At 42.2% G+C, this 70754-nt stretch overlaps 1 protein-coding gene across 2 annotated transcripts; it reads left to right on the top strand.

Annotated features, from left to right (window-relative positions):
- Positions 1-36734: 36734 nt before the first annotated feature.
- On the top strand, positions 36735-52801 carry SRD5A3 (steroid 5 alpha-reductase 3). 2 transcript variants are annotated; one of them, XM_045474022.1, is made up of 5 exons: positions 36735-37070; positions 44082-44224; positions 45997-46194; positions 50158-50292; positions 51817-52801. In XM_045474022.1, exons 1-5 carry the CDS (start codon positions 36850-36852, stop codon positions 52074-52076), a joined length of 957 nt encoding a protein of 318 aa, XP_045329978.1. In that variant the 5' UTR covers positions 36735-36849; the 3' UTR covers positions 52077-52801. The 2 variants fall into 2 exon arrangements, with proteins under 2 accessions (XP_045329978.1, XP_045329979.1); XM_045474023.1 differs by lacking the exon at positions 50158-50292 and having other exon boundaries at positions 36742-37070.
- Positions 52802-70754: the final 17953 nt, after the last annotated feature.

The following is a 70754-nucleotide window of genomic DNA, read 5'->3' as shown; positions in this document are numbered from 1 at the left end:
GCTTCCTTCCTTCCCTTCTATTTGCCTAGTTCTAATGTCTTGGGTACAAATCCTCGTACTCGCCCTTTAAGTATCTGAAAACAGCCACCTCACCTCCCTTCCTCCGGGCTCCCTACCTCCTGTTTCATAGCTCCTGCCTACTTTCTAAATCACTAAACTTCCTGTTGGTTCTTTTAGCATACACTCTGATTTGAAAGCCTCCTAGTGCCCCTTAAAATGTGGTGGCTAAAATATGGACCTCCAGGTAAATTCTAAACAGAACAAAACACAGCGGACCTATGACCTCCTCCACCTCCCCTTGAGTTTATTATGCAAATTAAGGATGCTTTCCAGTCTTAGCCAGCAGCAGCTGATGGCTCACTGAACTTGTGACCGGCTCAACCCCTGCCCCGCCCCCCCACCCCAGGCCTTTTTCACATGAATGCTTGCTTCTACCTGTGGAATTCATTCTGAGGACTGTTTGGATGGTTCCGAGTGCAAATTGAAATAAAAATCTGTGGCTCAACCCGCCCTTCAAGGGCTCACCTCCAATTTAATTAACTCCTGACTTTTCTCCTTTCTTTCCTCCATTCAGCCGCTATGTGATTGATCAGACTTTAGTACCAGATGGACCAGGGTTCAAATCCCTCCTCTGTCTCTTCCTAACTCTGTGAACTCGGAAAAATTATTTATTCTCTCTGAACTTTTGTTGCTTTGATCACTTTGGAAATAATAACATTTACTTGATAATAATGTGAAGTGCTATAAAGATTAAATGAGATATAATATTATAAAACGCCTGACATATAGAATCCCTTCGCATGTGAATTCCTTTCTCCTAACTCCTTGCCTTTTCTGCCTAGACTTCAAAAAGGAAAAGAAACACCCAGTTCCTCCCAGCTATGTCTAGATTCCTGATTCCCACAACAAAAACTATCCATCTGCCTTCATATTTCCTCACCTCTGTGCTCTCGGGCACAAAACACATTAACTGATCCAAGATAGCACGGGAAGAGGTCACAGTGGATCGAGATGTTCCTCTTGCAGGTGACATTTGCAACTTCACAGAAGTTTCCCAGATTTTCAATGCCTTAATGCTTTGGGGATCAAAGTCAGAATGTGGGGTACAAAGTCAAGCAAATGGGATTCTCCCCACCTCAGTGGTTTGATGTCGGCACAGTGTGGCCGTGACGTGCCTCAGAGGGAGACGGCCGAGATGGGGCATCAGACTGAGGAGCCACACTAGTCCAGGGGCTACCGCGGTGCTGAGGAGCTTAGCGGGCTCAGAGGAGGCCAAGAGCTTTTACGTCACACGTTGCCCCACAGAGCTCCAGCCATATATGTACAATCACACATGAAGTCCCCCTGCACATTAGCAGAAACTGCTGAGGGGAAGCTGGAGGTCTGCAGAAAATGGTTGTTGTGGTAATTGCCATACTCCATTTAGCCCACCTGATTTCAGCACAGCTTTGGTGGCAATGCCGGGTTCCAACTCAAGCTCTATCAGGATATCTCCAGATCTTCTGCTCAGGGATTTTCTCCGAAAGCCAGGAAGACCACTGAGCCTGCATGTAGCCATGGCCCAGGAGAGAAAAACAACAGCCCCAGAAGCAGGCTTCAACCAATGGGGTAACAGAGGCAGTGGACAAATGCCCCAACTTCCTGCCCAATGGAAGAATTATTCTGAGGTGCCTTCCATAGGGTTCTTCAAAGCCAGTTGCCCACTGTAGCAACCAACTCACTAAAATACCTTTCTCGGATTTTCTTCCTTCCCTGTCTCATCCTCCCTACTTCCTCCTTGTGCTTCCTGGGATTGTCTTCCCCAAAATTACCTGACCCTTGTTTGTGTCTCAGATTCTGCCACTGGAGATATCCAACCAGGGTTTTGACATCAGCTACAGAAATGGTGAGTGTTTTTGGTTCCTGTTAAAATGACATCACTTTCTCTTCAGACTGCTGTGCTCTGAGAGATACAGAAACTTCTTAAATGTTACCTGAAACGCTTGGTTATTCTCCAGCCCAGTAAAAGGGTTACCAACAGAATTAACTACTCTTCTTTCTGTGATCTTCAGCATCTCATATGTGCTTTTAGTACTCATGAGATGTTAAATAACTTGTCCAAGTTCACACAGCTGGAGAGAGGTAGAACAGGGATTTGAACCAATGACCCCAGAGTCTACACTCTTTCCACCAGACCTCCCAGGATGTGAACCAGACCTCCACCTCCTCCCTGGTCAGGGAATCTGGAGACAAGGGTTTAATTCCTGGCTTGACCACCAATAATTTAGGCCAATTTACCCTTTTAAAGGTTTTACTGACTCCACTGAAAATATAACTGTATTTTGCATAGCATCATAAGAACACAGAAAGAATGAACTCATGTTTATAAAGTACTATACAAAGCCTAAATATACTTTTATCTTTAACACATTCTTGTATACAGATAAAAATCATACTCTCAAAAAGGCATTCTAGAACCCCAAACTAAGATTAGGTTTCAATGTCTCTATTTCTTAACTCAACAGACACCAAATAACATCTTTCCAAACAGCATAGATGATTTTTTTTTTTTTTTTTTGGAGCCTAGAAAATAAATGTCATTACTTGTGGTAGTTTCTGAGAACTTAAAAGAGCTAGTCCCAGAATAAATACATACTTGGGAGAGAGATAATATAACCCAGGCCAATAAATATTCAAGAAAAATGCTCACATAGAAAACATGTGGGCATCTAAGTGTATTGATTCAAAAGGAAGAAAGTAAGTTGATACTAAGATTGGGTTGTGATGGGACTTGAACCTAGGGCTCGCCTGGCCGCCTGTGACATGCTGCTCACCATTGCCTGGAAGTCAGGGCCTGACACAAAACTCCCAGTGGGATGGAAATGCCCTCCATGTGTCTGAAATAGCCTTCCTTTTTCTGCGATGATACATTGATAAGCTGGAGACTGGGTGCATTAATATGGATGCTACAACCATAGTCATGTCATTCTATATTCTTAGAAACAGTAAATATACCTAGAAACCATAGTTAACCATATCTTCCCCAGCAGCATCAAACCATTACTAGATGTATTATTCTAAAGATCATAAATGTTGATAATCCAAGCCTAGAACTTCCCAAACTTTTTCCTAAAGTTTTCAAAACTTTCCAACTTCACAAAGTGCTAACTCACACTTCTGTCCTGCTTCAGCAAGGCTACCTACAGTGACACTAAGTAGTTGCCATGGTCCTTATCTTCTGAGCCCCAGTATGAGAGTTAATTTTGTGGGTCAACTTAGCTAGGCCACGATACCCAGATATTTGGTCAAATATTCTAAATGTCTTTGTGAAGACATTTTAAGATAATATTAAGATTTAAACCAGTAGTGTTTGAGTAGAGCAGATTACCCTCTATAATTGAGGGGCCTCATCCATTCAGTTGAAGGCCTTAGTAGTAAAAGACTGACCTGGTGGGAGAAGAAGTCCAACAGACCACCTTTGGACTCAAACTGCGACTCTTCCTTGAGTCTCCAGCCTGCCAGCCTACCCTGCAAATTTTGGACCTGCTAAGCCTCCATAATCATGCAACCAGCTCCTCAAAATGAATCTAGATAGGTAGGTGGGTGGATGGGTAGATAGATGGATAGATACATAGATAGATGATAGATAGACAGATATCCTATTGGTTGTTTCTCTGAAGAACCATGACTAACACTCCCAGTTAGAATCACAGATGTGATAATGACACCAAAGGGGCATGAAAAGCATTTGCAAAGTGGCATGTGGGGTGCCTTCCAACAATGGCAGATTTGGCCACAGGTATCTCAAATGCAACAGGTCCCAAACCAATAGGCAAGGGTTCAAATTCTGGCTGTGCCTCTTGTTAGCTATGTGACTGTGGGATGTTACCTAGCCTCCCTGTGCCCTTCATCTATCAAAGAATAATAGTATTTCCGGGGTGCCTGGGTGGCTCAGTCAGTGTCTGACTTCAGCTCAGGTCATGATCTCATGGCTCGTGGGTTCGAGCCCCACGTCAGGTTCCATGCTGACAACTCAGAGCCTGAAGCCTACTTCAGATTCTGTGTCTCCCCCTCTCTCTGCCCCTCCCCTGCTCGCACTCTGTCTCTCTCTGTCTCCCTCTGTTTCTCAAAAATGAATAAACATAAAAAAAAATAGTACTTCCTGCATAAGGTTATCATAAGAATAAAATAAATTGCTACATCTGAGACATTTAGAAGCACACATGGCATAGAATGTGGGCTTGTTAGAGGTTGTCATAATCCTCTCCTAACCTCTACCTGCTTCTTCTTTCCCTTGTACTTCCATCCTGGGTAGAAGCATCCCAGCGATACCTAAAAACCTTCTCTTATTTTCGCCTTCTCTCTTTCTTTCACCAGCTTACTCCCCACCCTCAGAACCTATGGATTCCACGTCCCCGGTGTCTTTTCCATCTGTGCTTTATTTATGCATTCATTCCACAGATACTTACTGACCACCATCATTTCGGGGCCTGACCCTGGGTTTGGACACAAATAAGTAAACAAAGCCTGAGACTTTCTGTTCCCGTTGCCCCACCTTTGGTCATTCTCCAGCTTCTCCCCTGGGTTACCAACGGAGCTTCCTAAGCATCTTTCCAATCTCTCTCCCTGCAATCCATCTTTCATCTGATGCTTCCCAGACTCAGGTCAGTTTGTTTCTCTTGGCCTTGGGAATAAAGTCCACAACTGTCCCCAAACATTCTTGATTTCATCTTCTCCCAATATTATTCTCCACAGTAGGCTTTCTGATACCAAACACTGTGCTCCTAGGTGCTCTGTGACCCTGAGTCTGCAGCTGGTCCTCACTCTGATCACCTGCCCAGTGCCTTCCTTGACCTTCCCGGTCAGACAGAACCATTCTTCCCTCTCACGGTTCTTCTCTTTGCACTTGACATTCCAGCTGTCGTTATTTATGTAGCTGAACCCTGGCTTGAGTCCAGGCCATCTTCACACCAGGATGCAGACAGCGCCTGGGCAAATCTGGAGGGCCTCTAGGGTGGGTCTGCCAAGGTTCTATTGCATGAGGGTCTGAGGAACCTCCTGGGAAATGAACTCATCCTGAGGGAAGACAGGGCCAAGTCACACAAACATGTTCCAAGGACAGTCAGCCAGTGTCCAAGGAAGGGATAATTTTGAGTGCAGCATGGTGCCTGCCACTCAGCTTGTCCTTGGCCAAGTTCACAGGGACACATGCCTGAGTCATTTAGTTATCCATTCGCACTCAACAAACATTTGGTGGGTGCCTACCCTGAGCCAGGCTCTTGTACTGGGCACTGGGGATACACAAGTGAGCAAGAGAGACCCATCCCTGACCTGAAGGAGCTGAACTTGAAGCTTAGTGGGAAACTCCAAAGACAGATGAGCTGCAACTAAAAAGTGGGTGGTTTTTATTTGTTCTCTTTTATTTTTTTTACAATTTTTTTTATAATTTTAATTTTTACATATAATTTGGATCCCCATGTGACTGGGAGAACAGAAGGCAACTCAGCTTTGTGGTCTATGAGTGAAAATGCCCCAGGGTTAGGGATAAAGGTCCTTTTCCCATAAGATGGGAAAGTTGGGGAAAGCTGAGGCAAGAAATGGCTCAGTGGTGTGAGCTTGGAGCTGGGCCAGCCAGAGAAGGGACGAGACGACATCATCATGCACAACACCTGAGCATCAGGGATGACCGGCAACCCATCCCTGCTGCGGGAAAGAAAGATGCCATGGGGGCCACTGAGGCAGCACTGGAAAGGGATGTGCCTGGAAGTTCTGCAATTCCATATCCCATGCATATTAGGACCCTATTTCTGCCTCAAGAGAACACCTTATGGAAACCAGCATTTTTTTTTTTTTTCATTTCTCATGAACTGATCTATCATTTCTATGAGGGCAGGCACTATGTCTTACTGTTCGGGGAATCAAATCAGTAACTAACCAAAACTAGGCATGGAACAAAGTTTTGTTGAATTAAAATGAATATGATGAAGAACTTGCATTTAAGTAAACAGTCAGGAAATGTAACGAATACTTCTAGTCAGGTAGGGCTTCCCCCCCTTCTAGTACAAAGCAAACTTTGTACTCATTCTTCATTCCACTTTGGAGGCTTAAGGTAGAATTAAAATAAATAGAGTTTGTTGCTGGTCATTTTATGTTAGCCCTTTGTTGTTATTATAAGAATCATACATCCTCATGATGAAAAAAATGAACAGCCTGGTAAAGGGTGGAAAGGTAATAAAGTAGACACCGCCCCAACACAGGGTGCAACGTTCATTGGTGGAATTGAATAGAATTCCATCATTTGGAAGCTCCAGAACTATCTTTCTTCTCCCCCTTCCCTACACTTCAGGCATAATAATTCCCCCAGCATCTGGGGCAGAGACGGAAACAGGAACAAAGTGACAGGTGACTTTCTCACAACCACACAAACCAGTTGGCTCCAAACATCCAGACTGCTGTGAGAATCAGCCTGCTTTCTGGACAAAAGGAATTGAACATCATTGATTCAACAACCACCGCCCTGGCCCTTCTGAAGTCACTCACCACAAATTCCAGTCATCGGCGGCTGGTGAGAAGGAAGGTACTAGCAATAGCCAAGCCACTCGACAGGGAAGCCAAGGTCATTTTTCATTCATTGTTTTCTGGGGAAACACCAAAAGAAAGTTTTAAATGATAAAGATTGAGTGTGTCTATTTTTACTCTTGGTCCGCTCATACCATGGTAGAGAAAAGGGATGTGCTAGTGAAAGCAGAACAAGAAAACAGAAGCACTAGACCCGCTTTGCCGCTTAGTAGCTGGATGACCTACAGCAAATCGGTTCACTTTCTCAGCTGCTGTTTTTCTTCTTTGGCAAAAAGGAGCAATCATCCCTACCCTGCCTAGTTCACGAAGCTGTGGTCAAGACAGATGAGTTTCTGTTTTCAGAAATTCTAAAGAGTGCTAGATATGGGAGGTCTGAAGCCTATAGCACTCTGCAATATTATACCAAAGAGTGTCAGACATTATTTCCCTGTATTTCCCCCAAATGTTCCACCCAAAACTGAAGCCCCACAACTTCCTACTGTCACAGAATCCTCCTTCTGACGGGATTCTTTTATTACTGGAAAAGTACCCTATACCCAAGGATCATCAGCGTAAGGTCAAGAGCTAACTGTCAGCAAGAAAGAAAGGCAGGCCAAAGAAATGAAGACCACACGAAAGGAAAACATGTTGTTTTCATGGCTCTGCCTATAAGGTCCGAATGAAGGTGAGTACACCATAAAGACAATTCTGGTGCCTGTGCTGGTGATAATAATGGTGACAGAGGTGGTTTTGACTACACCTCGCACTGCTCCCACATAAAATCACGAGGCAGAACAGAGCAGAGAAAGACGTGCCCCAGGAAGAGGCAGCAAACCTCTGCTTTCTACAGAGGGCACATTGAAGGACACCAGGTGTCTTAGTTCACTCAGGCTGCTATGATAGAAATACCATCCACTGGGTGGCTCAAACAACAAACCTTTAATTCTCACAATTCTGGAGCCTGAATGGCCACGACCAAGGTGCTAGCTGGTTCAGTGTCTGGTTAGAACCCACTTCCTTGTTCATGACCGGCCACCTGCTCCCTGTGTCCCCTCACATGGTAGAAGGGACAAGAGAGCTCTCCAGATTCTCTTTCCAATGGTCGCTAACCACCTACCAAAGGTCTCACCTCCAAATACCATCACATTGGGAGTTAGGATTTCAACATATGAGTTTGGGGTATGGGGGACATAAACAGTACAGCATAAGGCTTCTTCAAGGTCAGGCCACGTAGAGGTCTTACAGTAGCAAATCAGAAACAATAAGGCCCCAGGTTATAAAATTGGGTCTCCTTAGACTGTGAATTTTGCACAGCTTCATTCAGAGAGACTGCGATATCCCAGCGATTTCTATGGAAGCGCTAATAAAGGAAGAGCTCGTTCCAGTGCACGTGAGCACGAGTTGCAGAGGAGAATGGTGCATAAAAGAACCTCTGGGACAACGCAAAGCAGGGCCAAGAAAAAAAAAATGAGCCACAGCACACAGAGCCAGGGCAGAATGATTCCCTTGGCTTCTCTCCACTGAGGGGGTTACTGAGTCCACAGCGAGGAGAGACGGGTTAACAGCAGACCTATACTCTTCACACGCTTAATACTGTGCTTTTTAAGACATTTGCTTAAGCTAACTGCTCAGTAAAGTGTTTATAGCTCATCCTATAGTTTGGATTCATCAGTAAACTGTTTTCATGTGTTCATTCAGCAGATATTTACGGATTGCTACAGAATTCCACACCCTGTGCTCAGGAATGAGAGTCCGGGGCCAACAGCTTAGCAGGGGAGTTAGAATGGTAAACAACTGTAACCCCACAGGCTGGAGTTCTGCAGGAGCACAGAGTGCCCGGGGCTAGGGAAGCGCTGCAAGGGTTAGAAGGGTAGATCCTGAAGGGCCCCCGGAGCCTTGTTAAGGATTTGGACTTTACTCTGAAGGCATGGGGGCCATTAAAAGATACATCAGGTTGAATGCCCTACCAGCCTTTGTTACAAGTGCTCATGCGCAGTGAACCCAAACTATCTCATCCAGATCCTGGCACCCAGAATGAACGGAATTAATACGTCCCCTTGCAAAATCACTACCACCCACAGACTATTCCTTGTGAGGGGTGGCTCTAGGTTATGTTATGCTCACCTATCAGCAGCACACATCTAGGTGATGGCTCCCCTGAGGTCTCAGGAAGAGGTTAAAACTTCAGATAGACTAAAACCCAGAAATTCTCTCTTTTTAGAACAGGAATGATACTCAGGCAAGCAATGCTTTCATTTACTGTAAGACTCCAAGATTATCCAAAGATTCTCATAAGATCAGAGATGCCCCAAATGCCAGTTGGCTACTAAAATTTTAAAGGCAAAAAAGGAAGGAATTTGAGTCATTTTAGTTGTAAAAATAGAGTATGCTGGATGGAGGCCAGCCACCTATTGTAATAATCAAGATACCGCTCTTTCTATGTTTCAAGGATAATGTCAAAATTCACACTAGCAGTGTTTATTTTATTTTCTAAACCCTGTGAGAACTCTTTCTCAGTGGCAGTAACACAGTTTCCACAAAGGAGGGGCTGGGGGTCAACAACCCACTTGGAAGAGCTTTGTCATGAAGTTATGTTTGTGTAACCAGCACACTGTTTTAATTCAGATTGTATGATTATTTGTAATGGCTTGGAGATTAAAGAGAGGGGGCTAAAAGATTCCAGACAACCCTTTCCTCAGGCCACCACTGCCCATCAACAGATGTGATATATCTCACCTAGGGCCATTAACTATGAGATTGGTAAATATTCCTGATGGGACAGATATTAGAGCTGAGCTACTGGAAGGAAAGGTGACTGACTATACCTGAGTGTTTTTGTCCATGGGTATCTTCTTCCCATTTGATGGAATGATTTCTGCATCCAGGGATGCAATGGAAGAATAAATGGTGTTACCTGTGGGCATGGCATTTAGTCTAAACTAGCTGTGAGGGATATTTGAGGAGCACTGGGAGATCTCACTTCATTTCTTTCCACACTTCAAACCCTCCCTGCCTGGTGCTGAAAATTCCCATATATTTTACTTTTTTGAGGGAAGACATTAAAAGCTACTATGAAAATGCACATTTTATCTGGGAGGGGTAGCACATTGAGTCATTAATAATAACAATTATTCGAATGACTTCATCCAGCTATCCGGCCAGTTACTGGGCAGTTTCCAGAGTAATAGTAAAGATGCCTTTTGATCCTGGGGAGGAGGCCAGAGGACGCCTGTCTGAAAGACAGACTCTGGGTGTGGGCCCAGGAAGACACTAAAAGGAACCTTACTGCTTCCCCCTTTTGCTGGGACTGACCTGGTCTCATTGTTTGAGTGATTTGGGCTGAGATCATGAGAATTATTCTGGCTACAGCTAAGTGCTTTATTGTAAACTTCAGGCCGTGTGAACAGACTGGAAGAAGTGTCTGGGTCACACATTCACCGACTCTGTCATGAATTTACGTGTTTTACTTGAACCCTTAGAGCCTCAGTTTCTCATTTTAAAAAAAGGGAGTAATAAATGGGCCTCACTTCAGAGAGTTCCTGTGAAAATTGAGTAAATTAATAAATGTGAGAGCAAATAAAACAGGGTCATTCAAAGAACCACGTTTGATCTAGCAATCACACTCCTTGCTATTTATTTACCCAAATGAGTTGAAAACTTGTGTCTATATGAAAACCTGCACACAAATTGGCAAATATGAAATTGCCAATATACAGAAGCAACAAAGACGTTCTTCAATAGGTGAACGGATAAACAAAGTGGGACATCCACACAGTGGTACATTGTTCAGCAATAAAAAGGAATGAACTATCAAGCCATGTAAAGACATGAAGGAACTTTAAATGCGTATCACTAAATGCAAGAAGCCAATCTAAAAAGGATACATACTATGTGGTTCCAACTATCTGACATTCTGGAAAATGTCTCTATGGAGACAGTAAAAAGATCTGTGGTTGTCAGAGATTTGGAGGGAAAGAAGGATCAATAGGTAACGCATGAGGGATTTTAGGAGAGTCAAATTACTCTGTATGATATTGTCAAGGTGGATACATGTCATTACACATTTCTCAAAACCCAAAGAATGCATAATACAAAGAGTAAAAACATAAACTAGGGGCTTCAATTAGTACTAATGTATCAAAGGACCATGGTACTCCTGATTAAAAGCCTTCAGTAGCACCCCAACTAAATCTCACGCTCTGCACAAGACCATCCAAAGCTCTCTGCCAATGGTCTCGTGCTCTCCTTATCCTGGATAAGTAGGAGCTCCCTAAATAAACTTTTGTGTTCGTCTGCTGTTTTTGCCCAACATCCACCTTTCCTTCTTCAGCTAATATTACCCATTTTCCTTCAGGGAACAGCACCAAATGCACCCTCAGTTTATGTGGTTTCGTTGGGGCTGCCCTACCCCACTCATCTTCCAGGTTGGGAATGTGACACAAGTCCATTCAATCAGAGATAATCCAAAAGCTTTAACTGGAACCATTAGAGAAAGCAAACTCTCTCTCCAATGGAACATCTCAGAGACTGGACTGAAACCTGAGTGTTTGTGGCCATCTCGGCCACCTCACAGGAAGATGCTGCCTAAAGGAAGCCAACAGAGAGAAAACAGAGCCTTGAGAAGGAAGAAGCCCAGGCCTGATGGCAAGCATTGAGTGCCTGGGTCCAGCCGATTCTGAAACTAACTCTGTATTTCCCGCCCTCTTAGAATTTTCCATTATGTGAGCCAACAAATTTTCTCCTTATGCTTAAACCCATTTGAATTGGCCTCTTATTATCTTACAACCACCATACACACAAGAAGCATGCTTTCCTATGCTTCGGTCTGTTCCCTCTTCTTGCCACACTCTATCAGTCTGACAAACACCTCACACCTGAAGATCCAGTTCTAACACCACCTCTATGAACGTTTCTAGACCAGTCCCAAACTCCACTCTAGTTAGAAAAGGTCGCTCTCTCCCTAGAGGCCCCCCCTGCCCCCGTACCCTTATTGACTTCCAACAGAGTATCCATCTCTTATTTATACTAGTCATGCTTCATTGTCAGTTTGTCTCCACCAGCCACTAGACTATAAGATCCTCAGTCCCTCAATGGGATGTATCATAGCTTTCTATCCCCAGCACTTTCTGAATATTTGTTGAGTGGAAAAGACATTATCAAAACAGGACTTCGTGGGTAGAAGGGCGATACCAAGGAGAAGAAAAGAAAAAGCAGGAGAAACTGTGGCCAGGCATCTAGTTTACAGCAGAAACTGAATCTAAATAAGATGGAGGAGGGGGAGTGTACACAGCAAAAGTAATTTACACTCCCGATATATGCGTTGCTCTGGCAGGAGTCCTCAGTCTCTTCCTGTTCCCCTATCACCCACTGCCCTGGGCCTTTTCTGGTTTACTTTTTGTTTTAAAGCTCCCTGTAGCAGAGCTAGCTGTCCCTCGATAGCTTTTCCCCCTCTAATCCAATAGAAGTAGAACCTCAAATATGTTGCTGGATGCAAGGATTCCCAGAATTAAAACTACATTTTCCAGTGTCCTTTGCAAGTAGGTGTGGCCATTGATTATTTTCTAGCCACTGGAATGGGAGCTGAAGTGGTGCATACAACTTCCTAAAGAGCAGATGCTTGCTTTCTTCTCCATTTTCCCTTCCCACAAGCTGGATGAGGGCGCCATTGTGGACTGTGAGGATGAGAACAACAGACGAAAGGAGGCCAGGGCCCTGAAGTCCCCATGCCAGTCCTGGGGGACCATTACACTGGAACTGTTACATAAGAGAAAAGACCCACATTTAACTTATTTAAGCCACTGTGATTTGGGGATTCTGTCTTTCAGCTGGCAAACTCATATCCTTCTATAACTAAGGCACCCCTCTCTTTTGTCTCTCCTGTGGTTTCTTCCCCCCTCCTTTGGCTTTGAATTGAAACTATTTGAACTGGGTGTCCTCAGTAGCCAAAGCAGCAATCACACGTAAGATTCATAATATTCTTTATCTTGCAGCCTTTCAACTGTCTTCAATCATATATATCCACTGCAAAAATCCCCATTTACTGCACAAACAGACTGGTTTCAAAAGCATGCTTACCTAAAACACATTGATGACCCCATCTTGTTTGCATGCTAGAAAGCCAACACATCCCAAGTTGCTCATTGCAACATACACTTATAGTAGCTAAAAACTGAAAACACCCCCAACTTCCAACATAGGAACTGTTAAATAAATTTGAGTATATCCCCTGTGTTTAACATAACGTACTAGCCATTACAGCTAACATTTATGGGGCACCTGAGTGACTCAATCAGTTTGGGCGTCCAACTCTTGATTTCAGCTCAGATCATGATCTCACAGATTCATGGGATCAAGCCCTGCATCAGGTTCTGCTCTGACAGCACGTAGCCTGCTTGGGATTCTCTCTCTCCCTCTCTCTGGCCCTCCCTCCTCTCTCTCCCTATAAATAAATAAATAAATAAATAAATAAATAAATAAATAAACAAACAAACTTTTTAAAAAAGTTTTAAAAAGCTAACATTTCTAAAGAGTATGTAATGATATAGGGGATAACTACAATGAAAAGGGAAAAAAGTCTTGATAAAAAATTGTATCATACAAAACATAGTATGATCTCAGTATGTAACAAAGACTGGAAAGAAAACAACAGTCATGACAAAACCCTATCATGTATCCGCACTTAACTGTATGCCAGGCACTGTGCTAAGTACTATAGGTGCATTTTCTCACTTAACCCGCGGGAACACTATGATGTAAGTACAATTACTATTCCAACTGTATTAATGAGAAGCTGGACTTGATGAGGTTAAACACCTTTCCCAAAATTTCACAGAACACAGACAGGTATATCTGAGACCAAAGCTTCTGCTCGGCAGATCGTGAGGGGTTTTCAGCAAACGTTTTCGTGAGGGGTTTGAATGTTTTTGGAAATATCCTTTTCCTGCTTTTCTTTCGTGTCTAAATTTTCTAGAAGTAGTATTGTTTTTCTAATTTAAAAAGACACAAAGTTAACTTGTTAAAAGAAGGAATGAGGGTCCGTACAAAACAAAATGTTTTGCTCTTTCCTAAAATGTACGTCAGGGCTGCACGCCAGAGCCTCAAAGAAGAGCCAGCTTAAGTGAGCCGACAGTTGAGTGGGTTTATAACTCTCAGGTTTCTCCATTCACCTTTCAACAGAGTCTCATCGCTAGAAATGCTGTGAGGCTGTAGTACTTAACCTTTGGGGGGTCATGACTCCTCTGAGAACCTGTTGAAAGCCATGAACCCTCTTCCCAGGACACTGCAAGGAGCGTGCACATACTTCCGCCCACGCGCACACGTGTGGCACACAGTTTCAGAAGATTAACAGATGCAACCACACCTATGGATACTGTGCTGGGTACAGGGCCCCAGGTAACACGAGAAGTCAACTTTTGTCTGATTGGTTGAAGCTCAGCTTCATCTCTGGCATCGTCGGCTACACGAGAAACCACAGGCCTTGCTCGCCAAGAGACCCTACCATCCAAGGGATGTGCTCTGAGGTCATTGTTGGTGGGAAGATGGATTTCAGCAGATTTATCTACATTCCTGACTGACTCCCTGAAACGTGTCGGGGGATGATGCTGAGGAAAACAGGCTACGTGGATAGAAACTCACGAGGAAAGTCAGGAAAACAGCATAAAAGCAACTCCCACAAGTGTATCCTTTACAGTTAGAAAGTATTTTCAAACCCTGGATCTCGACTGACCCCCAAGCCCCTGCAAACACAGCCCCATGAAGAGTCACTAGCCCTATTTTACATTGCAAACACAGCCCCATGAAGAGTCACTAGCCCTATTTTACATACAACCTAGGGCTCTACTCACAACTTCATCTACAAGAGTTGACTATATTTTGGCCAAACCCCATGCTTGAGGAAGACTAACCTCTTCAAAATTCCAATAAGAAACCTAATTGATTTAATTAAGTCTGTCATAATTTTTCTAGAACAACTGAAGATTCATGGAGCCCCTGGAAGGGTCCTCTCACATAGTACACACCTCTACAAAATCCCAGTTAGACCTCTCTGGTGTCTCTCCTCCTGCTCCACTCCCCAGATGCCCCACACACCCCCACAACTCCCCTTTCCCTTCTATATTCCACAGAGTAGCTTTCTTCTTTTACATAAATTAAGGGCTTATTAAGGCATCTTATCAACAAAACTAATGTATTCAGTAATTGGGGATTTTTTTCTTGGAATTGTTTTATTTCTTAACTTGCCACCCAGTATCCAATTCCCTTTCTTGTGATAATTGCCCTGATTTTTCTTTGGGGAGCCATTCCCCTCCCACTTCTCAGTTCACGCAGTCCCAGAATAGCTGATACCATGATCATATGACTTTAGCCAAGCAAATCAGAGCCTCACATCCCCCTGGTCACAGTGATTGGTTTGGGAACAGATAAGTGACTCCTCAGATGCAAGGAAGCCCTGTGAGGCTTTCTCTGAGGTGGGGAGAAGGGATCTGATTCAGTCAGTTATGCAGCTGAGAAGATATAAAGTCTAGAGCTCCTGCCACCATCTTGCTATAAATGGAAGCTGAGACCAAAGTCACACACCAAATATAGCTGAAAGATGGTATGAAACCGAGTCCTGATGCATAATTTGGGCCTGATGCCAGTAATATCTGCAGCCAATGTCTGTAGTGAGTTGAATGGTGGCCATAAAGATATATCTACATCCTATCCCCTGGAACACGGAAATGCTACCCTATATGGCAAAAAGTGAATATTATCTTACATGGCAAAAAAAAAAAAAAAAAAAAAATGTGAGGAGGAACATATCCAGGATTATCCAGGCTTTAAATGGAATCACATGCATTCCTATAAAGAGAGAGGAAGATCTGAGGCAGACCAAAGAAGAGAAAAAACAGACACACCAAGGCGAAGCTGATAAGAACATGAAGGCCGAGAGTGGAGTGACATGGCCATAATCACTCCAGTTGTGGTTCCAAGTGTGGTTCCAATTCTAGGGAACACCAAGGATGCCAGGGAGCCACGAGAAGCGAGAAGAGACAAGGTCCCCCAGAGCCTCTGGAGGGAGCACGTCCCTGTCAACACCTTGATTTTGGACTTCTGGCCTCCAGGACTGGGAAATGAATTTCTGTTGTTTTAAGCCACCAGTGTTGTAGCAACTTAGAAACTCGCCCACCAGCCCTGTCCCTGGACTTTTCACTTACTGAGCCAGCAACTCCCCTTTTTGCCTAGACCATGTTAAGCCGCTTGTAGCAGACTTTTAAATGATACAGCTGGCCTGTCCTTAAAAATGAATTCCCATAACAGCCATCAAGCTGACAAAATTTTTCTAAATCGCATTACATACATACAAATGAGGAAACTTTTCAAAGAGAGAAAATCATTTTCTCCAGGTGATGTCACAAGTACACCCGAGACAAGCATCGCAAGTATAAAAGCCAAGATTTTGTAACTTGACTCCAGTCTAGTTCTCTGACTCCATGTGGCATGTGTTCTGCAGGATGTATTTTGCTCTACTTAGTGAACACAGTAATGACCACCCATACGGGTCCACCCACAATGATGCAGACACCAGTGTTATCACCTTAGGCTGTTAATTCTCCAACTCTTATCAAAATGGCAGCCCCAAAAGTGAAGTACAGGACATCACCTGAAGAGCTCTAGTCCCTCCATTTTGTTAACGAGCCTCTAAAATTCTAGGCTTGGCTAAAGCCAAACCCACAGAACAGTTCTCACTTGGGCCACATCACCTCAGGCATTTTCACACTTACCTGCCCTGTATGGTGGTTTAAGCCTCTATGTTAACCCTTACGGTAAGTATGCATAGTTAGATTTTTTTTCCCCTGGACTATTTTCTTTTTTTTTTTTAATTTTTTTTTCAATGTTTATTTATTTTTGGGACAGAGAGAGACAGAGCATGAACGGGGGAGGGGCAGAGAGAGAGGGAGACACAGAATCGGAAACAGGCTCCAGGCTCTGAGCCATCAGCCCAGAGCCCGACGCGGGGCTCGAACTCACGGACCGCGAGATCGTGACCTGGCTGAAGTCGGACGCTTAACCGACTGCGCCACCCAGGCGCCCCTCCCCTGGACTATTTTCATCTTCTACTTAGAGTTTCACTCTAACGGGAGTACGTGATGTTTAATTTTATAGGTCAACTTGACTGGGACATGGGGTGCTCAGAAATTTGGTTAAAGGCTGCTATGGGGTGTCTCTGGCAGGGTGTTTCTGGATGAAATAAACATCTGAACCCGTAGAGTCAGTAGTTTGCCCTTCCCAGTGTAGGTGGGCCTGGTCCAATCCATTCAAGACCCAAATAGAATAAAAGGCAGAGTAAGGAGCATTCTCTCTCTCTCTCTTTCTCTCTCTCTCTCTCTCTCTCTTTCTCTCTCTCTCTCTCTCTCTCTCTCTCTCTCTCTCTCTCTCTCTCCTCTTTCTCTCTCCCTGCCTGCTGTCTTTGAGTTGGGACATCAGTTCTCTCCTGTCCCCAGACTTATCACACTGTTGGCTCTCCTGCTTCTGGGGCCTTCAGACTTGGATGGGACCTGTCCCATTGGCTGTCCTGGGTCAAGACTTCTCAGCCTCTGTAATTGTGTGAGTCCATTTCTTATAACAAATCTCTTGATTTATAGATATGGATGGATAGATAGATCAATCCTATTGGTTCTGTTTCTCTGGACAACCCTGACTGATACAAGGTATGAAGGATAAAATCAGGTAGAATAGAAATTACCTGGAAAAAATACCTTATATTGCCCTAAATGCATTATATAATAAAGCACATTTTGAAATATAGCTTTACGATATAGTTACTATTTCATTCATATCCTTCTTGTAGTGGCACGTATGTTAAACTGCACCTGTATAATTTCTTTGGTCCTAGCATTATGCTTCTATTTTATTATGTGCATCCTCGTCTTGTCTACAATCCATATGTATATACATATATCCTACATTGTTCCTCAGAAGCTTGGAGACAATATATACATACATACATAGGTATCCCAACTTTTCAAAAGCCCACATTATGTCACTCCACTTTTATGAAAGACCTACATTGGTACCTGTCATCACTAACTGAAAAAAATTCAAAGGGGATTTTCACTTTTATGGAAAAAGGCAAAAGGGGGAAATAGCATTCAGCATTTGTTTTGCAGCAAGGCAGCACGTATACCCTGAGCAGTGAATAAAGGTAGTCCTGCCAAATTCCTTCCCCAAGAACTATAGTCAGCATCTCCGCATCAAGCCACCATCACTTTGAACCGTGCCTGTGAGCATCTGTGCTTTATCTGGATTTATTTTGTGTGTCCATTAGCAAGATGGGTGCTAAAGTATCCGAAAAGCCTAAGAGAGGTCACTCTTTTTATTTCTTTATTTTGAGAGAGAGGGAGAGAGCTCGCAGATGCACACAAACAGAGGAGGTGCAGAGAGAGAGGGAGAAAGAATCCCAAGCAGGCTCCACGCTGTCAGTGCTGAGCCCAATGCATGAACCATGAGATCATGAACCTGAGCCAAAACCAAGACTTGGACATTTAACCAACTGAGCACCCAGGTGCCTTGAGAGATCATTTTTCTGGTCTGGGAATGTTCAAAAATGTTTCCATATAAATTAATGGTAATTGTTTCTTTGCCTTACACCATTTGGGTTTATGAAAGTTTTCATAGGAACACTCTACTTATCAGAGAGAAGAGAAACCTGTAGTTATGCACAGAATCATTTCCATATACCATATAAATGGTACTAATACAGTTTTGAGGATCTCTGTGTACAGGGCAATCTGCTGTTTGCAACATCTCTTTTTAAAGAGACGATTCCTTCCCAAAGATAAAAATGTTTACATAGCACTGCACAGTTTACAAAGCTTCCATACCCCCAACCTTTATTTTAATCTGCACATTCTCCATCTTCAGGCAAGGAAAATGAGGCTCAGAAATTTTTAAGGGACTCACTCAGTCCCCGCTACTAAAAACGTCGGCTCTGGGGTCTTAGCCAAAATCTTCTGGAGCCAGAAGATCCTTGGAGTGGTTGAAGGGAAGTGTTGATCTGTGGGAACAGAATGTGATACTTACCTTTTAAGGGGTTCCCTTGGTATCACCTCAAGTATCACAACCCTTGATCTGAGTGTTACATGTACTTGCATAACTAACTATAACAGAAAAAAAAATTGAAAGATCTTTACGCTTTTAGTCACTCTCTGGTTCCACAAAGGAGCTCAGCAGTGAAACCAAGAGGCCTTCATTGCTCATCCCTCCTGGCTTATGCTAGCCTAAATGACACTTTCCTGAGAATTAGGAAAGCTCTCAGGGGCTTAAGGTGCCCTGTGTCTTGGTGAGTGAAAACAGGGTGACCCCAGAGCCCATGTGCCCCCAGCCTGAGGCCTTTGCTAGTGCTAGGCAGCCCTTGACATTGAACTTTGTCACCCCGAGCCCCTTTCATTCTCTTCCTCTACATTTTCAAATCCTTTCCCCTTTATCCTTTCTCACTGTGTCTCACCCTACACTCCCATCTGTTTAAGGGTGGCCCTTCCAAGGCCACAGCTAGGTGTCACATCTAGTTGCCTGGCTCGCCCGTATCCCACAATAGTCACCCTAGAATTTAGAGCTTTCTTCTGTTATCCCAGCACATACATCTTAGTCTCGAACATTGAGGCCTTCCTTGAGAATGTTGCCAAAATTACAAGCAAAATAAGACTCTTCAACCAACTCTTCCAAAAGTTAGCTGCTGGCCTGTTCTACCGATCTCCACTCTTGACACACTAATGAGGTCCAGCAGGGCCAGGGAATGGCTACTTTCAGCCAGTCAACCCAAAGGTCTGACGGCACTGTTAAACAACAACCGGTATTGGGAAATAAGGCTTTATTGTTCACATAATTGCTGCCAGGAATCACAGGCCCAGCACATACGGCCTGAGATTTCAGAGAGCACTTCCTGTATGATAGCATGAAACCATCTAGTCTAAATCCGACAATTTCACTCATCGCTTCATGTTCAGAGTCAATCAAACAAGCTGTGGGTCAAGAAAGGAAATCTGTAGCAGCCAAGAGATCATGTTCACAATAGAACTGAAATCATCAGAGTGTTGAATTCAACATTCCTCCTAACCAGTTGTGAAAATGATGCAGCCTCGTGCATTTATCTCAGCCATAGTAAAGAATATTCTTTTGTGCTTATGCAAGAAAAACTGCCTCCAAGAATTTGGTGTGCAAAATGACTGTCTGGCTGCACAGGGGAGTAGGGGCGAGAAAGTATCTTTGTCTCCCCAGCTGGCACGATCTAGTTGCTCAGTAAAAGGACGCTCGGCAGGCACGGGTTCCTGTGAACGTTGAAGCTGCTTCTCCCTTATAGCCAATCTGGCCCGTGTGGCTAGACTTCTTCTCAGGAGCCTCAGGCTTCTCCTTAGGTTCACATATTCTGACACCAGTTGTGGGAAGGGTTTGTATTCCTGTCACTTGGGACTCTTGATCCTCGAGCAAAGTAGGGGATGTTCCTGAACAAGCTGGGAGACGATCATGGCCCTGCCCCGTTACTCCGGAATAGTCAGTCTGTGTACCATGAGGACACACAGACCTTCAGGTCTGAAGTCCCACTGAGCCAAGAGAGCTTACATTAATGAGCTTTTAGTAGACACACAAGAGGAGAGACCATTTCATGCCAGGTTTAAACTATAAGTTTAAAGATATATGGTTGATCCTTCAACAACATGGGTTTGAACTGTGCGGGTCCGTGTATATGCGGATTTTTTTCAGTAAATACCATATGCTACTGTAAATATATTTTCTCTTCCTTATGATTTTCTTAACATTTTCTTTTCTGTAGCTTACTTTACTGTAAGAATACAACATACAATACATCTAACATACAAAATATTCTAGTCAACTGTTTATGTTAATGGTAAGTCTTGCAGGGGTGCCTGGGTGGCTCAGCCTGTGACATGTCCAATTCTGTATCTCAGCTCACGTCATGATCTCACGGTTCATGGATTCGAGCCCTGCATCGGGCTCTGCGTTGGCAGCGTGGAGCCTGCTTGGGATTCTCTCTATCTCTCTGCTCCTTCCCTGCTTGTGTACTCTCTCTCTCTCTTTCAAAATAAATAAATAAATACTTAAAAACAATGGTAAGGCTCCCAGTTAACAGTAGGCTATTAGTAGTTGCATTTGAGGAGAGTCAAACATTATATGCAGATTTTCGGTGGCATGGGGGTTGACACCCCTACCCCCTCATTGTTCAAGGGCCAACTGTATCATACTCCAAATGGGCAATGCAGAAACACACTCATAAAAAAAATAACAGAGGAAACAAGACAAAATGACCTCTCTGAGTGGTTAAAAAAAATGAGTATGGCAGACATTTATGAAATCTGAATAGAAGGCAGATAAGCTTACACCTGAAAATGTATTTTCTTCAAGGTATTTATTTCATCTAACAATGGTTGCTTCTGAGTGGAAGATAATTTTCTACTTTATACTCCCTTAAAGTTGTCCAGGTTTGGATAATTTACATATGTTATTTTCATAATTAAAAAATGCAGGGGCGCCTGGGTGGCTCAGTCGGTTAAGCGGCCAACTTCGGCTCAGGTCATGATCTCGCGGTCCGTGAGCTGGAGCCCCGCGTCGGGCTCTGTGCTGACCGCTCAGAGCCTGGAGCCTGTTTCGGATTCTGTGTCTCCCTCTCTCTCTGATCCTCCCCCGTTCATGCTCTGTCTCTCTCTGTCTCAAAAATAAATAAACGTTAAAAAAAATTAAAAAAAAAATGCATACATCTTGTTCAAATGCTATAGCACAGGTCCCCATATCTAAAAACAGTGAACACATTGGGCATAAAATACACCTACAGCAGAAAAACAACAAGGGGAAAGTGAGCATGTGATTATTTTATAGCATCTCTGAAGAACTTCTAAACATAGCCTAATATTCCTAATATTCATGGATTAGGATACTATGAGAATTTCCAGCATAAGACCCAGAAGCCCCGGGGAAGGCAATGTTGTGTATGGAAGTCTGGATCTCACCACTATTCCAGGCATTTTCTCCAGCTGCTATATAGGGGTGCTGGGAAGGAACAGATCTAGGGAAGGGACTCCCCACTGCTTAATGAGGACATAAGAACTCCTTAAGGGGGACATTTCTGCCACAAGAAGAAAAGTAGGGTAAAAAATGCAAATTAGAACGAGAATGAAATGTCCTTTTAACCTATCCCATCAGATTGACGTAACGTTTAATGTTTGAAAATGTCAGGTGTCGGTGAGGATTTGAGGAAATGTGTTTTCTTGCACAGCGCTGGCAGGAGTATAAGTTGGTACAGGCACCTGGGAGGGCAGTTTGGATTACACTATTAACTCATTAAGTACACATACATAAACACACACACCACTGGGTCAGATGCACGCTCGATCATTGCAGAGTAATGCAAACAGTAATTCTCAGTCAGTCTATAGTATCACCAAAGCCCAAAAATAAAGACCATGAAAACTGTATGATACGAAACTGACAATCCCCTGACATGAGAGAATCCCAAGTGATTGTGGTTAAGCGGTCTTTAGTGAGAACAAGGGTCAGGTGGAGGATGGAAGCCAATCGAGCAGTTTTGTTATATCCAGATTCACAACATTACAGTGTCTGCCCTAGAGAAACATCACACGAGTATAAGAGCATTCATTGGAACACTGTCTGCAATGGAACAGAAATCACCTACAAGTCCACCAGTAGGGGAGTGCTTGAATTACCCCTGCTTCATTCATCCTATGAAGTAGTCAAAGAATGAGGCAGAAGACTATATCCACATGGGAATGTCTCCAAGATACGTTATTGGATAGAATTTTAAAAACAAGCTACAGAACAATAAATACAACTGATACCATTCATGTAAAAATAATAATATATATTTATCTATATGAATGTGTATAAATTAATTTTTAAAGTTTTAGAAATGACTAAAATGATAGTAGTTACATTTGAGGTAGGCAATGGGGTAAAGGGGGTTAAATGTGACTTTAATTCGATCTGTAATATTCAATTTTTAGAATTCACAATGGTAACGTATTTGCATATTTTCTGTGCAATTAACATAAACAACTTTTTTTTAAAAAGCTCTTAGGGTGACAGGCACACACCCATGTGGGCTGTAACCACCAGGGAAATTCTATGTATTTGTGGTTTTTTTACTTCTTCAGTGCTTTCCCCGAAAATTCCAAAGAAAACCACATTTAGCATAAAAAGACTTCCGACTTTTGCTCACCTGTGTTTTAATTTCTTTTTAAATTTCCCGAGATTATTTAGCAAAGAAAACTTCGTACCTCAAGGAGAAGAAGGAAGGAGCAAGAGAGGGTACAGGAGAGAGGAGGGTGAGAAGGAGGAAGGAGAGAGGAAGGTGAGATGGACAAAAGTAGGTAGAACCAATTCACTTCCATACCTTGTCAGAAAAAAGGGCTCCTGCCTTAGAATCCTGACTCTCCCACTTAATGGCTGTGTGAACTTGAGCAGGTGTCTTCATTTCCGGATCCTGTGTTTTCTCTTCTGCAAACAAGTGAGTTAGTAAGAAAGTCTAGGTAAGTTGTCTAGCTTGGGGTTCCGTGCCTAGTAGGGAGTAAGGAAGCCTGCTTACGATCAAGGCTGAGGGAGCTGAGAGCCTGAGGGCAGGGCGCTGGTAGGCTCTTCTACTTTGGAATATGATTAATTCCATCTGATGGGGGCTGACCAATCTCCCATCTGTTATTAGACAAAGAGAAGGGAAAGAGATTTCAACAGCGATCCTGAACCTTCAAACTGCAGAAATCCACAGACATAAGATTCATCAGTCACGTAGGTCATTGTTATCATTAGACCACATTTGCAGGACTCGATAATTTGCAAAGTACTTTCCTTTCCATTACCTAATGTGATCCTCACAACAATTTGGTTAGGTTATCAGGCAGATAATATTGGCATTTCCAGAGGAGGAAATTGAGGCTCAGAGTAGCGAAGCCAAAGTCACTTAGGAGTAGAGCAGAGATTCATTCAAAGCCAGTTTCATGTGGTTACAAAGCCTTTACTACTTCTATGCCCCACTGGACCTTACCCTTGGTCACTCAATAACATGAGCAATGATGCAGGTGGAGTGGGTGGGTTATATACAATTCAACCTTGTATGTAATCCAAAACCATCATGGTTGAATCTTCGTTATCTGCTCTAAGATATCATTCATGTCAGGCCATTGTCTATCTCTCTCCTTGAGAAAGTTTTCCCTCTTTCTCCAGTTCTCCCCTCCTTTTCCAAATACATAACACAGGGAAATTCTCAGGCTCCATATTTGTTGGGGCATCTTCTGAATCCTTGGAGGATATTCTGAGATCATGTTCTGCCCATGAATCATTTTTTCCGAGACCCCCTTCTAGTGTCAGAAGCAGATTGTCTCTTAATCTTTGGGAGATTAAAATAAATTTTCCTTCTCTGTATGTGTGAAGTGACCTGTGACCACTTGGCTTAAGTGGCTTTGTTCCTGGCCAGCAACAAAAAGGGAATATGATGAGGAAAAATCATTTGGGCTGGTTTTCAAGAACCCACTGAAAAGTTTTAAGGTTTCTGTGTTCTCAGATGCAGTCACACACAGACGACGAAGAAAAAGGAGGTGGGGGGGGGGGAAGAGGAGGAGGAAGAGGATGACGAGGGAGAAAGAGAAGAAAGAAAAGAAAAGAAAAAGCAAATCATATCAGGAAATGTTGATATTTTAAAAACAATGTATTTTTTCCGCCTGTGAACCTTAAGCAGGGCATCCAAATCAGGACCCATAAAAGTCAGCCCAGAGGCACGTTTCCTTAGTGTCTCCTTGCTTCAATAATATGCTAAAGTAGTTATAAATCCTTTGTCTGAAAGATAGGAAGGAAAGACAGATTTTTCATCCAGGGGACTAGGATAAGATAGAAAGCCAAGTACCATAATGTCTTCATAAGCTCTTCAACAAGATTACTTAACAGACTGGTTTTCACTGCCAAAGCAAAGAACTAAAGCAGTTTTCAGTGTAAGTTAGATGAACTTGGCCCAATTCCATCAAAAAATGGAGAATTGGGGGAGTTGGGGGGAGTAGAATTTCTTTGTCTGAAGAGTAGCCTCACTTTTCTGCTCCATTTGTCACTGGATATTAAGTTCCCCTAAAAAGTAAAGTAAGCAGGCATGGATGTAGCTTATTGATAATTCTCTTATTCTACAAAATTAACATTGTTGAGTCTTAAGTTATGCTAGAGACTTTGCATATATCATCTCACTTAATTCTTACGGCATATCCTCAGAAAAAAAACATATCAACCCTGATTTTCAGGTGAGGAAATTGATGTTCCAAGAGACCTTCACTAAACTACCCAAGATAACAGTGCCAGGGGGTGACAAAGAGAGGATCTGAACTCAATTCTATCTCATTCACACACACACACACACACACACACACACACACACACACACACCATTTTGTATTATATGCATCAAAAAGAGAGCGCATGAAAATTGCTGGGAAACCCATGTGTGATATAATATAAGGAATATATTTTTACAACGGTTATGTGGGAGGAATTTATGTTGTGATGTGAGTTGTCAGAAATCATGTCATAAATTCAACCAATACACCCATGAAAGAGATTTCCTATTCAATCTGTCTTAAAGACGTACAAATTAGAGTTTCGATAATTTGGCTTAGGTTGTCACTAGGGAATAATGAGAACTAAGACCAAAAGTACCTGAGATTTTTTCTCTCTGATCTTATTTTAAACATGATAGGTCTTATCATTGTAAAAGACAACCCCCTCCCCACCTTGGATATTGTAGATTGCAGTTTCAGTCAACTATCTTGTGGACTGATCAGCAAACTCAGCTCAAGACAGAGGAAAGGAGGTTCTGCAAGATAGCATAGAAGTTACAGGAATTCATGTGCTACCTCTTAATGACCATGGGCCCAGCACAAGTTACTTAATCTCTAGAGCATCTATTTCCTCTCCTGAAATGTGGGGCTAATGAAAGTATCTACCTTATTGGTTTACTGTGAAGATGCGTTAACACATTTAAACCCCTTGTTCACCATACCTGACATATTTCTGTCATCATTAGAGGCACACACAAAAGAAATAATATAAAGCTTTCAAAAAATTGGAGATTGGGCATACCTTCTTAATACTAAGACTGAGTATTAAAATTATTCTTCCAGAAAATGTAATCTCTTTGGTATAGTATGCGTGAAATATAGACAAAACTACAGGGTTGAAATTGAAATTAATTTTTGTATTCATCATTTCCCTTTCAGAAAATTCAACACATAAACCACCAATGCAAAGTACCAGTCATGCTGTATTAGGTAAAGGTGAAAGAGAAACATTTTCCTCCTCTTCATAAAACAACCATGTTACAAAGTTACTATTTAAATCAGCAATTATTTAAAGTCAGCAATTCTCCTATTTTCACTTGTGTTCTATTAAATAGCTGGTCACCATACTATTTATAAAAACATTATATCATCAGACATCAATCTTCTATAGTTCATTCTCCCAAGAATGGATAACAATGATTTTATGTATTTCTTCTATAATTGACTTTGGCATAATTAACAATAATTTCATTGGGTTTTAGTTATTGTACAAAGTTACAGAGAATATAATATGCTTACCATTAGTATGCCCTGTAAACGTAAATTATGGAAGGAATGAATTAAGAGAAGGAACTGAGTAAATAAATAACGTTAAGTGGCCTTTGTAGTACCCTCACGCCAGCAGGAACAAGTTTTCAAGGACGAAACAAAGAACACTAGCGCCACCTGGAGTCAGGAGTCTGTTTGACATAGAAGGTAGACCTGAATCATGGGAAAATGTTACCAGCACTGAAATGGGCAACTGAAATGGGTCTGGCTGGCCCTGTGTGACCCTACATGGTAGCACACATGTAGCTATTGAGCACTTGAAATGTGACTAGTCCAACCTGAGATGTGATGTAAGTGTAAACACACACCAGATTTCAAAGACTTAATATGTAAAAAAGGGTATTAAATGTCTCATTCATAACTTTGTATTGGTGATGTATTAAAATATTTTTTATTATATCAGGTTAAAATACGTTACCGCAATTTTACCTATTTATTTTTACCTTTTTAATGTGGCTTCTAGACATTTAAAATTATACACGTAGCTCATGTTATTCTATTGGACAATGCTGAACTCGCCCTTACCACTCAGAATGTGGGCCATGGATCAGCCACGTGGGTGTTCATTACCTGAGCGCTGTTAGAAATGCAGAATCTTAGGCCCCGTGCCCCACCTGCATTTTAGCAAAATCCCCAGGTGACTGGTATGTATATTAAGTTTGAGACATTTTGATACAATCCAGCCCCCTTGTTTTACAAATGAGCAAACCGAGATCCAGAGTGGTAACGTGGCTTCTTTACAGTTATCTAGCGGATTGCCCTAAAGCCTTATTCCCTGGTGATCTTGAAACTGACAAATACCGCACCCAACATTGTATCTCTTCTTGCAGACGCTTCCATTTCTTAAGAGTAAAAATAAAACAGATTGCTGCTTCCCTCCCAAAAACAAAATTTTGTTGTATATATAATGTCTTCAGTAACATTTATAACAGAATTCTAAGGTATTCTTTAGCTCTTGTACAAGAAAATCACTGTAAGTCACCACATAAGAATGTACAAAACCTGTACCTAAACCAGTCCTACAAATAACATCCTTTGACCAGGAAACAAAGCCAGAGTTTGGAATCAATAATGTGTATTCCAATCACTGAGTCACTAAGAACAGTTGGACAGATTCCTTTATGGTAAGAAAGAAGGCAGAAGAAGAGTTTCAGTTTATAACCCAGCTTCTTGCTAAAAGATCTTACTAGTTCTTTGAATGTCCAGTTCCTCACAGTATGTTTAGCACATAGAAGAATAAATATGTGTTAAAGGAACAGATTAGTTTCTGTTGATCAGGTTCTGTATCTCAGGAAATGACCCCTTCTTTACATTGTCTAGTTACAATGTAAAGAAATTCAGGAAAACACTTAAGTAGGACCCATGGCTAAAATTAGTAGTGCTTTTATGTCAAGACCCCATTGTAATTAAGCACATTGTTAAAAGAAAATTCAGGGGCGCCTGTTAAAAGAAAATTCAGGGGCGCCTGGGTGGCTCAATCAGTTGAGCTTCCAACTCAGTTTTGGCTCAGGTCAGGATCTCACGGTTTTTGGGTTCAAGCCCCACATCTGTGCTGTCAGCACAGAGCCCGCTTGGATTCTCTGTCTCCCTCTTTCTCTGCCTCCCCTGTCCCCTGCTTGTTCTCTCTCTCTCCCACGCCCCCCGTCTCCCTCAAAATAAAAAAAAAAAAGAAAAGAAAAGAAAAAAGAAAACTCAAATAGATACCAACTTTGGTGATGAAAATATAATCCATCACATAGAATGCAGAGGTAAAATGAGAGAATATTGGCAAGTAATTCCAAAGAGCAGATGTTGTTAAATATTTCCACTCCTTTTTGTAAAGATTTTTACCGAGACAGATTAATCAAGCCTAATCAATTTCCAGGGTACTGTGCATATGACCCAAATGTTTCCTCTCATAAGACATTATTTGTATGCCAACTGGAAAATGTAGATTTAACTTAGGAAATGAATTTCTGTGTTATATGAATTGAACATACCGAGTGGAATAGGAAGCACATTAATGAAATGAATTTTTTTAATGATGTAAGTCATATAGGAAGGAAAGTTTAACTCCCACTCTCTTCCTTTCAATTGTCCCATTTCCTCATGTTTTATCCATTACTCATGTCAGGTTTTGCTATTAACCTACATAAAATAATAGGACATCAATCCTGCTTGTTGTATGTAATAATGAACAGATGGTTATTGCATATAATTATTGGAAAAGTAATAATAATGAAAATAACTTGCAAAAATATGAATTTCTATACCATTAGTTTGGCAATGAAGTATGCACTGCCTTACATTTCTTGTATTGATGTCTTTAATAGGGAATAATTCATTATTCATTCATGTAACAATGTTGAATATAGATTGAGCATCTATATGGCAGGCAGGCACTGACACAGGCCCTGGACTGCCCCCCTCGTATATTTATTCTTGTGGGAAAAGGCATACAGTAAACACATAAATGATGGAATATATGATATATCAGATTGCCGTAAATGACATGGGAGAATATTGGGGGGAATGCAAAGGAGGGAGGTACTATTTTATATAGGGTGATATTTCTTAATTTTGAGAGGAAACCCAAAAGAATCAAGGGAAGTGGTCATACAGATAACTGGGGGAGAGCTGCCTGGTCAAATGGAACAAAAGTACAAAGGCCATAAGGTAGGAGCCTGGGGAGCAGTTTCAGCAGCAAAACACAGGCCAGTGTGAAGGGAGTGGAGGGTACAGGCAAGGGGAGGGAGAGAAGAAGTCAGAGAAGTAGCAGGGACCAGATCAGGTAAGACCAAGTATGCCATTGTAAGGATTTTGATGTTCCTCTAAATATAAGGAAAGCCACTAGAGGATTTAGCAGAGGTGTAACATGATCTGACTTAACCTTTAGAAGGAATCGCTCCAGCTGCTGTGAGGGAAATAGATCTTAGGGACTAAAGCAGAAGTGGGAGTTAGAAGGTTATTATAGGGGCACTTGAGTGGCTCAGTTGGTTAAGCGTCCAACTCTTGATTTCAGCTCAGGACATAATCTCAGTTTGTGAGTTTGAGCCCTGTGTCTGTCTCCACTATGAAGCAGGCACTGACAGTGCTGAGCCTGCTTGGTATTCTCTCCCTCTCCCTCTCTCTCTGCCCCTCTCCAGCACTCTCTCTCTCTCTCTCTCTCAAAATAAATAAACTTTAAAAAATATGATTATAATAATCGAAGCAGGCAGGAAATGATGGTGACTTGAACAAGAATGATAATGGCAGAAATACTGAAATCGTATCAAATTCTAGGCATACTTTGAAGGTAAATCTAGCAGGATTCTCAGATGGATTAGATGTGGTGCATGAAAACACAAGAGAAGACCAAGATTTTGGAGCCATGGAGATAACCAGTTCTGGGAAAACTGAGACATGAGTAGATTTCCCCCAACCAAAACGCCAGCTCCCTGAGGCTACAGCCCAGTCTTTTTTATTGCTCACTGTGCCCATGGTGAGTGCTCAACAAATAGTTGGTGTGTGTGTGAATAAATGAACATACCGGGCAATGTTTAGAGGTGTTACCAAGATAAAGGGGAAAAAATGTGGGAGGACCATACCATTGATATTTCTCCAGTCCCCATCGCTCACTCCTCCCTGTGTGGGGAAAGAATGACTCAACTGTTTGTTGAATTTGAGACAGGAAATTGAGAGTGAGAGGCTCAGCAGACTCTGGGCTCTTACCTCTTACCAAGACTGCTGATTGGGGGCTAGCAGAGGGAGAGGGGGGTGATAAATTACCCCTCCCCCCCCCCAATCTCAATGTATTGTTATGTGGTCTTTTGTGACTGCTTTCTTTCACTTAGCATACTGTTTTCAGGGTTCATCCATGTCATAGCACATATTGGTCCTTCATTCCTCTTTATGGCCAAATATTATTCGATTGTATGGCTATACCATATTTTGCTTATGCATTCATCAGTTGATACACATTTGGATTGTTTCCACTGTTGGCTATTATGAAGAATGCTGCTATGAACATTCATGTACAAGCTTCTGTGTGCATGTATATTTTCAATTCTTGTGGTTATATGCCTAGGAGTACAATTGCTGTTTGTACAAATACAAGTGGTTCCTTTATGTTTAACTTCTTGAGGAATTTCCAGGCTGTTTTTCAAGGTAGATGCACCATTTTACATTCCCACCTGTAGTGTATGATTATAGTTATACTACTGATTATTGTTGTATTTCTGGTTGTGAAGTGGCATCTCACTGAGGTTTTGGTTAGCATTTTGCTGATGGATAACAATGTTGAGGATCTTTTGATGTGCTTGTTGGACATTTGTATATTTTCCTTTTTTCCTTTCCCTACCACCTACAGACCGGTTTGAATCCTATTTCAATTGTATTGGTTGACCTTACATTTTTAACATTAACTTGAGGCTTTAAGTCAAATATGACCATTCTTAGCCTCCAAACACAAAGACCTTAAAAGAAATTTACCACTTCACCCCATCTTACCTGTCATCTGGTATTTTATTCCAACTTTATTCTTTTATACAAGTTCGTCAGTAACATTATTTTATGAAATCAGTACTTAGTAATCTACGTAAACACTCACACTTGCCAATTACATTATTTACCATTGTTCACTACATCTCACTCTCTCCTTCTGGATCTGCTTTCCTTCTTTGTAAAGGACATGCTCATGTACTTTTCTCAATAAGACCCTCTGAGTGATAAATTTTATTTCTTCAATTTTCAACAATTCTATTATTCTTAAATGATACTTTCTCGTGTATAGATTCTAACTGACAGTTACTTTGCTTGAATATTTTAAAACACAATTCCATTGACTTCTGAATTACATTATTACTGTTTTTAGTCTAGTTATTAGTCCTCTAAGTAATTTGTCTTTCTTCTCTCATTGCATTTAAGGCTTGGTGTGTGTGTTTTGTCTCTGATTTTCATTTTTACTTCCGTGTCTAGATGTCTATTTTTATTCATTCTGCCCAAGTTTCATTATGTTCCTTAGACTTGAAGATTCACAATTTTAACCAAATTGGAAAAATTCTCAACTGCTGCATTTTCAAGCTTTATCTTCTCTGCATTTTCTCTGTTCCTTCCTTCTGGCATCCTATTGACTCTATGCTGGCCCACTTCCTCCTTGTTCTTATCTTCTTCCATTTTCCATCTCTATCAATTTTCACTGCTTTCTGAGTATCTACCATAGATTGAGGTTCATAGTCTCTTTTCAGCTCTCTCTAAAAGGCTATTCAATCACTTTTTACCTTTTCTAGAAATTCTATTTGGTTTTATAAAGCTTGCTTGGTCTTTTCCAATAGTGCATTATTTCCGGGGGTTTGATTCCTTCCATTGTGTCTTTGATCATTTTGAACGTACTTATTTTATTCCTTTCAGACTGCGATTTAGTTATCTCAGTCTCTTAGAGTTCTATATTCCTGATTTTTGTCACTCATGGTAAACTGATTCCATATGAGGTCGATACCTTTTCAGGAACTCATCTTTAGTGTGACTTCTTTTTCTCTGACAATCTTTTCCAAGTGGTCTGGCATTTTGTTTGTGCCAGGCAGAAGTATCAAAGGCTTAGACCAATTTTTTATGTTATTTTCTCAGTTGAGAAAGACAACTAAATAAAAAGATAGAACCAGTGCCCAGGAAACTGGATATAAAGCAAACATGTCAAAAGTAGACAGGTAGAAAGTTTTGAGCAAAGGAATGACATGATTTACTTACATTTTTAAAAAATTACTCTACTGTGTTGAGACTAGATTGTAAGGGAAACAAGGGTTAGAAGCAGGGCACTAGTTAGGAGGCTATAATAATAATTACAATAATAGAGTAGAGGGGAAAAAGTGGCCTGGACCGGGGTAGAAGGAATAACTTGGTAAGACATGGTCAGATTAAGAATATACTTTTCTAACATTTTTTATTGTTAAATGAAATAAAAAAAATACATAAAAGTACATAAAACACAAATATACAGCATACCAATAATTATAAAGTAAACACCTAGGTAGCTACCATGCAGGGCAATAAATAGTACACTGCCAGGACACCAGAAGTCTCTCATACATAATTCCTTACCAAACATAAACTTCTCTCCCTTGCAAGTGACCTGCAAATGATCATTTCTTTGCTTTTCTTTCCTGTTTTTAAACTTTATATGAGTAGGATTATACAGTGTGTACTTTTGTGTCTTGCCTTTTCTCACCCAACATTATGTTTGTAAGATTCATCCATACTGCATGGAGCTGTGTATGTTCCTTGCAATCACTTAAGAACATTGGAGTGTCTGAACATGGCTCACTGTATTTATCTATTCTACTGTTGATAGATATTTGGGCTGTTTCCAGTTTTGAACTATCCTTTGAATATCATTGCCTGTATCTCCTGGAGCACGTGCATGTGCGTTGCTCTAATATACATCCAAGAGTGGAACTGCTAAGTCATAGCATATGGTATCTTCAACTTTACCAGATGATGCCAACCTGTTTTCCAAAGTGGTAGCAACTTATCCTGCTTCAGCACTGTTTGATGATTCTGGTTGCTCCAGAACTTTAACACTCAGTGTCTCAGTTGTTTTAATGTTAGCTGTTCTGATGGAATGTTACATTCCATTTTAGTTTAATTTTCAATTCCCTGATTGGTCACATTTTTGTATGTTTTGGGTTATCTGAATATCTTTGGGGAAGTGCCTGCTCAAGTCTTTTGCCCGTTTTTCTATTAGGTTGTCTGTGTTTTTTTTTATTTATGAATGTGAGGATACTAATCCTTTATTGGTTATATGTATAGCAAATACCTTTCCCTATTCTGTGCCTTATATTTCACTCTATGGTGTCTTTTGAGGAAGATAAGGTTTTAATTTTAATGTTGCAAAATGTATTGATATTTTCTTTAAGTTTATTTATTTATATATAGCACATGTGCTATACGTGCGAAGGAGGGACAGAGAGAGAGGGAGAGATAATCCCAAGCAGCCTCCACACTGTCAGTGCAGAGCTTGATGCAGGGCTCAAACCCACAGCTGTGGGATCATGACCTGAGCTGAAATCAAAAGTCGGTCACTTAACTGTCTGAGCCACCCAGGCACCCACTGATATTTTCTTCTGGTTGTTTTTATATCTTGAAAAAAAAAAAAAAAAAAAAAAAAAAAAAAAAAACAACTTCCCTAACGTGGGATCAGGTAGTTTCCTATTTTACATTCTAAAAGATTTACTTTTGCCTTTCACATTAGGTCTTTAATCCACCTGAAATTGATTTTTCACTAATGGAGTCAGGAAGGGGTCCCATTTCTTTTCTCTCTCTCCCTTCTCTATCACCACCCATGTCCATCTCCTGGGACTTACTCATTTGTCTTAGCCTCATTTATTATAAAGTTCAACCTTTCCTCACTGATGTATCACACAACCTCAATCATATGTCAAGTGTTTGTATACATGGGGATCTGTTTCTGGGTTCTCCATTATGCTCCACTGTCTGCTGTCTATCCCTACTTCCATACCACACTGATATCATTACTACAGCTCTGTGTCAGTCTTGATGTCTCATAGAATGAACCCTCTGACCTCCTCCTTCACCTTCAAGAGTGCCTTGGCCATCTTTAGCCCTTTCTACTTCCATATAAATTTTAGAATCAGCTTGTTAAGTTCCATAAAAAGTTGGGATTTAATCAGGATTATATTTATTCCATAAATCCATTTGGGGACAATTGTCATCCTAACCAATCTGTGAGCTTAGTATAGCTCTCCTTTTAGATATATCTTTTTTTAATACCAGTATGACTTTATTATTTTCTTTGAAAAAGACTTACATATCTTTTATGAAATTTAGTCCTAAACATGAAATATGTTATGCCATTGAAAATTGTATCTTAAAAACATTTCTGTTTCTGCTGGGAAATAAAATGATCAGTATTTATAAATTGATTTTTGTATCCAGCAACCTTACCAAACTTTCCTATTAGTTCTAATATCTTATCTGTAGACTCTATTGGAGTTTCTGATTATCTTCAAATAATGATAGTGTGTTTCTTACTTTTCAGTCCTTAGAACTTTCCTTTCTTTTTCTTATTTACAGAGCAGGCTAGGGTCTTTAGTAAAGCACTGACTCCAAAGGTTTCACTGAATTGATTGAGTTTAGGTTTCATACTTTGAAGGTACAGCCAACAGGATTTGCTGACAGATTGTATTTAGGCTGTGAGAAAAAGAGAGGACTCAAGGTTTAGTTCAAGGTTTTTTTGCTTGAACTACTAGAAGAATGGCATTGCCATTTACTACAGGCAATGCCAGAGATTTGTTGGTCATATAGTGCTGGTAATTAAGCAAAGAAAGATGAAAACTGGCTTATACTTATTGGTGATGATCTCTCTAACAGACTTTAGCCTGGTTTTCCACTTCTGAAATAATTCACTCCAGGAAGGATTTAAACATATACAAATGCTCTCAGTAGGGTTTGACTTATAACTTCCTGTTCAGCCACTGCCCTCTACAGGGGGTTTGTCTGAATATGAGCTGTGCACTCTGATCAAAATCTGAACCAACAAAAGAGAGATAACTTTTTTCTCTAGCCTCAATCTTTCCTATTTCATTACACACACACACACACACACACACACACACACTGATCTTGTTTTGCAATCTTTCCCCAGGTCAAATAACTACAAGAAAACCTCCCTCACCCAGGCAATTTGGTCACTGCAAGTAGCTTGTCTGGGAAAATGTCTTAGAAAGGCCAGCTGCATTTGTGTGGGGTTAACCCAAGAACAACAAAGAAAAATGAAGGGATGACTCCTACAGAAGGGATCCTGAGTCATACAAAAAGGCCTCATTGTGCCAGCTAGAAGGCCAATTTGACCATCCTTTATCACATGGTCCTCAACACACTGGAAAAGCTTATGAGTTCTCACACAAAGAAATAAAACTCTAACAATCCTTTGGACTGCTGAAGTCACATTAACCTAACCACCAGTTTCCCTGATGTTTATTCAACACACATGTAGGGTATCTCATTGGGGGAAGAGTGATAAGCCAGCTACCTCTCCCCTCACTCACCCTTCACCTGCTACCCAATCTCAAGAATGTAAGCTCCTGGGGCACCCAGGTGGCTCTGTCAGTTAAGTGACTGACTCTTGATTTCAGCTCAGATAATGATCTCAGGGTTTGTGATCAAGCCCTGGGTCCAGCTCTGTGCTGACAGCGTGGAGCCTGCTTGGGATTCTCTCTCTCTCTCTCTCTCTCTCTCTCTCTCTCTCTCTCTCTCTATCCCTCCGATGCTGGCATGCACACATACACACACACCCTCTCTCTTTCTCTAAATACATACATACATACATACATACATACATACATACATACATACTTAAAGGAAAAAAAAGAATGTAAACTCCAAAAAGGCAGTAGCATTGTCCGGTAAACCTCACTGTCCAAAATGGTGCTTGTCATATAATAGACATACAATATTTTTTTTTGGAAATTGACATTTTAAAGGCTTTTTAAAAATTGCCTTGAAGAGGGGCACCTGGGTGGCACAGTGGTTTAAGCATCCGGCTCTTTTCTGTCTTCTTAATGTTTTTTTTATTTTTGAGAGAGACCGAGCGTGAGTGGGGGAGGGGCAAAAAGAGAGGGAGACACAGAATCTAAAGCAGGCTCCAGACTCTGAGCTGTCAGCACAGAGCCCGATGTGGAGCTCAAACTCACAGGCCTCAAGATCATGACCTGAGCCGAAGGCAAGCGTCCAACTCTTGATCTCCGCTCAGGTCATGATCTCACGGTTAGTGATCTGCGCTGATGGTGCGGAGTCGGCTTGGGATTCTCTCTCGCCTTCTCTCTGCCCCTTCCCCACTCAAAATAAATAAATAAACTTAATTTAAAAATTGCCTAAAAGAGTTAAACTTTGATTTATTGTAACTGAAAATCAATATTTAAATTTATTGAATTTACTGATTTAAATTGATCAAATCAAAATTTTAAATGTTTAATGCGTCAATTCATAGCACTGTCATTACATAGAGTTAAAAACCACCTCTAGGGAGTGGAACTCTAGGGAAAGGAATGCTGCTTTTTAAATAACAATTTTTACCACTTTCACTTTTGGGTTATTTGCAATCGTCTTGATGATTTTCTACTTTACTGGTTTAAATTATACACATTCCCAACATCCTAATACAACTATTCGTTTTTGTGTATGACCTACCTTCTTCATCAATACATACACACGTTTGTATTAGTATGGTTGTTTGCAATCACAGCTATGTATTTTACAGTCAGCTTTTTATCACTTAATCTAGTTTCAGTCATCAGAACCTGGCATTCCGTGTTTCCACAGTCTGCATGCTAATGAGCATGGCAATGTCTGCATGCTATTACAAATGTGTATTGTACAATAATTTAAATATTCTAAACTGGGCCACTCAGGGTTGTTTCCATTTTTCATTGAAAATAATGCAGCAGTGCAGGCTTGCAATTCTTTGAATGATGTTGAATCATACTTTGGGCTTACTTAAGTCCAATTAGGGACTGAGGACTACTCAGGAGGGCCAGCGTGACCCCGCCCCAGGGGCGAGTCCTGGGCGCACGGCCCCGCCCCGCGCTGCGTCACCGACGTCCCGCCTAGCTGAGGCAGGCACGCAGCGCGGTAGCGGCCGCTGGGGCGCGGGCGGGCGGTTCGGGCCCTGGGAGCGGGGAAGCCCGGCGCTCGGGCTATGGCTCCCTGGGCGGGGGTCGAGCTCTCGGCGCTGAACCCGCTGCGCGTTCTGTGGCTCGCGCTGACCGCCGCCTTCCTGCTGACCCTGGTGCTGCAGCTCGTGCCGGCCGGCCTGGTCCCCGGCTGCGCGCTCTTCCAGGACCTGATCCGCTATGGGAAAACCAAGCGTGAGGGGCCGTCGCGCTCGGCCGCCTGCCGGGCCTTTGATGTCCCCAAGAGGTAACCGCGCCCCGGCTGAGCCCGGGATACCGAGGCGCGGGGAGCCCGGAGCGCCCGGCTCGGGCAGCCGGCAGGGGGCAGCAGAGGCGGACGCGGGGCCGGCGCTGACCAGGCCAGGAAGGCCTTGACGCCGGGCGCAGCGCTGCCCCGGCTGGGCTGCCAGGCACTGCCGCCTCCGCGTTGTGGCCCAAGGTGGCGGAATGCCCCGAGGGCCGGTGGACAGCAAAGATGGTGAGCCGCGCGGCAATGTGAGCTTGGAGCCGCACGAGTCTTTCCCTGGGGGGAAATGGCAGCGCTTCCGATGTAGGCCTGGTCTTTGGCTGTGCCCCCAGGTGCACAGGCGGCAGGTTAAATCCTTTTAGCCCCAAATTCTCCTTTCTCCCCCTCGCCTGCACTCTAGGGGTTTATAATCTAACTTGAGGTCACCGGAACTCTCTTGTGGACTCGAAGGCAGGCCAGCCCTTCACGCCTGTTTCCCCCGTTTGTCTCTCTGACCCCCAAAGTCAGGACAAGGGGCCAGACGCTGGTCACCACAAGGGCGCCACCTCCTTTGATCGCACCGACCCTCCTACCTGGTATCTTGGCGGGTGCCCCTGGGGAAGAATGTGGCCCAAGAGTGCACATTTTCGGCAAGCCCGATCCTGAAGCTTTATTTGACTTTCAACCGATTTTATAACTAAGAAAGATGAAATCGTTAGGGCTTACATAGAATTCTTTCAGAAATTGTAAAGACTTGTTATAATTTGCATTGGGTGGGTGGGAGGGTGTTGTTTGGTTTTTTTACTCTGAATTCAGAACATAGCTGGGAAGAGTCAGCCAAACGCTTCGGAAAATAGCAGTGGCTTTTCTGTCTTTAAGGTGCATCTTAAGTTGATATTTAGGAAGTTATGTGGAGGAACGTGATAAGGTTTCTAACATATTAAAACCCCTGGTTTAATCATTTGAACCTCTTATTGGCAGTGTCCCAGGTTCACAGACAACAATAGGACTAAGTGTAACTTGGTTTCTGAAACATGGATAATCCCCTACTTTTGTCTTTTGGAGAAGGATTCATCAGGTGTTAACACTGAGAAGGAAAAACCAGGTCATTTAGAGGAAGAGTAAAGGGAATGAGGTTCTGGGAAAAGGTAGGAGTATTTAGGACACATTAGTCAAACTTCGTATTTATTAGGAGCTCTTTTTAAGTCAAAATTATCTATCTATCTTTTTTTTTTTTTTTTTTTTTTTTTGAGAAAGAGAGCAGGAGGTGGAAATAGGGGCAAAGATCTCACCAGCATGAGATCAGGTCATGATCCAAAACCAGGAGTCCCACACTCAAGGAACTGAGCCACCCAAGGCACTGCCCTCCCTGCCTGTCATCCTATTTTTAATCAAGTTTGATTGCAGTACATTCTTTTCTACTTACTAGCAATGGCATTCCCAGGCTGTCATTTTTTTAATGTTATAAAGTGAAGAAAAACGTTATTTCTTACTGTGAATTCTAACAATTTGTGCTGTGAATTTTGAAAAAGGCATTAGTGTCCCTAGATGTAAAGGACACTACATTTCAAATCATTCCTTGCACTCACCTGTTTCTCTGGCTCCTATACCCTAGCTGTTAGTGCTCAAGCATGTCCTCATATGACAGCTAAGAAACAAACTTGGTACCTTTCCTTTGTTCATTACTACTCTTTGGGTTTGTAATCTCTCCCTTAATTTACACCTTTTTCTTCTTCCAGAATTCTAGAGTAGAACCTCCATGATGTTTTGTTCTCTAAAGTTAGACCAGCATTTCTTTAGTATTGAAGTCCAGGCCAGTAAGGAAAGACAAATATGTCTAGATACTTTATTTAAATATATTTCCTTATGCAAAGTTTAAATATTCTTAAAAGTGAAAATAAACCTGTAATTTTTACACCAAGGAAGAGACAGCTATAAATCACATTTCTGCATCTAAAATAGTGCTTAGGAAGGGTGCCTGGGTGGCTCAGTCGGTTAAGCACCCGACTTCGGCTCAAGTCATGTTCAAGCCCCGCATCAGGCTCTGTGCTGACAGCTCAGAGGCTGGAGCCTGCTTCACATTCTGTGTCTCCGTCTCTATCTGTCCCTCCCCTGCTGACTCTCTCTGTCTCTCAAAAATAAATATATGTTAAAGAATTTTTTTTTAATAGTGCTTAGGTAATTTTGTTCGGGGTTATTTTTTCCAAAGGAGGCCAGAATAAAACCTTAAATCAGTTCATGGCATGTTTGATTCCATTACTGCTGTTGGATAGGGGTTTTTTTCCCCTAAAGTGATGGTGCTTTTCTCATTTTCCTTTTGGTTCATAGATTATTGATTTCCCAGAAAGCCTGAATAAATAGGTGACTCCAACATGAATCACAGTGCTCTTGACTTGTGTAGTGTATATGGAAGTACTTCTTCTAAAATTTCAAAATGGTATCAAAGCGTTGCAGTTGAATTGAGTTCTGGAGGCAGAGAGAATCATCCAGACTTTCCCCCCGGGGTTCAGCAATCCTGGCCAGAGGTCCAGGAGACCTGTGGGCAGAAATTCAGGGCAAACTTGGATTAGAAAAAATTACATCTTTATTTCAGTAACCTCTAGCTGAAATTTAGCATTTCCTTAAAGGTGAATGTAATCAACAAACCACAGTAGAATTAGTAGTACTTGCAATATTGTGACAGGTATATATATATATACACACACACACAATTTTTGAGATCTCAAAATATTATTTTCATCACTATAAGAATGAATCACTGGATATTGTTATTTTATACATTAATTACAAAAAGTACATATGTTACTATTATCACAAATTTTTTTTAGTAGTTGTGTTACCTGTATTTCAATATAATTGGTTTCCTTGGTAATCCCTATGTATTTTGTGATTGAAGCAACATTTTGAGAAGTAGTCAGTAGCCTTTACCAGACTGCCAAAGGAGTCCATGGAAGAAAAATGTTAAGAACCCCTCCTCTAGACTGTAAACTTGCCATAAGTTTACATTTGTCTTTTTTGTTACCATATCCCTGGTACAATGCCTGACAAGTAAAGTCCTTGATGACTATGTTTTGAATGAATTTTAAGAAAAAGAGGGTTTAGGTTTAATTGGTTCATTGATTAACTTAACTGCTCACTCCAAGAATAATTTTGGATAAGATACCTTCTCTTTCATTCATTTATTTAACTGGTGTTCATAGAGTACTTCTGTGTCAGGAGCTTTTTAGTTCTTGTAAGATAGATATGTACAGTAGATATGTAAACAAATCTTACAAAACAAGCGAGATAATTTCGGATGGTAATAAGTGCTTCAGAGGAAATCCAGCAGGATTATTTGATCATGACCAAAATTGGGTGGCCGTGGCAGTGACAACACTGGAGAGGATGGTCAGGGAGCGTTGGAGCAGGAGACGAGTTCATTGCAGGAGGCAGGGCTGGCTCACCAGGGCCAGGGAGGAAATTAGATTTTATTCTGAGTGTATGGAAAGCCATTGATGGCTTTAGGATGGAGAAGCAGGCGTGGCATTGTGTGATTCATGTTTTGAAAGGGTGACTGACTAGCCATTGTGTGGAGAAGACTGAATAAGAGGCTGTTATGATGGTCCAGACAAGAGACAGTGGATATGGATTAGATGTTAGCATAACAGCACCCCCTTGTCATATAGGTGGTGATATGGTGCTTGCCATATAGGTGGCACTTATCCCAGGGCCAGTCACCTTGTCAGATTGACAGATTACCTTGTCAGTGTTTACTAAGCATTAGTTCACTTCCTTAGTTAACCCTATAACTCCCCTAATTGGGCTTTGGGTCAGTTCCAGCAATCAGTAAATATGTATTATTAGATCCTGCCCCCTCCCCCCTCAAAACCATCCAGTGGCTTCTAACTCACTCACAAGAAGAGCCCAAGGCCATATATAGTTTGTTCCTACCACCTCATCGTGTCCTGTAGTTAGCCCCCCCCCCCCCCAGCCCCGTGTAGTCCCAGTCCAGTTTTGTGGGCCTCTCTTTTCCACCTCCGGGCCTTTGCAGTGCCTGTTATCTATACCTAGAAAACTTTTCCCCACACAGTCATACTGTTTATGTCCTCACTTCCTAGAATTCTACTCAAATGTTACCTTCTCAATGAGGTGTGCCCTATCTACCCTGTTTAAAAGTATTTCTACCATCCCAGATAGTCCTTCTTTTCTTTCTGGCTTTAGTTTTCTCAGTAACAGTTATCACCTGCTGGCATGCTATAAAATTTATTTTTGTGTGTGAGTGTAAGTGCCATGAGGACTGGAATTCTCTATTGTGTTCATTGCTGTAATCCCAGAACCTAGAGCAGTCCCTGGCTTATAATAAGCACTGAAATAGTTGTTAAAAGGGTGCTTCCTTGGTGCCGAGTCCATAAGGATCACCTTATCCCTGTTCCCGAGGGTTTGGAAAACAGTGCTACAATTAAGCAAATTGCCAAGGGAGGAAAAAGAGGGAGAATGTCTAAAAACAAAAGAGTAGAGTTTTTAGATCTATCATTTGAGGCTAAAGCTGCGTCTTTATAAAAATCGAGATTTATCGAGTAGAAGATGTTTCTCATAGAGGGTAATCAGGCAAGCAAAACAGGAGATAGAAGGTACAAAATGCAGGAATAAGAACGGCAGTCTGCCTGTGAATCAGAAACATCACAGCACAAGCAGGGCGTAGCAAGATATGGCTTAGCAGCTCAGAAACCAATTATAAACGCATTTGAGTGATTGGTTGACTGCAGGCTTGGTATAAATTGGTACATGTGATATAGGGACCTAAAAGCAAGTTCAGGCAGGTCTAGGTTGCACGAATTAGAAGTGCAGTGGTGTGATTTTAACTCCAGTCATCAGAGCTTCTGGAGCTAAATGCTGCCCCTTACTGTGTGACCTTGAATAAGTAACCTAACATCTTAGCCTGCATTTACTCATCCGCCACATGAAGATAACCATATAAACTTTACAGGATTGTTTCCACCTGCTTACCAAAGGGATTTTTTTTTTAACTTTAAAAAGAGTAAAAAGAATAAGCAATGCCCTGTGTGTGTATGTGTGTGTGCGTGTGGGTGTGTGTTAAAATAGACATGACAAAACACTTAACATTTTAGCCCTTTTCAGGTGTACAGGTCAGTGATTTTAAATACGTGCTCATTGTTGTGCAGCCATCACCACTATTAGTCTCCCAGAACTTTTTCATCAGCCAGAGAAATTTTTAAAACATAAGTTATTTAGGTCACTCTGCTCAAATGGCTTCCCATCACCCTGAATAAAAGCCCATGTCCTTATGAGACCCTATAGCATATGCTTCTCCCACCTCACCACCGATCCTTCTCCACACAGGTGTCCTTTATTGTTCCTCAGGGCCTTTGTTTTGTCATTTCTCTGCCTAGAAAATTCTTTGCCCTGGAAGTTCACCGGGGTTGTTCATTCTAGCCAGATGTCACTTCCAGAGAGGCCATCCTTGACCACCTGTGCAGAATGGCCTCCCTCTCTGTCTCCTACCCCAAGATTATGCTAGATATCTATAGGTTCATTTGTTGATCATATGCTGAAAGATAATCAAGGCAGGGACCCAGTCTATTTGCTTCCTGCTGAGTTCCTGGGTCCTAGAACATTCATTGCCTGGCAGCGTTCTAAGTTCTCAATAAATGTCTGTGGAAAAATGAAGTAGGTAGAGTGGCTGGCCCAGAAGATGCTTTTCAGAAGCTAGCCATTCCGAGGAAGGCTGCAAAGCAGGGCTCTGCTGACATTCTGCTCTGCTATTGTAGCTCAGACCATACCTGCACTCATTTCTAGGAAGCATGTCTTAGAGACCCTGGAAGGCAACCAAAAGCCAGTGGCTGGGTGGGGGGTGGGGTATTGGAAGTGACACTGATGAACTTTTGATGAAACTAGGCTTTTGAGCCCAGAGAAGATCAGAACTGGGATAGAAGATCAGAACAGGATAGCTCAGCAAGGGCAGATTTGGTGATAGAATTTGTAACAGTAGTTGGGAGAATTAAGTGGGTTGCTATGGAGTGATCAGATTAGATCGGTGTCAGGCTGGGTTGTGGGCATAGTCTGGGGGGCTATGTTCTGGATCATCTGGAAGAAGAGTTGCTGAATTCCATCTAATCCTCTGACTCCAGGTTTATTTACCTTGTCACAGGCTAATGAGACCAGAAGGAGGGGGCTTAGTATGTAAGTGATGCATTAAAGACCAGGGAAGACACCTTTCAGAGTCAGAAATATTTTGAAATCATTTAAATAGAGAAAAATAGAAGTATAGGTCAAGGGACCTCAAAAGAAGGTTAGATCTTTGTGCCCTTAGACGGTTTCAATAAACCAACACCATCTTTCACATTGGAGTAACATTGCTAATTTCAATTTTTATTGGTCCTGGTTTTATTTGTATTTTGTTTGTGAAGTTGCAATTGATTGCAAAACAGGCACTGTACTTTAGGAGAGCTGTAACCATCAGGAGTCTATACCTAGTTTTATGAGTTAATATCTGTCATGTTAGTATAAAAGTTAGGTCAACACAATTTAGGAAATTTAGGAAAACACTGAATCAGAGGACCTTTAAGATTTCTGGCCAGCCCTGAGAGCTTGTGGTTTTGCAAATCTTGTGTAAGAGTTGTATGGCTATTGCAGCAACATTGCTCAGGATTTAGAAACCTTTCACGTTTCTGGCTTCTGTTGGCACAATCTAGGTTCTCTTTGCCAGGGTCTGGCACCCCCTGTGTTGGAACTTGAGCCGTCCCCTAACCCAGAGATAAGAGAGATTGCTAATTGACCATCTGTCTAAGTTTAACGAGGTCAATCATGTTCTTACCTCAGGAAGCCTCTTTGTTCTACGAGTTAACCGGTCCCATCATTTGAAAGGAGATTTTTAAAAAATCTGAATGCCTGCAGGATTCAGGTTCTATTAAAACAACAAAACTATACCTTGGGAATGGGGGAAAGAGGTTAGGGAACCTAAAAATAGTATTCCTGCATAATGCTTTAAAGTGAACCTACTCTGATTATTGCCTAACTGGTTTAACCTTGCAGGTATTTTTCTCACTTCTATATCATCTCAGTGCTGTGGAATGGCTTCCTGCTTTGGCACCTTACTCAGTCTCTGTTCCTGGGAGTGCCTTTTCCATACTGGCTGCATGGTTTGCTCAGAATTCTCGGGGCTGCCCAGTTCCAAGGTATGACTCCCCTGGCTAGTTACAACCATTTCGTCCTGTCCCCGCCTTTCCTGCCTGTAGGGAGCTGTTCTCAGTATTTCACAGCCACCCTCAGGCTTCTCTGTGGGCCTGTGAAGTGGAGGGTGAGGGCAAAAAAAACAGTGTGAGTGGTGTATAGGCAGGTGGCCAAGGGGGTGTCCCCCCCCCATCCTTCACTGAGATCATGGCAGCCCCAGAGTTAGCTCTTCGTCCCTGACTTCCCAGCAAGGGCTGTGCTGTGTGCAGGACAGACCGTTCTCCCTCTGATATTTTTAGTACTACTCATTAATATATACAAAAGTCTTTACAATTCAGTGGAAAAGTTCTTAGGATCCCTCGAGTTTGCCTCAAAACATTTATCATTTGTTTCGCTGAACCAAAATCATCTCTCAGAACCCCAGAAATATGACAGGAAATTACTTTTTGATCACCAGTTAAAAAAATGTTTGTTATACTGTAAGCTTTACTTATATAATAACATTGACTGTAAATAGTTTTTGACCAGATGATTACAAAAGAGCCCTTAAATTCACCTCACTTTACTTCTGATAAGGATACCTAGAACGATTTTAAAAATTGGAGGATTTTTAAAGGAATTGAAGGTGAAAACCATATGGTGGTTTCAGTTAATGTCAGGCGGAGGCTGAGGGACAGAATTAGAAACAAATCGTTCTCGCGTTCCCTCTGTCCTTTGTTCCCGCAGCCAAACCACTGGCTTGGTAGGAACAATCCTTTTCTGTATAACCAGAGGAACTCGTTGCAAAAGATGGCAGCTGGAAGGGAAGACCTATGCAGATCCCCCTTGGGAGCAGAGGATACCTCAGCAAATCCCACATTAGCCATTAAAACTTCATCTCTTCCTTTGTGTGTGCGTGTGTGCACGTACGACATTCATTTTAAAAAGTCTAGGTGTGGGGCGCCTGGGTGGCGCAGTCGGTTAAGCGTCCGACTTCACCCAGGTCACGATCTCGCGGTCCGTGAGTTCGAGCCCCGCGTCGGGCTCTGGGCTGATGGCTCAGAGCCTGGAGCCTGTTTCCGATTCTGTGTCTCCCTCTCTGTCTGCCCCTCCCCCGTTCATGCTCTGTCTCTCTCTGTCCCAAAAATAAATAAACGTTGAAAAAAAATTAAAAAAAAAAAAATAAAAAGTCTAGGTGTTATGCCACTTGAAAACCAGTATTTCTTCCCAGTTCTTTTGACAAAGGGGTGAGAGGCAGGTAGGAAGATAGATCTTAAGGGTCAGAGTCTGCTAAAGGTATAATTTTCTTCTTTTTTTTTTTTTAAATCTGGAAATAAATGCATAATTCCCCCATCTCTGTTCCTGTCCCCTTTTCTGCCTCTCCAGGTGCCTTGGTCTCTTGTCTCCCCTTACTCAGGGATCCCACCAGCTGGGATTGTTAGAGGTCATGTGGGCACTCTTCCGGACTATCTTCATCTGGCTGGTCGTGCCAGGGACTGGAGATCCACAGTCCTCAGGTTCTGAGTGCACAGACTCCTTCACAGTGACATACATGTAACCTAGAAGGCTTTCACATGACGGAGAGTCAAGAGACCTGAGTTTGTCACTAGCCAAATTCCTTAGCTTCGCTTGGCCCACTTCCTCATGACTTAAAAAAAAAAAATATTAGACCAGATGATTTTTAGGGCCCTCTCCTAGCTCTAATCTTACTTAATACTGTGTTGAACAGTAGGAAAAAATCCAACTTTGGATTAGTCCTGGAAAGAAAGATGCTAACGTGTTGCATTCTGAATTCTAGGGAGTGAGCTGGCGCTGTCTGCATTCTTAGTGTTAGTATTTCTGTGGCTCCACAGCCTGAGAAGGCTCTTCGAGTGCTTCTATGTCAGTGTCTTCTCCAATGCTGTGATTCACGTTGTGCAGTACTGTTTTGGACTCGTCTACTACGTCCTCATCGGCCTAACTGTGCTGAGCCAAGTGCCAATGGACGGCAGAAATGGTGAGTGGTTCCTGGGGTCTATTAGCTGAGTCACTGGGCATATGAGGTACTCTTGAGGCAAAGCGCCCCACCAAGCTTTAGGGCAGTTTGAAAGTAGACCTGCTCAACTCACTTTGCATATGAAGAGTTTGGACTCTACTAGTCGCTTGAAAAAGTCAACATGCCCAAGGGTATATACATTAACTGTTACAAAACTGCTGAAACCTGAAAGACACTTACCTAAGCACTAATGCCTGTAAAGATATTAAAGTGCCAAGTGTTCAGGAGGTGCAAGGGTGAAGAATTGGGACATGGGCCTCCCTTGGTGGGAATGAAGTCACTGAACTCATGTGGAGTTAGTCTGGAAGGAAAGAGGGAGGGTGGTCAGGAGTCAGACAGGAAGCAGGGGAACGCCCAAGAACAAGAGAAGGGGTCAGCAGAGAATGTTGTCTTACCAAAGCCTCAGTCCCTCTGGTGTGCACGTGTGGAAGGGGAAGGGTGGTACAGGATTAAATCTCAGAAAACCAGAGGAGGAAGGGGTGGCCTGGGCTCCTGGAGAATAGTTGTGATTTGAAGAGGGAGTAGAAAGCCATTTTAAGCTTAGGTCACTGAGGTCTTAGGATGATTCCAGTTATAACAGAGCTTTTCTTCAAGTGAGGCAGCTTGAGGGGAGAGGACAAAAGGGTACTGTGGTAAATCAGAATTGTGTCTGAACACTTCTGAGCTCCCACTAGCCAGGAAGAGAGAAGCAAAATCATGGTCTTTGTTTATGAGGAGGAAGTAAAGTATATTTTGGTGGGGGAAGGGAGGCTGAAGATAAAACATTTATGACTATCATTTTTGTAAAAACAGTGCATACTTACTACATAGAACTCAAGTCATTTGGGGTAAATGAAGCTAGTTTTTAGTGCTGAGGCTAACTTTACCCTGGACCCTTGGTATCCATCTGCCTGGACACTGTAAGGCAGACTATTCATGACTGTTCTGAGTTCACTTCTCCATGTTCCGTAAAGCTGCCCTTTCCATCCTTGTAAATAGAGACCAAAGTCTGATATTTAGAATACTCAGTAAGCTTTCTCCTCAGGTTTGATTTCAGTATCAGAGTAGCCCCTTGAAAATCCTCTCTGTGCTGCTGTGGTATAACCCAAGGCCTTTATGGCTTGAGGAATGATTGTAGAGTACAATTTATTAACAGTCTTTCTTAATTCATGAATTATTTATTGGCTCCAGCCGCTCAGCTAGCATCTCTCCATCTGATTCCACTGAACTTAATCAAATCAGCATTTCCCCCCTGAGCTTTCTGCGTTGGCTTTCTTTCATGTGCAGGCCATATCAAGGTTTGAACTATAATCTGTGGTGAACATTACTGGGATTTCCACCCAAAGGAGCTTTCTGAAGCATGTGGCTAACCCACTAGCTTTCAGTCTGCTGGCCTCCATTGGCATTACATATCTCTTCTGGAGTTTCATCTGCTGGCTGGACCACTGTTTTTGCCCTCCCTCCTGTACAGTAGAAAATAAAGAAAAGGCAGCTGAGACACCCACAAAAATCACTTTCCAGACACTCATTTCTGAAGCTGTCTTCTTTTTCACCTACTTGTCTTTCAAGAGGTCATATACAGGCTTTTGGGACAATGTGGCGAGAACTGGTTTCAGGAATTCATTGAGAGGGAACACACTGGGGCATTTGCCAGCTGCAAGGCCTGATGGGAATAAGCATGAGCTTAGGACTCAGTGGGGCTTGAATCTGAATTCTGGCTTGTTTAACCACTCTGAGCCTCAGAACCTTCATCTGTAATTAGGGACACATCCTGATTTCAGAGGATTTTTGTGAAAGGGAAAGGAAAGAATGTCTGTAAGCTGCCCACACCTTCGTACCTCCTTGTCTTCAAAGTCTGCAGGGTCGGGCGCTGGCTGGCTCAGTCAGTTGGAGCATGCAACTCTTGATCTCGGGGTTGTGAGTTTGAGCCCCACATCGAGATTACTTAAAAATGAAATCTTAAAAAAAAATGTTTAAACTCTAGAGGGTCTTCCTCCAACCACTCTCCATTATACGTTGTATTTTATTTTCTCCAGAGTGCCATCTCTGCCTGAACCTGTCTTGATTATAGGTTTGTCTACTTGTTTCTGTTTGCCTCTTGTCACTAGAATGTGGATTCATGAGGACTGGGATTTTACCTTACTTATTCACTGCCTTGTGCCTTGTGCGAGATGCCAGGCTCAGTAGACAGTCAGTAATTAATGAATAAACAGAGTTAAATACTACACAGATTGGAGCCTCAGCCTTCCACCTGACTCCCCTTCCCCACATTATAATTCCAACGTACTCTTAGAAATCGTTTTTTCCTCATAGGTACTTTCTCGGATTCAGAGCAGGTCTTCTGGCAGTGATGTAAACTCTCAAACATTTGCCTCAGTTTTTAATCCTAGAGTGACTTGCTCTTACAGCTGAATTTAAAACTATTTTTCACATTTTGTTTATTTTTAACTTCTGAAAAGATAACCTTTTAGTTAAATGGCTAAATCTAGTAAACGTTAAGAGTCTATAGTAAACTGTTTATATAGGACAAGTTTTTTTTTTTTTTTTTTTTTTTTTTCAACGTTTATTTATTTTTGGGACAGAGAGAGACAGCATGAACAGGGGAGGGGCAGAGAGAGAGGGAGACACAGAATCGGAAACAGGCTCCAGGCTCTGAGCCATCAGCCCAGAGCCCGACGCGGGGCTCGAACTCACGGACCGCGAGATCGCGACCTGGCTGAAGTCGGACGCTCAACCGACTGCGCCACCCAGGCGCCCCATGGGACAAGTTTTTAAAAGAAATTAACACAGGTAGATATTGGTGGACTCTCATTAGCCCAGCTGTCATCAGCTGAGCCCTGCCTTCAGGTACCCATATGGAATAGTAGGATCCTTGGTTCTCTTACCTGAGTCAACTCTGTAGGGGCTCTCTCCTGACTCCAGACCCTCAGGCTCTTCCCCGCAGTCAATGGACAGCTTTGTTTCTTCAGTCAGGTTCCTAACTAGCTTGCCTGCTTCCTGCTGATCACAAGGAAGTCCTTAATTTGCTTTTCTGATGCCAGTCCCCAGAAGACCTGAATTCTTCCTGTCTTCTTGGTAGCTGGAGAAGAAAGAGGAAGACGATACTTTTGAGTGTTTCTGCTTCTGAACTAAATCCCTCTAACGTGGTTCTCTCTAATCAGAGATTAGAGGGATACTGTTTGATTTTTCATCTTGCAGTTTACATTTCTCCTCTTTTGAGAAGCCCCATGCTGAGCCTTTACTTCCAGTGATTTTCTTCATTGGCTGGAGCCAGTCAAGTCTGTGTTCTGCATTCAGAGTCTCCCCTGAATAGCTTAGGGCTGCAGCCCAGGGTGGGATTCCTTTAGAAAGCGTTCTCACGGTAGACTATAAGAAATAAGACATAAAACCAGGCTTAGAAATATAAATGCACAGTGGCCTTACCACACAAGAGTATGAGACACCAAGAGTTTGGGCACCTGGGTGGCTCAGTTGGTTGGGTGTCCAGCTCTTGACTTTGGCTCAGATCATGATCTCACAGTTTGTGAGTTCAAGTCCCACCTTGGGCTCTGCACTGGCAGCATAGAGCCTGCTTGGGATTCTCCCTGTCTCTCTGTGCCTCCCAAGCTCACACACTCTCTGTCTCTCTCAAAATAAATAAATTAAAAAAAAAAAAAAAAAAAAAGAGTAGGAGGCAGAGCTGACCTCTGTGCTTGAAGCATTTGAAAAGGGAACAGGAGAATGTGTCAATGTGGAGTTCTCTGTCAGGGACCACTGAAGCTGCCCCGGGCTGGAAAGCATACCCCTTTCTTCTCCCCTCTGTCCTTGGTAAATTACATCACGATAATTATCTAGTCATGAGGAACAGAGCAATCGGATAATTGTGTTCTAACTGTATGATTGTTTAATTCCCTGAACCTCTGAAATTTTGCATTTTGGCCAATAAGGTGACTCTTTTTTCTGTAGTCTATGTGATAGGGAAAAATCTCTTGATGCAAGCCCGGTGGTTCCATATCCTCGGAATGATGATGTTTATCTGGTCATCTGTCCATCAGTACAAGTGCCATGTCATTCTCGGCAATCTCAGGAAAAATAAAGCAGGTGAGATGTCTTTTAGAGGCACTGCATGTGGATTTTAACCCTCAGAAGTTAGTTGTCTGTGTTCCTTTATTTTTTTCCTTCCTGCCCTAGTTCATGACTTATCTATCAAATATTCATTTTTTAATGTTTTTTTATTTTAAGAGAGAAAGAGAGAGTGCCAGCATGAGGTGCAGAGAGAGAGAGAGAGAGACACCAAATGTGAAGCAGGCTCCAGGCTCTGAGCTGTCAGCACAGAGCCCGACACGGGGCTCAAACTCACAAACTCCTAGATCATGACCTGAGCCGAAGTCAGACGCTTAACTGACTAAGCCACCTAGGTGGCCCTATCAAATACTTATTTTTGACAAGACACCTTGTCAAAATCTTAATCTTCCCATTTGTAAAATGAGACCGTTATGCCAGAAGATCTCCCCGGTCCCATCTAGCCCTGATATTCTGTGATTCTATGCTGTGCCCACATTTTGGGGCCTGTGCTGATGATATGTGCCTAACCAGCATGTGAGTGCTAGTATTACTTTGCTGAGTTAGTATCATTCTGTCAAAGCAAAAAAACTTGACTTTTAGTTAGCTTGTGTTGACTTACCACAGGTACAGTTTATAATAGGCTTTTGAATTACTAAAAATAGAATAATCCTATTCATCGTTTACCAAGTGCTTATTCTGTGCCGGGCCCTGTTCTTAGTGCTTTATATATAGCTTTACGGTGCTCTCTTGAGGTGGTTCGAGTCTTATCCTCACTTTACAAATGAGGAAACTAAAGATGTTAAGCAACTTTTCTAAAGTTACACAACATGTAAGTGGTGGAGTCAGGATTTGAACTCCTGCAGTCTGACTGCAGTCTGAGCTCTTAATTACTAGCTTGGAAGTCTGGTGGAGAAACAGACTTTGTTTGCTTTGTGCTTATTTTCAGTTGATGGTGCAACCTAAGCGTGCAACTTTTTAATACGTAGTAGGTTGACAATGGGAGTGTGACGGGAAGTGGGTTTGCACACAGGTCTGTGATCCTCTTTGTTATTTCATTTCATTTTTTTTTTTAATTTTTTTTTTTTAACATTTATTTATTTTTGAGACAGAGAGCATGAACGGGGGAGGGTCAGAGAGAGAGGGAGACACAGAATCCAAAACAGGCTCCAGGCTCTGAGCTGTCAGCACAGAGCCCGATGCGGGGCCTGAACTCACAGACCGCGAGATCATGACCCGAGCTGAAGTCGGACGCTCAACCCGATGAGCCACCCAGGCGCCCCTCATTTCATTTTTTTAATGTTTATTTATTTTTGAGAGAGAGAGAGCATGAGCAGGGGAGGGGCAGAGAGAGAGGGGGACAGAGAATCTGAAGCAGGCTCTGCTCTGACAGCAGCAAGCCCAATGCTGAGCCGAAGTGGGTTGCTGAACCGACTGAGCCACCCAGGTGCCCAGTGATCCTCTTTTTAAAATAAGAGTCTTTGTAAATTGCCTGGGGACTGAAGTGGTAAGCTTTCTTTCCACAACTTCATATGTTCAGGAAGTCTTCTGTTTCTGTTTCAGGAGTGGTCATTCACTGTAACCACCGAATCCCTTTCGGAGACTGGTTTGAATACGTTTCTTCCCCTAACTACTTAGCAGAGCTGATGATCTACATTTCCATGGCTGTCACCTTTGGATTCCACAACTTAACTTGGTGGCTAGTGGTGACATATGTTTTCTTCAGCCAGGCCCTGTCTGCTTTGCTCAGTCACAAATTCTACAAAAGCAAATTTGTCTCCTATCCAAAGCATAGGAAAGCTTTCCTACCATTTCTGTTTTAACATAACCCCAGTCACGAAGAAGGCAAACCAGATGACAGGTTCAGTTCCTGAGGACAACAATGTCTAGGGACCAAAGTACAATTTCTGCAGAACTGTTTGAAACTCTGTTTCCTTTATACACCCAAAAGTCTTCACTGAATGAGCAAAGCAATACCCCTCAAGAAAATGAATCTTCAAAGAAGAAATAACTTCTGGCAAACTGGGGAGTGCTGTGTCTGCCTTCCGAGATGCTTTATAAAACCAACCAGCTGCTGAGAAGTAGATGAGCTTCTCCAAGTGCTTCAAAAGCAAAGTAACCAAGAATGTACAAACAGCTTCACACATGCACATACATCCACAAAGGAAGAGAGAAGACCATCTGTGGCTTTGGTTTTGTTAGGGACAAATGAACTGAACTACATAATAAGCAATATAATAAGTGCTCAGTAACTGTTGCATTTCAATAAAAGCAGAAAAGCTTTTGAAAATAACAATATATAATTTCACACCAACAGATTCAGGGAAAAATGACTTTGTTGGAAATAGTTTATACTTTCACATGTGGCCACAAATATTTCCAGTTATGTAACCAGCAACAGTGGTTTCCACTCCTCTCCCCCTCAAATCATAGCCTAACAGAAAATTTGAAACTTCTTTTATTTAATACTTTTTTGACATCCCTTTCAAGGAAGTACCTTAAAAGTGAAAGCATCTGAAAATAAAATATTTTTATATTTATGTGTAAAGAGCCTCCATTCATGGACTGACCTTCTCTGCAGATTGCGTAGTGCTATAGCCATGTTCATATGTAGGTATCCAAACTGGATTCATTGTTTGCCGAGTAACTGTTTAACTATTTTAATGAAATGAATCTGAAGTTTTTAGGAATAAAGTTTACACTAGTTTATGTTTTAAAAAATACGATTAAACCAAAGGGAAATAAATGCGCGGTTTAAAAGAAAAACAATTGAAAAATAATACTAATGCTACAGCCTGAGCACAGTTTTGCTACAGCAAAAACTGCACATTTGTGCAACATAAGATTTACTGGCTTAGTGACCAAAGTATTGACTTGATTGCTTTCGTGCAGGTGTCCTAGTCTACTAGCTAGTAAAGTTTGGCACTAATGTGTACCTTGCTGTGGGGGAAAGAACCTCATTAACCAGACATGAAATCAAATGCACAGTTTAAGAATGTCCTCCCCACCCTCATCCCTAGAATAGTAAACCAAAGCTGTTAAACCAAGATCTTTCTAATCTGAACTTTCAATACATGCATATGAAAGCACATCCTAAAGTTTTTAAAATAATTTCTGCTGTGGCATTTTCTCTCTCATCAATCAAATGCCACTTCAGTCAGCTAATCAGTCTACTCAAATAAACGACATATTTATTTCATTTATCATTTAGATTTGCCATCCTCAGGACCAGGACTCAGGAACAAAACTTTTTCTGCACTGGAAATGTAAAGCATATTGCAGTTTGGTCTTAATTTCCACACAAGTGGCATGGATTTTTAATGGCAAACTATTTGGGGAAAAAAATGTATTTTTGCTGTAGCATACCATTTTATACCTAGGTTAGTCTAGGAATTTGGATGATGTTCTGGAATTTCATTGCACACTTAAGTAAAATAATGAGTATGCCCTGTGAAGAACCATATCAGGGGCTGTTAGAAGACTTTCCCGGTCTGCAGTATCCCTGTCTCAGGCCCACTGTCCCTACTGTCCCCTCACACTCTTTACTTTCCCTCTCCCTCCCTTGCTCAAACATTGCATTTCTAGGTGAAGGCTAAAGAGGAAGCAGTGATGTTCTCCAAGGGGTTCAGAACAAAGTAGCGTGGTCTCTGACGAAAGCTTAACTGTGGAGAATGATTGAGCATTGTGTTGTGCTTGCTAGATCACAATCTGCATTGCTCTTTGTGTTGGTTGAAAATATTCCGTGTGCCTAATGAGAAAGAGTTGGCAAATTCTTCCCGGGGAGAACCAAGGAATAGGTTGGGGGTGGAGATTCTTGACCTTCTGCCGCCTTAGTTGAATAGCCTCACCTTTCGATTCTCTGTTCCTATTAAGTTAGGGGAAATGATACTGAACCACCTCCTGACAGCATTCCCTGAACTAACTAGTGACTAGAAAAGTGTGCTGAAAGTAGCCTCTTTTTAAGTCTCCAAGTCGTACCTCATCGTCTGTACTAACATTTGCTATCAGTGAGCATGGATCATTTTGTGTCCATAAAACCGTGTTCCGTATTATGTTTTTAATTCAGTGAGTGGTTATTGCTAGAATTACTACCAAAAAAGAGGGAGACTTTTGAGATATTTTTATATGGCACTTAACAGATAGTTTAAGGAGACTATACATATTTGTAGAACTCCCGGAAAATTCAAGGACCATTGGTAAGTAACTTGTGTCGAAATGAACCAATATATTAAAGAAATTCTTAAAATAGTGAATGAGCAAGTAGAAATTTTTTACACCTATCTAAGCAATTTCAGCCCACTCTTTCACATTGCTTATCAGGGAAAAAAATCATTTAACTTTTTTATAAATTACATGTATTTGTCTAACCTAAGATGTTTCCAATAAATGGACAAGACACAGTGGAGGTGGCAGTGATCCACAACTAATTCACGTGACACATACATCATCATGTTTCTCAAATACCAGTGATCTAGAAAGCCAGGTATTGGTTTCGCAGAAAGCAAAATTTAATTAGCCACATAAAAACTAATTATAAAGAGCTACTCTATGCACATAACTGAGAAAGTTTAGTATTAAGTCTCTTCCTCAGAGAAGATTCTCAACTCTTGAAGCGCGTAGAGGACAAAGGAACACAAGGGATTTCTCAGCAGAAAGACAAACCTGCCTCCTGAGTCTAGCCCTCTGGTAAGACTTCATAGCATGTGTGTAATTTTTATCAGGGCTTCCTGGCCCACACAATACCTTTCTATGGATTAGAAAAGATACCACTCAGGATATCCGCCTAGTAGCAGAGCATGAGCCTTTATGGCCACAAAAGACAGCAGGTATTGGGACCACAGCTCAGTGAACAGAGCTCGGGCTGGATCTCAGCCCCACTCACCCTTTAGGCCTGGTGTCCTTTGTGCAGTTTTCAAACTGCACAACCTTCTATAGCAAAGAGACCTTGCTCATCATGCTGCCTATCTGTCTGCAGATTCTGTTCACTCTTGAAAGACTTGATTTCATGGAATCAACTCGCTGAGAAAGACCATAGGAATAAAACTAAGACAAGGTGGAATTAAGCAGCCCATGCAAAACATCTGTGCTTCCACTCACAAAAAGGGGGAGGTTGGTGGACAGCAGGTGAGTGACCCTCAACCAGTAGAATGTCAGCCCCAAATAGAGAAAATATTTTGCTTAGTTTCGGACTACCAACTCCTGTCTTTCCAGCTCATTGTTCTAGTACGGCAACTGCAACAATCTTTCTACCCTGTTGGGACCTCCAATCTGTTGATCTCATGGCATTTTCATTGTCCTTCGCCCATAAGTCTTCCCTTATCTCCTTACCCTGCTTAAATTCCAGGTAAATCACTATAATAATTTCTTCATATAGATCCTCAACTCCTGCGTCCTCTTACTGATTTAGCAAAGCCACAACCCTGGTTAGATTCAGCTCTTTCTCTGTGTGTGCACCCACACAGCTGAACTGTGTGTGGCTGGAGAAATACAGTCCACAGACAGCCACTCCAAATTCATGAACACTAACCTCAAATGGTCTTCAATGCTGCAACCATATTAATATTCTCTAGTCCGTTCACTCTCCCCCTCTGCTGACTGTGTTACATCTCTGTGCCCAGGAAAATGAAGCTACTGGAAGAGAACCCCCACAGGTTACCACTATCTCCTTCACCCACCTAAGCATTTGCTCCCCCATACGCTACTTTCCCTCATTACTATTGTTGAAGGATACTTTTTTTTTTTAATGTAAAACCATGGGGCGCCGGGGTGGCTCAGTCGGTTGAGTGACCGACTTCTGCGCAGGTCATGATCTCATGGTTTGTGAGTTCGAGCCCCGGGTCGGGCTCTGTACTGACTGCTCAGAGCCTGGAGCCTGCTTCGGATTCTGTGTCTCCCTCTCTCTCTGCCCCTCCCCCACTCATGCTCTGTCTCAGAAATAAACAATAAAAAAAATTTTTAAATGTAAAATCATGATTCTCATACAAATATGAAATGAACATGTGCCAACAATTTTACTTAGCTTGTTAAGCAATTAAGGAACCAGTAAGATGTTAGAACCAGTTCAGTGAAGAATTCCTAAAAGCAGGCACACGTATGGATAATGAGGCATGCCAAAATGAATGTCATAGATGCATATTAATTGCTTAATACTTACAAAACTAGTGTCTACAGTGGGGGGAGGGAAAGCACTCGTTCCTTCATCAGACCACATTCGTTTGTATGTCTCTGCAAAAGAATTATTTGCATTCCTGTCAGTTGTCTAGGAGTTGTAAAATAGCTCAAAGACAAGGGGCAGACAGCCCAAACAGTGTGCCAGAAAGGACACCTGTAATATTTTTTGCTCATTTCAAAGTCATTAGTTTTTTTCCTGAAACTACAAACAATCTCTCTGGATTTCTTTCCAAAGCTAGGCCCCCTACTTGAGCACTTCTTCCTCCCACTGGATCATCACGTTTTTGCCCTTTTCTGGACATTTCTATAAGCAGACAAATACCTTTTGAAAACCTTCTAGCCCCATTTCCCTTACCAGAGAAGCAGTTCCTTTCTGGTTTGTGTGTTTTGTGTTGTCATGTTCGTTTTGGCTTTTTGTTGCAGCAAAACTAGAAAGGTTTGCTGGAGTCTGATTAGCGTTGTTCTCCTTCCCACGTTCAGCCCACGTTGGTCACTCTGTAGACCTCATGGCTGCCATGAAACTGCTCCAGGAAGGTCTCCAGCGACCCTGCCTCACCCAGTGGTCGCGTCTCAGCATCCGTTCCGATGCAGTAGCAGCAGCTGGTCACATCACCTGGATAACTTGCCCTGATTGTCCCCGAGACACCACACCTCTGGCTTTTCCTCCCATCTCCCTGGCTGCTCCTTCCCAGCTTCCTCTGCGGACTGCGTCCCTCTCTTCTGACTTCTGATCACTTGGAGGGAGCGTGCCAATTCACAGTTCCTGGTCCCTTTCTCTACACTCAGTGATCTCATCCAGTCTTTAAATACTGTTTATACGCTGACAACCCCTGCATTTATATATCCAGCCTAAACATCACTCCTGCGCTCTAGGCTCACATACACAATTGCCTACTTAACATCTCTACTTGATGTATAACAGATATCTCAAGTTCGACATGATTCAGTTAATTTATTTTTTTTATTTTATTAGTGTTTATTTATTTTTGAGAGAGAGAGAGAGACAGAGCACAAGTGGGGGAGGGACAGAGAGAGATGGAGACACAGAATCCGAAGCAGGCTCCAGGCTCTGAGCTATCAGCACAGAACCTGACACAGGGCTCAAACCCATGAACTGGGAGATCATGACCTGAGCCGAAGTTGGATGCTTAACCAACTGAGCCACCCAGGCATCCCTAAGTTAATTTCTGATTTTCCTCATTCCCCCACATCTCCTCCACCTACAGTCTTACCATTTTTTACTTTCTCAAACCAAAAACGATGGAGTCTTCTCTTTCCCTCACACTGCACAAACCAATCCGTGGTTCTACCTTCAAAATACATCCAGAATCCATCCCTGTTATCTTAACTCTACCAACTACCATCCTGATTGGAGCTGCCATCATTTCTTGCCTAATTTACTGCAACAGACTCCTAACTGGCCTCCCTGCTTTCCCTGCTTTCCCCTTATTCCTTACAGCTGATTCTTAACACACACCAGACGGATCCTTCAAAAACCTATATCACATCACATCAGACTCAGAACCTTGCAACAGCTCCCAGTTTCTCTTAGATAAAGGCCAAATTCCTATAATAACCTCCGAGCCCCCATTGGATCTGGCCCCCAGTCACCTTTCTTACCTCATCTCCTACTATTTTTACCCTCATTCACGCTTCCTACACAATGACCTCCTTGCCATTCGTTTTACATGTCAATCCTCTTCCTCTGTCAGGACCTTTGCACTGGCTGTGCCCTCTGCCCAGATAGCTGCCACATGGCTAACTCCCTCACCTCCTTCAAGTCACTGTATTAGTTATCCACTGCTGTGTAACCAAATATTCCAAATGTTAGCAGCTTAAAACAGCAAACATCTGATAGTTTCTGTGCATCAGGATTTCAGGTGTCACTTAGCTGGGTGTCTGTGCCTCAAGGATTCACTGCAGTTAAGGAGGAACCGGGGCTGAGGTCTCATCTGTAAGCTCCACCGAGGGAGGACCCACCTTCAAACTCACTCACCTGGTTGTTAGGATTCAGTTCCTCGTGAGCTATTGAATGAAGGGCCAGGAGTCTCTGAGTTGCCTGTTATGTGGCTCTCTCCACAGAGCGGCTCATAGTACCACAGAGTGGGTCCCATCAGAACAAGCAAGCAACAGTGTGCAAGACAGAAGACACGGTCTCTTTGTAACGTGGTCTTGGAAGTGACATCCCATCACTTTTACCACTTTCTGTTTGTTGGAAGGCAGTCACTAGGTCCAGTCCACACTCAAAGGAAGGGGATTATACAAAGGCAGGATGATCAGGAGGTGTGGATAATCAGAGGCCATTTACCACTGTGACCTTCTCAATGAGGTGACCTCCTTACGTATGTATGTGTGTTTTTTTTTTATTAAATATAATTTATTGTCAAATTGGTTTCCATACAACACCCAGTGCTCATCCCAACAGGTGCCCTCCTCAATGCCCATCACCCACTTTCCCCTCTCCCCGCAACCCCCCATCAACCCTCAGTTTGTTCTCAGTTTTTAAGAGTGTCTTATGGTTTGCCTCCCTCCCTCTCTGTAACTTTTTTTCCCTCTTCCCCTCCCCCATGGCCTTCTGTTAAGTTTCTCAGGATCCACATGAATGAAAACATATGGTATCTGTCTTTCTCTGCCTGATTTATTTCACTTAACTCCAGTTTCATCCGTGTTGCTACAAATGGACAGATTTCATTCTTTCTCATTGCCAAGTAGTATTCCATTGTACATATAAACCATGTCTTCTTTTTCCATTAGTCAGTTGATGGACATTTAGCCTCTTTCCATAATTTGGCTACTGTTGAGAGTGCTGCTATAAACATTGGGGTACAAGTGCCCCTATGCATCAGCACTCCTGTATCCCTTGGGTAAATTCCTAGCAGTGCTATTGCTGGGTCATAGGGTAGGTCTATTTTTAATTTTTTGAGGAAGCTCCACACTGTTTTCCATAGTGGCTGCACCAGTTTGCATTCCCACCAACAGTGCAAGAGGGTTCCTGTTTCTCCACATCCTTGCCAGAATCTATAGGCTCCTGGTTTGTTCATTTTAGCCACTCTGACTGGCGTGAGGTGATATCTCAGTGTGGTTTTGATTTGTATTTCCCTGATGAGGAGTGACGTTGAGCATCTTTTCATGTGCTGTTGGCCATCTGGATGTCTTCTTTAGAGAAATGTCTATTCGTGTTTTCTGCCCATTTGTTCACTGGATTGTTTGTTTTTTGGGTGTGGAGTTTGGTGATTTCTTTATAGATTTTGGATACTAGCCCTTTATCCGATATGGTGACCTCCTTATTTAAAGTCACAGCGTAACCCTCTCTCATTTCCATCTCCCTTTGCTCTTATGACTGGTAACAAATACTTCCTGTTTTGCGGTGGTTTGTTCTGTAGCAATGGCTAACTGATGCCCTCTCCTCTAAAAACTCTACAGTGCGCTTTTTCACTCATGCTCGTTATTTTATTCTCTGTCTCTCCTCACTGGAATGTAAAATGTTGTTCTGGGGTTTCCTATTTTGTCTTGTTTTGTTTTGCTTGCAGATGTATCCCCAGCACCAGAAGAGTGCCTGGTACATAATAGACACTCAATAAATATTCACTTAGAGAATGCTTCTATTGTCATTGTTTTCTGCATAATCACTGATCTCCTGCCATTACCTTGTTGCAGAATTGCAATAATATCTACCTTATGAACACTGAGCACAGCTTATATTCACATATTCACATGTGTGAAAAGCAATGATCCAGTTGTGCATTTATACCACCCAGAAACCAGTAACAATTATAGTAAAGAGGAAATAACATGAAGTTCAGTCAAAAGAAATGGTTAGGAATCCATAAATCATTATAATCCCACCTACATGTTTTTTAATCAGGTTTTATAAAAGAAAAAAGTCTGCACTTTAAGATTTCTTGCTTCTTGACCTCTAGACCTATTACTCTGTGGCCTGCTATAGCTAACTCCGTGATTTTTTGACATGTGGATTAGATAAAAATCTTTGATATTTAAAGAAAAAACAAAAACCCATGCCAGAGGAAGTATGTAGTCCAATAAATTGGAAATAACTTAATCTGTTACTCTGTAATACTCTTTGAATTCTGTGCTTATGAAATGGTGAGAATAAGTCCTTTTCAGTGCAAATGTGGCCCATACTAAGGGCTGAAAAGGGTGGACACTAGTTCAGTATTCCATTTCCCATTCCCACTGATCATCATGGCCAGATTGTATTTCCAATTCATCTTTCTCCTTTCCCATCTAAAATTGTCTGTTGGAGTCTCTTTCCATGACTTTGCTTTTTAAGACACAAAAGCAAACTTAAGATTTCAGAGTAATCATGCAATTCAGGACGACAGCAATCGGTGAGGGGCAGTTAAAGAGGAATGGATTGATTCCCTTTCGTCTCTTCCATACTCCAGGGTCTACGATTCCGAGGGTAAAATTTGTTAGTGGGTGAGTGCCTCCCATGAGATCAGGCTCAGAAACTTGGAGATGGACGAGACCTCAAAATTCTTGATTTTTCTAAATAATTTATTAATCTATTATAAATGTACCTAAATCCATTTTGAGCCTCTTGTTCACGATCTCAGTAATATCTTATCTTTGGTGATCTTGTATTCTCTAAGCTTATTACACTTTTGTCTTTTATAAAACTCCCTCTTTCATTCTCCAAGAGTTTTGTTTTTCCATTCTAGGATTCCAGAATGTATAGAACACATCAGTTTACCCTATCCACAATCATGATTTTATATGCTCTCATGTTTTTCTCTTCTCAGAACAACTTTCTAGATTGTCAAGTTATTAAATTTTGTTGTTGTTATCTTATATAAGAGGGACACAGGCTTTTAAGTCAGATGAATTTTATTTGCATTCCCTGGATTGCATCTTTATCAGGGTGTGGTAATTTAGATGCAGAAGCCACTGATAGCATGAGGATATGTCAGAACTGAATAAGCATCTGACTGTGCCATTTTTGGCATGCATGCTAATAAACTGTACTTGTTCATAACGTGTAGACTTATCATCAGGATGAAAATGCATTTAGGAATATGGCCAGACCTTAAAACTGGTTAGTTAGGGATTCACAAGGGCATTGCTGTCTGCAGATTGAGCATTCCTTGTGACTTGCCTTACAATATCCAGGCCTACCTTTCATTTTCATGATTTGACAAGGTCTGTCTTCATTACCATAGACTTCAAACTCTTTTTTTTTTTTTTTAGTTTATTTATTTTGAGAGAGAGCAGGAGAAGGGGGAGGGTCAGAGAGAGAGAAGAAGAGAGAGAATCCCAAGCAGGCCCCACACTGCTTGTAACACAGGGCTCAACCTCACCCACCATGAGATCATGACCTGCGCGGAAATCAAGAGTCGGATGCTTAACCAGTTAAGCCACCCAGGCACTCCTCAAAACACCCTTCAAACTCTTAGAGTAAGTGAAACAAGAAAGACCCCGAGGCAACTACTTCTGCTACTTGATGGAGCTATAGCACCCTGATTTGCCTATTAAAGGAGACAGTATTTAATTAAAAGTTATAGACACAGTTAGAAACCTCTCTCCTTCCTTCATCTCCCACTTGCACGAAAGGGTCCTTTGGATTATACTCAAATCATGAAGCCACTTTAGTTGCATGTACAACTTCTCCAAGTTTCAGGAAACATTTCCTCACGTGTGAGGAAACATTAGAATACCACTGTATAAATTTATACATAAATTCAGACTTACATAACACTAATTTGTATCAGGAATTAAATCTGTTTAGAGAAACTGTTCCACAAGCACCAACACTCTAGAAGTACTAAAAGTTATATTTCAAAATAATTTATTAGAAAGTTATCTTAGCATTGTCACAGCCTATAAAACATTCTTAATAGTTGCATCAACAGAGAGATCTTCTCCAAAATGAAAATGATCAAAATCTGTTTGAGATCTTGCATTTGCCAAGAGTGACTCATGTTGCTTTCAGTCCTATCTAGTGAAAAAGAAACTGCATGAAGTGAATTTCTCATCTACTGAAAATGAAAATAAAATGACAGGGTAAATATTGGTGAATTTGCAGACAAGTAAGCCAGAGAAAATTTCATAATCAATCAAGATATCACATTAATGAACTATTATTATTTATTGTATTATATAAAATTCTGACACTGAAAATATTATCTTATAATATTTAAGTTCATGTCATTGCTCCTATATCACTATGACCCCTATTACATTAGTACCTTTAACTGCACCTTTTTTCCCTGCTTTTTGAACAGAAGTCCCACATTTTCATTTTGCATTGGACCCAGCAAATTATGTAGCCAGCCCTGACCATAGGTAAGAGCATGACAGTTTTTGTCATCAGCCATTACTGAAGACAGGTCGTGGTTGTGAATGCTTAAGAAGTGTAGAAAGGAGGGGAGCCTGGGTGGCTCGGTCAGTTAAACGTGACTCTTGGTTTTGGCTCAGGGCATGATCCCATGGTTTGGGAGATAGAGCCCCATGTTGGGCTCTGTGCAGTCAGCTTAGGATTTTCTCTTTCTCTCTCTCTCTCTCTTTGTCTCTGCCCCTTCCCCCACTCATGCTCATGTGCTCTCTCTCTCTCTCTCTCTCTCTCTCTCTCTCTCAAAATAGATAAAATAAACTCTAAGCAGTGTGGAAAAGAGCAAGAAATGCAAGAAAATTCATGTTCTTAATGTGTTCCATATAAAATCTATCAGCTAATAGACATCTAATCTTTCTTAAAAGTAAAACAAGGTACCTGGGTCTCTCAGTTGGTGGATTGCCCAACTCTTGATTTCAGCTCAGGTCATGATCTCAGGATCATGGGACTGAGCCCCACTTTGGGCTCTGCACTGAGCATGGAGCCTGCTTGAGATTCTCCCTCCCTCTCCCTCTGCTCCTTTCCCCTGCTTGTGATCTCTCTCTCTCTTAAAAAAAAAAAAAAAAAAAAAAAAAAAAAAAAAAAGGTAAAATAGTGTAATACTGTGACTGGAGTGCAGAATTCTGCATAAGGAAAAATCTGTTTGTATTTGATCCAAAACAGATATCACTAAAGAACAATTTCAGACAATGCCTCCCATGGGTTGGCAAACTCATTAAAATTATGGTTTCTGCCATTGAAAAGAATGAGTCTGAGGCACCTGGGTGGCTCAGTTGGTTAAGTGTCTGACTTAGGCTCAGGTCATAATCTCATGGTTTGTGGGTTCGAGCCCCGCATCGGGCTCTGTGCTGACCGCTCACAGCCTGTAGCCTGCTTCGGATTCTGTCTCCAGCTTTCTCTGCCTCTCCGCTGCTTGTGCTCTCTCTGTCTCTAAAATAAATAAACATTAAAAAAATTTTTCTTTGAAGAAAAGAATGAGTCTACCAGGGATAAACATCCATTCAAATAAGGGTGAAACTCAGGTGTATTATACAAAGTCAGCCTGCCTACCCTTCCATCAGCATTCTCTGATTTTTAAGTATGGAGAGCTATTTTTCCAAAGATCAAAGAAATGGCCACCACAATATGGATCCCCCTTCTTCTCCTGGTTTCTTCTGCAATGACTCCTTCTAATAACTCTGCCTGAGAAACAAAATCACAATAGAGATGACTTACATTTGAAAATGAAACAACAGGGAATAGAACTTATACCAGATAAACCAAATTGGCTTCCCATAAAGCTAAAAAAGATCCACTTAATCATAATTGCTTTTATTTTTGTACAGTGGTTATATAAGACTATTACTACAGGAATCAAGAAACCTAGACAATATGTGTATTTACCCAAAATAATTTTAGTTCTATCTTCTTGACTTTTGCTAACATAATGGATATCTAAGTGGTATAATTTGTATGTCAATGCTTTTAATGGACCCATTTTAGCCCCATTTCTAATGTTTGTCTTGTCAAAATAGACTGAGAAAAGGTGCATGCATGTACAGAATTACAGTGAAAGGCATCATGATCGGTGTTTTAACATTAGGAAAAACATTGCAATACATATAAGAATCAGAAAATAAATATTTGGAAGATATAAGATATACTTTACAAGTCAGTGACAAAATGACTTTGTAGCACCGTTTTCTAGGCTGACTATCAAAGTTAAGTTTGAAACAGAAAAACAAAGGTAAAAAGAGTTGTCTGGGGAGTGTCTGTCTCCAAGCTACTGTGTGAATGATGGGTAATTATAGACAGAAAAGCCATGGGCTTTTGTTAGCCCCAACTCCCAACCTTTCCCACTCACCCCTCCCTCCTGCACCTCTCTAAATGACTACCTAGCACCAGAAGCTTGGATTTTATAGTGAAAATAATTTAATGGGCTAGAAAGCGCTCAGAGAGAAAATCATATTGTTTACAATACAGCATCTCATCAACACAGTGGTACACACACACACACACACACACACACACACACACACACGATTAGCTTTTATCAAAGTATAGTCTCCCAGAAAGGTTGGGACTTTGGCGTGTTCACTGCAGGCTTCTTGTTACTACGCATGTATGATTCCAGCTGTATGGAGGGTATGTGGTTAGTGTATTTCCATAGTGTAGGTCTCTAGAGGACCAAGCTTCCCACTCCAGCATGTAGAGAGGAAGGACAAACAAATTGGCAGGCTCAGACCAAACCCAATGCACAGATAGGTGCTGGTTCTGCCATCACCTATTTTTTAAAAATTTGAATTCGTGACTGTAATAGTTAATTTTATGTGTCAACCTGGCTAGGCCACCATGCTTAATTATTTGTTCAAACACTAATCTAGATGTTGCTGTGGAGATATTTTGTAAATGTGATTAACATCTACAATCATTTTTTTAAATATACCTTTTAAGCAGTATCCACACCCAATGTGGGGCTCAAGCTCACAACCCCAAGATCAAGGGTTGTGTGCCCTACTGACTGAGGCAGCCGGCCACCCCAACATCTGTAATCATTTTAAGTGAAGGAGATTACCCTCAGTGATGTAGATGGGCCTCCTCTAATAAACTGAAGGCCTTGGGAGCAAAATCTGAGGTTTCCTGGAGAAGAAATTCTGCCTCAGGACTATAATATAAAAATATTGCCTGGGTTTCCAGCCTGCTGGCCTGCCCTAAGCATTTCAGATTCACCAGTCCCCCCACCATCACCTGAGCCAATTCCTTAAAAATAAATTTCTTTCTCTCTGTATTCACACACACACACACACACACACACACACACACACACACCTGTGATACTTCCCAACTTCCATTGCAATTAACTGTGGCCACGGGGCTAGCTTCTTACCCAGATGTAAGCAGATGTGCTTTGTGGCAGCCGCCTTAAAAGACACATACATACCTGTGTCCTCTTCTTTTTCCAGCCAGTTCTCCATCCTGCTTCCCAGAACAGGCTGCCGAGCTCTAGCAGCTGGCCATACTGGGTCATGAAGATAAAGGCACATCCTAGAAATGATAGGACAGAAAGCTGGAAAGAACACAGATCCCTGATCACTGTGGAGCTGCCGGATGAGCTCTGAACTGCCTCTCACAAGAGAAAAACAGTCCTATCTAATTTATCCTTGACATTGTTTTGGATTTTCTATTACATTTAGTGGAATGTAATCTCCAGGATATTTCACATGAAAAGTCTGCATCATTTTCCACAGGAACCTTCTCAAATTGGTGTAGTTCACAAAGGAAGACATTTCTGCTGCTGCTGCCAGTAAGGCATTTCTCTACCCTTGAGATGCCACATTCGTAGCAGCCCCACAGACCTGCCTGTGGGTGGAGGGGCAGGTCTCAGTGTCCACAGACTTTTCATGGCACAGTTTTCAAGGCATGGGAGGTGGGAAACAGAGGGTCTTCCATTCCACAGCTGTGACCTATTTCTTGTTTTAAAGACCTTCATCTAGTCAAATAAGTTTGTATTTGGGGCGCCTGGGTGGCTCAGATGCTTGAGTGCCTGACTCTTGGTTTTTGGCCCAGGGGCGTGGGATCGAGCCCTGATTGGGCTGCATGCTGAGTGTGGAGCCTGCTTGAGATTCTCTCTCTCTCTCTCTCTCTCTCTCTCTCTCTGCCCCTCTCCTCACTCACAGTCTCTTTCTCTCTCTAAAAAAAATTTTGCAACAATTTGTATTCCTCTAGTCCACATAATTTTGACCCAACTTCTTAGTAATACTCAAGTCTTAGGTTAATGAAAGAGCACCTTCACCCCCAATTTCCAACCAGCTCTCTGCCCTGAATAGCATCACCAAACTTCTTGAATTAACTTGACAATGGAGGGAGCTGGGCCTGAGAGGATGTCCCCTAATCTAGTAGCTAACGGGATACAGGTTGGAATCTCAGTCCCTGTCAGGCTCCAATGGACCTGGCAATCCTTTGGGGAGGAGAGGTGTTGTGGGTTGAAGAGTTCTTGGTGAGTTAAAGACTGATTCTTGTCATTGGCTGTGAATGAACTCAAGGCCACGGGATGTGAGCAGAAAGTAGGATGAACTCCATCTCTCAGAATCAGGCCAAAGACAAAGAAGGCATAGAAGACCCTTTGAAGCTACTCAGGCCATTTGGGAGGAATGTGTGAGTGTGCAATGAGGCTGACTTTCAGAGATGAAACTATGACAAGATCAGAACTCTGTGTTTTTGAGCCAAACTATGTCTATCTCTAGATTTGTTTTTATCTTTTCATTCTCATAATTTCATTAAACTAATGCTTCATTCATATCACAGTGTGTTCTATGGCCAGGCACTATTTTAAGTGTTTTTGTTTTGTATTATTTTTTATATTATAATTATTTTGAGTGACAGAGAGAGAGAGAGAGAGAGAGAGAGAGAGAATCTCAAGCAGGCTCCGTGCTGACAGTGCAGAGCCAGATGCAGGGCTCCATCCCATGAACTGTGAGATCATGACCTGAGCCAAAATCAAAAGTCAGATGCTTAACCGACTGAATCACCCAGGTGCCCCCAGGCACTAGTTTAGACCTTGGGAATACAGTGAGCGAAACAAGTAAGATTCCTGCCCTGGAGCTTACATTTTAGTTGAAGAATACAGATAATGAGTAAACAATCAGAAAATCAAGTTAAGTTTAGATAGTGATAAGTGCTATGAAAAAGGTTAAAAAAAAAAAAAAAAAAAAAAAAGACACTGAGACAGAGTGACCAGGGCAAGGGGAGGGAGAGGTCTACCTACTTTAGATGGATGGGCAGGAAGGTCTCCCTCGAGGAAGTGGCATTTCCTCTAAGTAACCAGAAGATCTGAAGAATGAGTGATCCAAGAAAAGCAACAAGTACTGTACAAAGGTCTTGAGGTAGAAACATGTTTGGTTGGGCACGGCATGTGAGGTAGAGAAAGCCAAGGGATGAAGTCACAAAGAAGGCAGGAGTTAGATCACACAGAACTGTAATTCAGAGATAGGGACTTTGGACTTTATTCTAAGGGCATTTGAAGCCATTAGATAATGTTAAATGGGAATGAAATGATTTAATTGTGAATTTGAAATTTGGCAAGAATGGAAGCAGGGGGGCTATTAAGTTAGAAGTCTCTTTGAAGAGTCCAGGGGAGACATAACACCTGCTCTGACGAGGTGGTTACTTTGACAAGGAGATAGAAGGAGGTGAACAGATTCAGGATCTATTTTGTTTATTTTTTTAAAAATGGTTTTTTATTTATTTTGAGACAGCGAGCGAGCACAAGCAGGGGAGGGGCAGAGAAAGAGGGAGACAGAATCCTAAGCAGCCTCCACGCTGTCAGCACAGAGCCTGATGCAGGGCTTGAACCCATGAACCATGAGATCATTACCTGAGCTGAGATCAAGAGTCAGATGCTTAACTGACTGAGTCCCCCAGGTGCTCCCAGGACCTAATTTAGAAGTAGAGACAACAGAACTTGCTGGTGGATTGGATGTGGGGTATGAGGAAATGAGAGGAATCTCTCAGGGGGATGCTCGTTCCATTTACTAGATGAGAAGGCTGGGAAAGGAACAGGTTTTTGGAGGGAAATCAAGGGACCTGTTTTGCTCATGCTTTGTTTGAAAGGCCTGTGAGACACCCAGATGGAGACAGTAAGCAGATAGCTTGATGAGTGAGAATGAAGCGGGTCTTCAGCAGTCTCTCTGAATTTACAGCCTGTGTGTGGAAACTTAGTAAAGTCTGAAGAGGGGCCTGGAAGGGCGGCCCCCTTTCCTCTGGGCCAGCAGAGGCCCCCTACAAAGGCCAGGCCCTTATCATCTGAAGGGTTTGGCATGCCCGTGGGTACGAGTACGCTTCATTTCACATAAGTAGAAGTGCTTAAAGACTTGAGAAGGTCAAGCAAGTTGTAAACTGCTATTTGTCATTTACCTACGTTTCAATTAGCCAAGTGCTTTCTCTTTAATTCTCAATGATCTTCAGTTGGCTTTTAGCGTGAAGTTTCTGGTTTCCGCTTCTTTCTCATCACTCCCTGTCCTGGCTTCTCTAATCAGCCTTTAATTCTGTGGGCTGTTTAAAGTAAAAAGCTTTAATCCACCCCTTGATGATTTGGGAGTGCAGGAGAGGTCTCTAAGGGAGCTCAGAAAATAGCTTGCCTCTTCACTACTTCTGGAAAGTTGAAGAGGAAAACAAAGAGTGAGACAAACAGGTGGTTAGGTTGGAGGGAGGGACTTTAGGTTTGGTGGACAGGTGTGCTGGACTAATACTGAACTCCAGAATCAAGAGCTGTCTCCATCCGCTTGCGAGCAGCCCTGGGCTCAGAGCAGACGGGGACCTCCCAAGAGGAAAAAGGTGGCAGTGCTAAGCCCAGCATGCTAGGGTACCCTGGCCAAATTTACTTTCTGTCAGTGGTGAAATGGTTACACCCCTGGGAGAGGCCGGGAAATAGCCCTCCTCATTGGAACTTGGAGTGGATAAAGGGCATTTTCCTCTAACGGATAATGGAAATGTTCACTGTTCATTGGCTGGTTTTACAGATTTTGATTTTCAGTAAGTAGGGCATGGTTACATTGCACAAAACAGGTATCAAGCACAATTCTGCCATGTATTAACTGTGTAATTTGGGGGAAAGTTTCTTGAACTAAGTCTCCGATTTCTCATTTGCAAAAATGAGGATACTGGTACTGACCTTGTGAGATCATTCCTATAACATGTTCAACGCACTGCCTGGATCAGAGTCGGCACTGTTATTATTACTGGTCACGATGGCCGTCACTACAACCGTGTTAGGAAATGTGCTAGGGATATAAAGATAAAAGACATAACCTTACCATCGAGAAGCTGAAGACTCTGCAAGGAGGTAGGAATTAAAAAAAAAACAAACATTAAAATCCAGTGTAATGCGTGTGTGGTAGGGTTTCTTAACCAGGAGGGTGCTTGCCAGTGATACACTGTAGTGAGACTAAATCTGTGTAGGCTGAGACAGAAGAAACAACTTGGAATTGTGGAGCCCCTCCATCCTCATTGGATACGGGGTCAAGTAAGTAGCTCCCATTGTTTGTCAAGAAATCAGGAAATCGCCTGTGATTTTAATCTTTTTTTTTTTTTTTTTTTTTTTTTTTTTTTTTTTTTTTTAATGGGAGATAGTCACTAGTGAGGTTAGAACAGGGACGGCTCTAAATCCTCAGAGTGGTGAAGCCAGGGTCCTGAGTAGCCCTCTTGATGGTGCAAAGAGCTCATTACTTTGGAATCTACACCAGGGACCTAAAGTGGCAGAGCCTGCGGTCCACAGGATGGAGGTGACACTGAGACAGGCTGGAAAGGCCCTACTCAGGCCCAGATTCTGACACTGCACTGACCCTGCTGTTCAGGTTCCCCATGGTGACAATGCGTTACTGTTTACTTGTGTTAAACAGCTTTGCTGCCTTGCTCCTGAGCTACCTCACATGCAGAAGCTACTGCCTAGGCACCTTATAGCTGTAATCCATTAATCCTCACTGCATCATCTAACTGGGAATTTGGCTAGGAGCACTTCCTGTTAGAGAGCTCTGGAGTGTGTGGGTGGCCCATCCCGGAAAATAAGCCAAGTACCTTCCAGGCATCAGGGACACATGGCCAGTTTGGCCACAGTTACCCTTCTGCCTTGGCCATTAGACTGAGTCACTAGACTCCCTTTCAGGCACCTCTTAAGCACAGAAAATCCTGAATTTGTAAAGGAGAGGCTTCTGGAGGTAGGATAGTTTGGACTTCTGGGATTTCTATTACTGGTTTATGAGGGCTCAAGCATTTGTACTCTAGGGATGAACGGGGAGGCACAATGTTTGTACCCCAAACTGTGTAGGAGGCATCCTGGTCACACAAGAGAAGCATGTATGAGCTACAGTAGCATGAAGCCAGGGGTAATGAATTCTGTAAGAAGAGGTGTTGGAGGAAGACTTCTGAGAGGTCAGGCCTGAACAGGTTTTAGAAGTATGAGTAGGCGTTTACAGTGATAGAATGGAGGAAGTTAACTACAGACAGG

Source organism: Leopardus geoffroyi, chromosome B1, assembly GCF_018350155.1.
Source record: "Leopardus geoffroyi isolate Oge1 chromosome B1, O.geoffroyi_Oge1_pat1.0, whole genome shotgun sequence".
Lineage (NCBI taxonomy): Eukaryota > Metazoa > Chordata > Mammalia > Carnivora > Felidae > Leopardus > Leopardus geoffroyi.
Note: the sequence above shows the minus strand (reverse complement) of the source record. Positions and strands in the feature narration are given on the sequence as shown.

Bases quoted from the DNA above. Each gene is read 5' to 3' on its own strand.
- SRD5A3 (XM_045474022.1), top strand. From the start codon at position 36,850: ATGGCTCCCTGGGCGGGGGTCGAGCTCTCGGCGCTGAACCCGCTGCGC. The intron at 44,225-45,996 runs GTATGACTCCCC...TCTGAATTCTAG, and splicing joins CGGGGCTGCCCAGTTCCAAG to GGAGTGAGCTGGCGCTGTCT. The intron at 46,195-50,157 runs GTGAGTGGTTCC...TTTTTTCTGTAG, and splicing joins GCCAATGGACGGCAGAAATG to TCTATGTGATAGGGAAAAAT.